This window comes from Mytilus californianus, unplaced genomic scaffold, assembly GCF_021869535.1.
Source record: "Mytilus californianus isolate M0D057914Y unplaced genomic scaffold, xbMytCali1.0.p SCAF_10, whole genome shotgun sequence".
NCBI lineage: Eukaryota > Metazoa > Mollusca > Bivalvia > Mytilida > Mytilidae > Mytilus > Mytilus californianus.
This window is the reverse complement of record NW_026262582.1, coordinates 74,936,775-74,997,722: the sequence shown is the minus strand read 5'-3', so window position 1 is coordinate 74,997,722 and position 60,948 is coordinate 74,936,775. Positions and strand designations below refer to the sequence as shown.

General features: G+C 33.4%; 1 protein-coding gene and 1 long non-coding RNA gene across 5 annotated transcripts; both read right to left on the bottom strand.

Moving 5' to 3' along the window:
• Positions 1-432: 432 nt before the first annotated feature.
• Positions 433-24,972, bottom strand: LOC127718536 (cyclin-Y-like protein 1). Its single transcript, XM_052224609.1, has 8 exons — positions 24,456-24,972; positions 20,704-20,781; positions 18,874-18,938; positions 15,771-15,947; positions 14,541-14,660; positions 12,075-12,241; positions 5,019-5,181; positions 433-3,333 (listed from the first exon to the last, which is right to left on the bottom strand). Exons 1-8 carry the CDS (start codon positions 24,652-24,654, stop codon positions 3,220-3,222), a joined length of 1,083 nt encoding a protein of 360 aa, XP_052080569.1. The 5' UTR covers positions 24,655-24,972; the 3' UTR covers positions 433-3,219.
• LOC127718537 (uncharacterized) lies at positions 12,927-14,425 on the bottom strand. 4 transcript variants are annotated; one of them, XR_007989885.1, is made up of 6 exons: positions 14,358-14,425; positions 14,062-14,179; positions 13,884-14,001; positions 13,587-13,823; positions 13,113-13,350; positions 12,927-13,053 (listed from the first exon to the last, which is right to left on the bottom strand). It is a non-coding gene; the product is annotated as an uncharacterized LOC127718537 (long non-coding RNA). The 4 variants fall into 4 exon arrangements; XR_007989887.1 differs by having other exon boundaries at positions 14,121-14,179; XR_007989884.1 differs by having other exon boundaries at positions 14,062-14,425.
• Positions 24,973-60,948: the final 35,976 nt, after the last annotated feature.

Below are 60,948 nucleotides of genomic sequence, written 5' to 3'. Positions count from 1 at the left end.
ATACCAAATATAGTTATCCTATTACTTATAATAAGAGAGAATTTAACATTACAAAAAATCTGAACTTTTTTTTCAAGTAGTCACTGAACCATGAAAATGAGGTCAAGGACATTGGACATGTGACTGACGGAAACTTCGTAACATGAGGCATCCATATACAAAGTATGAAGCATCCAGGTCTTCCATCTTCTAAAATATAAAGCTTTTAAGAAGTTAGCTAACGCCGCCGCCGCCGCCGTAGCCGCCGCCGCCGCCGCCGCCGGATCGCTATCCCTATGTCGAGCTTTCTGCGACAAAAGTCGCAGGCTCGACAAAAACCTTCATTGGCATGCAAGAAAAATTACTCCCATGTATCATACAGATAAAAAACAGAAAGGAACAATTCTAAATTTATCTTGCTTATAAAAGGAGATCAGCTCTTTAAAATATAGCTGCAGAATACAATATTAACCACTTAAAGCCAAAACAAGTCTCATTAAACATGACTTAAGGATGTTCGCTCCTCTGTTAAAAAATAACAAGCTTTTAAAAAGACTGTTAAAATTGATAACATATATATAATGGAACTTAGAAAGCAGAAAAAATTGAAAGGTCCGTGTTCTTGTTTTTGAGATATAAGCAATTGAAAATTTGGCGGGAAGTGATTCTCTCTAGATTTTTTATGCGTTCAACATTGGCACCTTTTTTCTTTCAAAAACTATGAAAAAATAACAAGGATTTTATAAGATTTTCAAATATGGCTTTTTAAACTATATGTAATAAAACTGTGAAAAGAAAAGTAGGGGTTAGTGGGCAAATTTTTTTATTGGCAATACATGGACAAAACCAGAGAGTTTCGAATATCTGACAGAAATTCAAAAATAAGAGGAACGAACATCCTTAAAGCCAAAACAAGTCTCAATAAATATGACTTAATAACTGTCTGCCATGATTGTTTTTCATCTATTGCTTTAGTATAATTGCTTTTCTCATTTTGAATTGTTTCACATTATGTCATTAAAGGGCCTTTTATACTATACAGTACGAGTGCTGCTCATTGTTGAAGGTAGTTCAGTGACCTATAGTTGCTTACATCCTTGCGCTCTGGTCTTTTGTGGATAGTTCGCAATCATACCACATCTTCTTGTATCAATTTTTGTACCTAGGCTGAATATAGTAACATTTTCAGTTTAACCTCATGTACCTGCAACCCAACATTTTAATTTTTAGTGAAAAAAATTGTCAAAATCCTTCCTGCACTGATAAGGTGTTCTGACTGATTGATTTTTTGGTGTTTAACACCATTTTCAGCACTAATGGCTATATGTTAGCAGTCAGTGTTCATTGGTGGAAGAAGCTGAAGTACCCAGAAAAGAACACCAACCTTTGTCACCAAGATATTTTGAAAGTCTAGTCCTTTCTAAGAAGTTGTCACTATAGTTCAACATTTTTTTTTTTAAATCTAAATCCAGACATCTATTTCCTGTATTTTATTATAAATCATTAAATGCTTGTATGTCTAAAACATGCAAAGGGACTATCTTTTTTTTCTTATATCAATAAACATTTATAATTATAGAAAAAGTTGTTAAATAGCAAAGTGTGGGTATTTTGAAATTTAGCAGCCTATATTCAGTCTACAGTAGTGTATAATACCTATTCCCTCTGACAACTATGTCTTGGGTAAAAAAGTGTGTATAATACATGCCCAAGTACGGTAAATTTATTATCATAGTCAACAGCCAATAGTTAATACACAAATATCTGATTGGATCATTTGCTAAATAATATACTATTTCATTATTTTTAACAAGAAAATGTGTCCATAGAACACCAAGTCCTGCTTGCACTATTATATTTCCATTTTCAGTGAACCAGGAAATATTGGTCAACAACTGAATTTAATTTATATATATATTAAACAGTTCACCTTATAATGAACATATGTACAAGACTTCACGTTGATGTAACAACAAATAACCTTGAAACCAATATTTTAACCTGATACAGGACGGACGGACAGACCAGAAAACAAAATGCCACTGTACTATTGTAAGCAGGACATAAAAATCAGTCTTATTCATGATGGGCAGTTTGAAATTTGAACCAGAGACATATACAGTACCTGAGATTAGCAAACTTACATTACAGGTACTATAAATTCCCTAATTATTGCAAGGTTTTTATATATGTAAGTTATGTGACTGGTTGAGTATCACAATAATTAGAACTCACATTCTGATATCATCTTATATCTGTATGCAAATTTGTGTAATGTATAATTTTTCTCAAATTTTTGTCCTTTCTTCAAAAATCCCAACAATGGATAAACTCAATAATTTTTTCAATTTCCATTATTATAAATTCTGTGCACAAGGCTTTATGAGCCTTCTCTCACATTAATATTGTTTGAAAACGAAACAAAAAACAATAAATAATATAAGATAATAAATAAAATACTGAAAAGTTAATGTATAGATCCACATAAAATATTAGAAGGAATTACTTTGTGTGATGTTTGTATACTGTTTTATCAAGTCTATCACAATGAATTATTAGTTCCTGTAGTTGATATAGTCAAGAATTTGATTTTGTAAGGTTTTATGGACTCCCCCTTTTTTTTTTTAACACTGGTATTTTTGTAAAAATATTTGTTAATTGAGGAAAATTGAATATGAGAAAAAGAACACCAACCAAATTCTGACAAGACAGTTTTCAATCTCATGTACTATATGTCTCTGCTTAAAACAACATGATCAAGATTTTTTAGACAAAACATGAAGCATTTCATTTTTTGAAATTTTTCAGGGATTAAAATTTTAAAACTTCATTTAAAAAAACGTTTTACTGATTAATTTACATAAAACAAGTTAAAAGGCATGTTGTTATAAATGACAACACTATGGCTCTTTGAACAATATTAGATAATTTAGATATGACGACTATGCTTTGTCTTGGGTTACTGGTCATCAAGTTAAAAGGCATGTTGTTATGAATGACAACATTATGGCTCTGTGAACAATATTAGATAATTTAGATATGACAACTATGCTTTGTCTTGGGTTACTGGTCATCAAGTTAAAAGGCATGTTGTTATGAATGACAACATTATGGCTCTGTGAACAATATTAGATAATTTAAATATGACGACTATGCTTTGTCTTGGGTTACTGGTCATCAAGTTAAAAGGCATGTTGTTATGAATGACAACATTATGGCTCTGTGAACAATATTAGATAATTAAGATATGACAACTATGCTTTGTCTTGGGTTACTCGTCATCCCGTCCAGACTGTTAGACCTAAATAATGATGGTTTCTGTAATTTGGCAAGGGTTTCTTCTGTAGACATTGCCTGAAAACAAAACACAACTCTGTAAATGCATAATGGCAAAATTGTTTATAAATGCCAAAGCCACATCAGGACGTGCTTACTCTTCCACAGCATGTCATATTGTAAGCGAAGTCTTAATCTATGTAGCGGCACTGGGTCTGAGACATTGCTGATATAAACCTTTGATTTAAATATCATAAAAATCTTGCAAGAATATTAATTGTACATGTAAGAGTGCTTACAAAATATGATTTTCGAAATTTGTTGAGAGATTGCTGATAAAAACCTTTGATATAAGAATTATACATATTACAGTGCTTACAAGACAGGACTAACGGATGTAGATATGTAAGGACGGGTGGACGCCAAGTATTTCTATGTTCCCCACATCGGGGGCATTATTCAGAATTTTTGCAATAATCTTATTATTGAGAAAATCATTTGTAGTGAGTTTTTTTTTTTGGAAAGCCACTGTTATGTTTACAAAACATGAAAGCATTGAAATAAATTGATAATTAACGAGTGTGGATTCAATTATATATTTTGGTACCAATTTTCTTGGATTGATCATGAGGATTAGGCAAATTATAAAGGGCCATAACTCAAGAACTGTAAAAGTGACAATACCCAAATTTAAACTTGATCTGAGTTTTGTGGTTATAAGCATTGTTTATAAGTTTCATAACATTTAGTTGACGTAAACTTAAATTATAGAATAGAAACGAAAAATTCAGCAATTTTCCCATTTTTAAAGGGGCATAACTCTAGAATAGTAGATGTGACGCCACCAAAATTCAATCATTATCTGTGTTTTGTGGTAATTAGCATTGTGCATAAGTTTCATAACATTTGGTTGAGGCAAACTTTAACTAAAGTTAGAGAATGGAAACGAAAAATTCAGCAATTTTTCCATTTGTAAAGGAGCATAACTCTCGAACGGTAAAAAAGTGATGCCACCAAAATTCAAACTCGATCTGTGTTCTGTGGTATAAGCATTGTGGATAAGTTTCATAACATTTGGTTGAGGCAAACTAAAGTTAGAGAACGGAAACCAATTTACGGATGTACGTACAAAGTACAGACAGATGAGGGTAAAACTTAATGCCCCCTCCACTATGACTGGGGCATAAAAATGAATTTTCAGGGACATTTGATTTCAGGATTTTGCATACAAGCCTATAGAAAATTTGTAATTTGTTGATCATCTAAATTTGTCGTTCACCTGTAAAATCCATGAAAATAGGTATCCTACCAAAGTTAATGAATCCGCAGTAGCTGACCTCTAGATGTCTCTTTCGTGTTTGTGTGTGTTCGTGTGTGTGTGTTTTGAAAAGCTCTCTCATTGACATATTCCTGGCTACTTTTTTCACAAACACAAAATAACTTGTAATACTCTTGTAAAGTTAGAATTCCTTAACTAACTTGAAATGCTTGGTAGCCCTTTCCTTATTAAGGGGCACGAGCATGTTGTGGAAAATTACTAAAAAAAATTATATCAATTAACTATTTTGACAGCCCTTTCTTTAGTAAGGGGCTCCATTGGGAAAACCATATCATTTCAGTTAAATATCTCTAACTTAATAGACTCTTACTTTATAAAGGGGTTCCAGTGGGAAACCCATATCATTTCTGTTAAATACCTCTAACTTAATAGCTCTTACTTTATAAAGAGGTTCCAGTGGGAAACCCATATCATTTCAACATACCTCCAACTTGATAGCTCTTTCTTTATTGAGGGGCTCCAATGGGAAACTCAGATCATTTGCATCTGCCAGCACTCTCAGATCAAAATAATATTTGGCATAAACACTAGCAGGAACATTGATATTAAAGTCTATCATTTCCAAAAACTTTCTTTCAAGATCATTTCTGTCAAGATAAAAAATAAATAACATTTCAATCATCTAAGTCTGCTGCAAAATACTAACCAAAAGACCATGTTCCTGCAACTTCACTGAATTCAATATAGAAATAAGGAAATGTGGTATGATTGCCAATGAGACAACTTTCCGCCAAAGTTCAAATGTATTGGATGTAAGCATTTATAAGCAACCTGTATGGCCTTCAGGATTAGTGTTTTTTTTTAACTTGCATTGAACAAAGTATATATATATTCCAAATGAATTTACAAGTTAAATAAAATGCTTCGCTGGGTGCAGCTTGATACGACCGCAGAGGTCGAACCCTGAACAGTTGGGGCAAGTATGGACACAACATTCAAGCTTGATACAGCTCTGAATTTGGATTGTGATTAAATATTTGACACAGCATAGGTTTCTGACACAGAAAGAATGTGGTCTAAGAACTTCAATTTTTTTAATTTACCTATTATGGTCCAATGTCCAAAATCAAAATACATGGTTAGATTCAGTATATCAAAGAACCCCATATATTCAATTTTTGTTAAAATCAAACTAAGTTTAATTTTGGACCCTTTGGACCTTAATGTAGACCAATTTAAATAAACTGCTTCGCTGAGCGCAGCTGGATACGCCCGCAGAGGTCTAACCCTGAACAGTTGGGGCAAAAATGGACACAATATTCAAGCTTGATACAGGTCTGAATTTGGATTGTAATTAAATATTTGACATACATCTATTATAGGTTTCTGAATAAATGTAGTCAAAGAACTTGAAGTTGGTTATATGAATTGAGTTTATATTCAATTAAAGATTTCTTGCTGTTGTGCAATACACTGTGAAGTTGCCCAATACTTAGTAAATCTGTTGTCAGACTAAAAACAAAAAAAAATATAAAATTCTAAAGGGAGCTTACATCAATAGATATAAACAGTTCACCAAAGTTTCATACGAATTGCTGAAAGCATTTTTGAGTTTTTGTCTGAAAACTGGAAAATCCCCCCTTTTTTAATGAATAAACCCCATAATTCGGAAATGTAAAATCTAAAATTTATAAATTTCTAAAGGGAGCTTACATCAATAGATATCAACAATTCATCAAAGTTTCATGAGAACTGCTGAAAGCATTTTTGAGTTATTGTCCGAAAACTGGAAAATCCCCCTTTTTTTCATGAATAAAACCCCATAACTCGGAAACGTAAAATCTAAAATTTATAAAAATCCTAAGGGAGCTCATGTCAATAGATATAAACAATTAACCAAAATTTCTTGCAAGTTGGTGAAAGCATTCTTGAGTTATAGTCCGAAAACTGGAAAATCCCCCTTTTTTTAATGAATAAAACCCCATAACTCGGAAACGTAATATCTAAAATTTATAAAAAACGAAAGGGAGCTCATGTCAATAGATATAAACAATTAACCAAAATTTCTTGCAAGTTGGTGAAAGCATTCTTGAGTTATTGTCCGAAAACTGGAAAATCCCCCTTTTTTTAATGAATAAAACCCCATAACTCGGAAACGTAATATCTAAAATTTATAAAAAACGAAAGGGAGCTCACGTCAATAGATATAAACAATTCACCAAAGTTTTAAGCAAATTGGTTAAAGCATTTTTGAGTTAATGTCCGACATGTTGACGACGGACGGACGGACAGACGGACGGACGGACAGACGGACGTACAGACAGACAGACGGACGTACAACGGTATACCATAATACGTCCCGTAAACGGGCGTATAAAAACGGGACCCAAAATTAAAAATCTAAACACACGGTTAGATTTGGCATATCAAAGAACCCCAATAATTCAATTTTTGATGAAATCAAACAAAGTTTAATTTTGGACCCTTTTGACCTCAATATGAACCAATTTGATAACGGGGTCCACAAATAAAAAATCTAAATACATGGTTAGATGCAGCATATCAAAGAACCCCATATATTCAATTTTTGTTGAAATAAAACAAAGTTTAATTTTGGACCCCAATTTGGACCAACTTGAAAACTGGGCCAAAAATCAAAAATCTAAATACATGTTTAGATTCAGCATATCAAAGAACCCCATATATTCAATTTTTGTTAAAATCAAACAAAGTTTAATTTTGGACCCTTTGGACCTTAATGTAGACCAATTTGAAAACTGGACCCAAAATTAAAAATCTAAATACACGGTTAGATTCGGGAAAACAAATAAATAAATGTGGTCAAAGATTTTACAAATCTAATGCGCCATACTGGTCTTCCTTTATAAATATGCATTTCTTTAAACATAATTTAAAAGCAGTGTAAGGGAAGTAACCAAAACGTTGTATTTGGATTACCTCCCTTACACTGTTTTAAATTATCTTAATTGTTCATTAACCATTACTTTATACATAATTTAAAAGCAGTGTAAGGGAGATAATTTCAATGATGTATTTGATTTATCTCCCTTACACTGCTTTAAATTATGTTTTTTACTAAAGTATTTGTCCATTAATGAGGACAACCTTGTTTTTCCCCCTTTTTTGCCCCTAATTCTTAAACGGTTTGAGCAATAACCCCCCAAAGCAAATCCTAACCATCCCTTTGTGGTATGGAAACTTGTAGTATAATTTCAGAGAGATCCATACACCGTTCCACAGTTATTGTCTGGAATCTAGAAAATGCTTATTTTTGGCCCCTTTTTGGCCCCTAATTCCTTAACTGTTGGTACCATAACCCCCAAAATCAATCCCCACCTTCCTTTTGTGGTATTGAACCTTATGGTAAAATTTCATAGAGATCCATTCACTTAAACTAAAGTTAGAGTGCGAAAACTAATGCGTCTTCATACGACGACGCTGGACGACGACGACGACGCCAACGTCATACCAATATACGACCACAAAAAATTTTTTGCGGTCGTATAATAAAAATTTGTAAGGGTTCGGCAGAACCCAGTGTCTCGCCTACTTTTGCTGTTGTCTATGTTTTCAATGTGATAGGGGAATGCACATAATAGATTTACAGGTAATGAAATAAAACGTTCGAAATGTATGAAAAAAGTTATGCTTGTTAAAAATGAATACAGTATGCAATCAAATCTATAGATTTATAAAAGAGTTGAAACATAAATTTATTGAATAAACAAATGATAATTTTTACATTTTCCTCTAGATACTATCTTTTAATTGTAAGAAGCTTCTGTCCAAGTTTGGTAAAAATCAAGGTTGGTTTATGAATGTAATAAACATTTTAAAAACTTTATGTAAGTATGTAATATCATGGAAGTATTATATTGACAGGAACTCCAACAAGCGGACTTCAAACATTTATAGTGCGATGCTGCAAAATCATTAAGTATCTGTTAATTAACTCGACATGTCTTATGGATGCATGGGATCCGATCAAATTTTTGGAACCTCTTGAATGATCGTAATTACGGAACATACCGAAATAACCAGATGTGTACTTAATTGTCAAGAAAATGACATTCACCAACCATGTGAATGACAAATATGTCAGTATTTACGGGTTTTGCTGCTTCACAACAAATAAAAAGAAAAGACACGAAATCCCCAATACTGTTTTCATCAACATGATCAAATGAAAAAAAAAAAACATAAAAGATCTGAGGAGTAAAAATACTCAGAAGCCATAAACATTTCAGTATAAGTTACAATCATGTTTAAAATAGTAGGATTTTTATTCATTAGAGGGTCTTTGGCTAATCACACGTAACTGTACATGTTAAGCTTGAAAATCATAAAATTCTCATGTAAAATAAACGAAAAAGTTATTATCAGTAATTATTATTGATATTTCAGAACTGTTAAGCTTTTTTAAAAACACATAAATAAATTCTAATGTGGTTTTCATGATAAAAAAAATAAACTGCTCAGAGCCTATAGCCATTATATATAGTGATCGTTCTTTAAATGCATTCAGAAATATTTAAAGCCATCCGTAAAAATAAATCTGTCAGACGTCATCAAGTATTCTCGGACTAGGTTGAATGTTAAGGTTTGTTTACAACGAATTATCATAAAAGGTGTAAAAATTCATCTGCATGTCTCGTAACCTGATATTGCTATGTAGAGGACATCAGATGTGTGTAATTATTAACCTCTTTTAGTCTTCAAAACATATTTGATAAATAAATTAATATCATTTTACGATATTTTATGATAGAGAAAACCATAAATCTTTGTGTTACACTCGATAAGAGTTTACAATCTTTAACCCAAAAATTGAGTTATCCGGCACCATCCAGCACACTACACGCGCATCACATTAACTTCTGCAAACACTCTTCTTCAGACTCATGTAATTTTTATAACAGGATATTTCCCGATTTCCTAGTTCTACTGATATAAATATATCAAACAAAACTAAAAATAATCTTAACTTCTTTCCTAAAACAAATAATTTTCTTTTGTCATTCTGTTAAATATGGACCGATTTTTTAGATTGTTTCAGCTGTAGCCTTTATTTATTGAACAGAAACAGGTGTCGTTATTCATGTAGCGATTCGCAAAAAGCCACAGGAGTTTCCATGTTTATCTACGTTGGTAGGTAGATAAGACCTTGGATAACAGATCACATGATAAGATCAGTTTCTGTAAACTTTACAGGCGACAGCGGCATCGCAGATACCCCACAAAGGAGTTATCACGTACTTGACAAACTGAGTCAGAACCTTTTATTTTCCTAAAGAAATCAGTGGGATGCGAATGTGCTAATTTTTCGTTGGAGTTCCTGTCAATATAATACTTCCATGGTAATATTAACTGGAAGAAAAACCATGAAAACTAAGTCCATTTATAAGTAATATACGGAAAAACAGGAAATAAATTTTAACAAAATTTCCTTCTAGATACTAGCTTTTGATCATAAACAAGCTTCTATCCAAGTCTGGTACAAATCGAGGATAGTTTAAGAAAGTTATTAAAATTTTTGAAACTTTAACCACAGAGTAAATGTAATGTTAACTGGCAGAAAAACTAAGTCCATTTATAAGTAAAATACGGATAAACAGGATTTTTTTTTACAAAATATACTTCTGGATACTATCTTATGATCATAAACAAGCTTCTGTCCAAGTTTGGTAGAAATCCAGGATATTTTAAGAAAGTTATTAAAATTTTAAAAACTTTAACCACAGACATGACAATGTGAATGTAATGTTAACTGGCAGAAAAAATAAGTCCATTTATTAGTAAAATACGGATAAACAGGATTTTAATTTTTTTACAAAATTTACTTCTGGATACTATCTTATGATCATAAACAAGCTTCTGTCCAAGTTTGGTAGAAATCCAGGATAGTTTAAGAAAGTTATTAAAATTTCAAAAACTTTAACCAAAGGGACGCTGCTGTCGCCGCTGCCGATAGAATGTAGGATCGCTATGTCTCGCTTTTGTGACAAAAATCGCATGCTCGACAAAAAGAAGAATGTGTCTGAGGACATGAATGAAACCCCCCCCCCCCCCTCCCCCCTTTTCCCCTCCAACAAAAATGAGACAGATGGACAGATGGTCGGACGGAAGGACGGAAGGTCAAGGGTAACACTTAATGCCCCCGTCACCTATGACAGGGGCATAAAAAAGACAGTAAACTACTGTCTATCATTTTACACAAATCTTTAACTATAATAACAAGAATGCACATACTTTATTTATCACGACTGAAATTGTATTGAAAGTCTTCAAAATAAAGGTTTACAACAAATACCACATCAATTAACAATTTCAATGATCTACGTAAATGAGGTCAAGGTCAGATGAACCCTATCAGATGGACATGTACATTGCATGGATTTTTATACCATTACTCAGTGTCCGGTATTCGGACCCATTCCCAATGGCAAAACCCCTTCATTTTTCCAAATTTCAAGAGGATAAATTCCCAAAAAATCTCAAAACTATATTATTCAAGTAATACATGTGTAAAACTATTGAAAACATATCTGACTGACAAAAAGTTGAAAAACAACTTTGATAAATGGCCACTTTAAGGATGTTCGCTACTCTGTTTCAAAATAACAAGCTTTTTAAAAGACTGATATAAATTGATAGAATATAAATAAAGGAACTAAATCAGCAGAAAAAAATGAAGGGTCTGTGTGCTTGTTTACAAGATATAAACCACTGAAAATTTGGCAGGAAATGATTCTCTCTAGATTTTTCATACATTTAACATTGGCACCTTTTTTTCTTTCAAAAAGTATGAAAAAATAACAAGGAATTTATAAGATTTTCAAATATATATACCAAGAAAAACCCCTGTATTGATCATTCTATTTCATTCTCTGGCCTTTGTTAGTCTTGTATATAGACTTTTTTTTAATTTAAGTTCATTTATATGTTTCGGAGTTTAGTGTGACGTCCATTTTCACTAAACTAGTACACATTTTTGTTTAGGGGCCAGCTGAAACCAACCACCAGGTGCGAGATTTTCTTGCTGTGTTGTAAACCCATTGGTGGCCTTGGGCTGTTTTCTGCTCTTAGGTTGGGTTGTTGCCTCTTTGACACATTCCCCATTGGATTTGATCAACCATTTTACAACTTACCACTAACATGCAGTTCTGAACAACCCGAAATAAAAGATTAAGAAATTTGAAATTTCACACCCACAAAATAACCTGGTATACATAAGAACATACAAGCCGGTGCTAGGCGCCCTCTTAAGCTGCAGTGAGGTGAGAGTTTTTTTGCTCCGTGTTCAATCCTCACTGTGACTTTGAGATGAAAAACAGCAATAAAAGCCCTGTTCCTTCGCTTTTTGCTTGTTTTCTTGCTGTGCATGACTTATTTTATGTCATGGATGGATACCTTTGTTTTTTATTATACAAAAATGCAATATTTTCTGATTTCCCTATAACTATAGTCATTCTTATCTTTATTTCAAGAACCTTTGGTTTATATCCCTATGTATACATACATATCTTCAACTGCAATGTCTTTCAAGATCTGACAATAATCGACATTCCAAACAGCTTGATCGTCCCAGACCTTAGAGGATAGAAGGATAGCACCTAATACAATCCGTCGCCAGTTAGCTGGCATTATGTCTATTTCAGCATAATGTAAAAGTCTTTCTAAATATACCTGTGCAAATAAAAAATAATAATTAAAAAAGTTGTTATATCTAAAAATGTGCACACAATCAACAGTGGTAAAGTTCTTTAAGCAGTCCGACTACTGTATCATTAGCCTGTCATTAGATTTCATAGCTGACAATGCGGTATAGGTTTTGATCATTGTTGAAGGCAGAATGGTACACATGACCTATTGCTACAGTTGTTGACTTCTATGTCATTTGGTCTCTGGTGGAGAGTTGTCTCACTGGCAATTATACCATATCTTCTTAATTTTATTTTTGCCATGGCTTTGTCAGTTTACTTTTAACTTAGGAGTTTGAATGTCCCTTTGGTATCTTTCACCTCTCTTTCACATTCATAATTTGAGAAGCGATTTTCCTTAAAAAATACTTTTAGAAATTTGAAATTTCTAAAAATTAAATATTTTCAACGAGTTTTTAAATACTTTTCAATCATGTTAAATAGATCTCATATTTTTACCAGTAATCATTGATTCACAATACTAAATTTATGCATGCATTAATTTCTGAACTGAGTAATTTTTTGGCAAGGGTTGTATCAGAATAAAAATAATGAGGGCAAGGGACCAGTGAGGCACTTTTTTTTAAACCCCTACCACCCAAAAAATCAAATTTTTGTTTTACTTGTATTTCTAACAAAATTCTATAGAAATATCATACATAATTAATTAATTTGAGTGCCTCCCATTCCCCACCACAATTAATCATAGAACAGCCCAATGAACCCAGCCTATGAGTACCTACCATTCCCCACCACAATTAATCATAGAACAGCCCAATGAACCCAGCCTATGAGTACCTACCATTCCTCATCACAATTAATCATAGAACAGCCCAATGAACCCAGTCTATGAGTACCTACCATTCCTCACCACAATTAATCATAGAACAGCCCAATGAACCCAGCCTATGAGTACCTACCATTCCTCACCACAATTAATCATAGAACAGCCCCAATGAACCCAGCCTATGAGTACCTACCATTCCCCACCACAATTAATCATAGAACAGCCCCAATGAACCCAGCCTATGAGTACCTACCATTCCCCACCACAATTAATCATAGAACAGCCCAATGAACCCAGCCTATGAGTACCTACCATTCCCCACCACAATTAATCATATAACAGCCCAATGAACCCAGCATATGAGTACCCACCATTCCCCACCACAATTAATCATAGAACAGCCCAATGAACCCAGCCTATGAGTACCTACCATTCCCCACCACAATTAATCATAGAACAGCCCAATGAACCCAGCCTATGAGTACCTACCATTCCCCACCACAATTAATCATAAAACAGCCCAATGAACCCAGCCTATGAGTACCTACCATTCCCCACCACAATTAATCATAGAACAGCCCAATGAACCCAGCCTATGAGTACCTACCATTCCCCACCACAATTAATCATAGAACAGCCCAAATGAACCCAGCCTATGAGTACCTACCATTCCCCACCACAATTAATCATAGAACAGCCCAATGAACCCAGCCTATGAGTACCTACCATTCCCCACCACAATTAATCATAGAACAGCCCAATGAACCCAGCCTATGAGTACCTACCATTCCCCACCACAATTAATCATAGAACAGCCCCAATGAACCCAGCATATGAGTACCCACCATTCCCCACCACAATTAATCATAGAACAGCCCAATGAACCCAGCCTATGAGTACCTACCATTCCCCACCACAATTAATCATAGAACAGCCCAATGAACCCAGCCTATGAGTACCTACCATTCCCCTACACAATTAATAATAGAACAGCCCCAATGAACCCAGCCTATGAGTACCTACCATTCTCCACCACAATTAATCATAGAACAGCCCAATGAACCCAGCCTATGAGTACCTACCATTCCCCACCACAATTAATCATAGAACAGCCCAATGAACCCAGCCTATGAGTACCTACCATTCTCCACCACAATTAATCATAGAACAGCCCAATGAACCCAGCCTATGAGTACCTACCATTCCCCACCACAATTAATCATAGAACAGCCCCAATGAACCCAGCCTATGAGTACCCACCATTGCCCACCACAATTAATCATAGAACAGCCCAATGAACCCAGCTTATGAGTACCTACCATTCCCCACCACAATTAATCATAGAACAGCCCCAATGAACCCAGCCTATGAGTACCCACCATTGCCCACCACAATTAGTCATAGAACAGCCCAATGAACCCAGCCTATGAGTACCTACCATTCCCCACCACAATTAATCATAGAACAGCCCGTATGAACCCAGCCTATGAGTACCTACCAAGGTTACTATTGCACATTCTGCAGTAAGTTGAGCAGCACTAAACAAATTCCTAACAAATCTGTATATATGTTTATGTTCAGGATCACGTGTGTTGTAATCTTCGGGAACTAATTCCTTCTGCAAGTAGAAACAACAAGTGAAAGTGCGAGCTACTGCTCACTGATGATAACCCTGCTCAAATATACATTTGGAATATTTAAACCACAATGTTTTTAGGTATAAACATTGTTGAGTGATGAATCTGAAAACGCATCGTACAGCATAGCTGACTCATATGAACCCTGAAACAAGATTTCAGAAATCCTTGTAATGTAGTTCCTGAGAAAAATGTGATGATAATTTTCAACTTGGGTGTCATGTGTAAAATGATGTAAGTGTTCTGTAAACAGGAAGTTGGTTGAGTGATGAATCTGAAAAGGCATCACACGGTATAGACTTATACAAACCCTGAAACCAAATTTCAGAAATCATTATGATGTAGTTCCTGAGAAAGATGCGACGAAAAATATTCATGGGATAAATGGACGGACTGAAGGATGGACCGACAGACAGACAGAGGTAAAACAGTATACCCCCACTTTTTTAAAGCGGGGTATAAATTGATGAGTGAATACACATTTATTTCATTTTTGTGGATAAAAATTTCTCAAGGATTGAGAAAAATCTCTATTACTGTGATCACTTATATCATGTACATAGAATTATAGATCATAAAAGACAATAACTTGCTGAAGTAGTGCCCTACTGACAAAATCTGGAGCGATCTGAGGTGCTCTGAAGGTTAAGAAATAAAAATATGGAAAACATTACTATAGTAATATTATTTCGTGCATTTAGAAATCAATATGTTCAACGGCCATGAGTGAATAATGTTTGTGGTTATTCAAAACTTTATACTTTTTCAAAATTAAAAGTTCAGTAGTCTTTTTCAACAATTAAGGTGGTACATACAGATAAAGGGAGATAACTCTGTAAAAATCAGCTGAACGTTTTAATCACATCCTATTGTTAAGGAAATATTAAGCTTCTCAATGATCAAAATTAGTGTTTGTCAAACTGCTTTATATCCAATGAAATTTTTCCGACAAAGTGTGTGGTTCAAGTTTTTTGAAATTTTTATATTTTTGTCAAAGGGTCAAAGTAAGTACTGTTTCAAAATTTTACGAAAATTAAACTAGCCAATTAGTTTTAGTCAAGGTGTTTGGTACCACCCTAAAGTGTACATACAGATAAAGGATGTGCCTTCTCATCAAATATTTCCAGAGTTCGGTTACTCTCACGGTTTCTGATGTGGAAGTACACAGCATAAGCTACGGCCTTGATTGTGTTTTTAAGGTTTGGTTGACTGACTGTGGAATCATCTATAAATATCGTAGAACACGAACTGCACTTTCTCAGAGCATTCTGAAAAAGAAGAAAATAACTTATTTCCTTTATATAAAAAGTATATAAGATGTACATATATTTTGAATCTGCATGTTATATAGAATTAAATTTAAAACATTTATAGAATTTGGTATACAAATCATAAAAGTATTTTATATATACTTGAAGATGTAAGTAATATTTACTTGTACAAGTAAATTTGTCAAATTAAAATTTTCTTTTCAATCTTTGAATAATCTCCCTTTATGCTTCTCCAAAAATTTACTTCCAGAGCTCCAGATAAGCTGCGTATTTGCGTGATCACGCAATACAAATGATTAAAAACCCAATGCAATTGCCCATTGCAGGGTTCAATAACCCAATTAATTCAAAGGAAAACCCAATTATATGCCAAAACCATAAGTTCTTAACGCTTTTATTCGCTATCGTTTGCGTTATTTACCCTTATCTAATAACAATCGTCGCGTAAATCTATTTTTATAATATTTATAATTGGAAATTTCCTTTCGTTCTAAAAATAGAGCCCTGCATCAAGTAGCTGAAATGGGTCCCTGTTGGAATTTTCCGTTGCTCAAAAGGTTCACGTGTTTATGAACACATTTCGATCTTCTCGGAGTTTATCCAATTAGCGTTTGTCATGTTTTCATACTTTTTTTGAATTGCTCTGGACTTATCGTAACATACAATGAATTAAAACGAAAGTAAATGTCCGGTATCATATTGAATAGAAGCATGTTTTCAGCTTCTTTTTGATAGCTGAGGACAAGTTATGATGATAACAAGACCCAGCTAGTGTTTTATGAAGCGTCCTTTGAACGCACGGGCGTGTTTGCGTACCTTAACGAGAACATTGCTAGAACGATATTAAACACGGGGTTTCTTCAATTCTTCATTTTTAGTTGATGAGTGAATACACATATCTGTTTTTTCACGTCAATGCAGCTTGACACTTTCTTTATTTTGGTCTAATTGTTCTGTATGCTTAAGATAGCTGTCTTATTGGCAAGTGTTATTTATTTATTTGATGTTGCAGAATTATTTGTAAATTGAAGTTGAATGTGGTGTCCGTAATTAAACCACCCTTTAAACCAGGTCAAGGTTTTGGGGTATATTTTAAATCTGGGAACTTCTTATTATTTTTATTAAAAAGTAGATCTGGCAAATAAGTGAAAGGACTGGCAAAACTTTCTTACAGCACCTAAATTTCACATATATTACATAAAAATCTTAACCCATAGCCACACCTACCCCAAATAAACTGTAGGATATCATATGGGATCTAGAAAGGTAATTAGTTACTGTATAACTAGTGATACCAGCTGCAGTTTATATAAGTTGCGAGAAAATACAAAACTGGCAGAACGTTTAAAACGGGACACAAATCAAACGTACAATTGCTCGTCAGTGAATAAACCAAACAAAACAGCTAGCATATATACAAAGAAAGAAACATATTAAAGATGGAAAAACATCTTGGGTTGATATAATGTGATTATAACATGCCTAAATATTCAATATTGTGTTGATGAAAAAACCCAATACATTAAGGAGCTTGGTGGTGAAAAACCCAATTTGATATTTGCTTGAGGGGTGAATCGGAATTGATAATGCAATTAAAAAACTCTATCACCCAATTACATAAAAAAATGATGGGTAAAAACCCCAATTTGTGAATTCTTATCTGGAGCTCTGTACTTCTACAACTTAATTTTTTAAAACCCCTCAAATTTTCTATTTTTGTTTGAAAGTCAAATATTTGTTTCCTTATTTTTGAAATATTTTTCTTTAAATAATCCTGATTAAAATTTAAACTTTAAAATCCCTACAACTCACAATTGCTATCTATTTAAGTGTGCAAAGTCTTAAATAAATGTTCCCTGGAGTAATGTAAATATGCAGGATTTTCAAAAATAACAGAAAAATGAGATTTTCATTGTCAATAAAGATTCTATTATACATTATAAACACAGAAACATAAACACTCTTATAGAGCAATACACACAATGTAAAAACTAGAAGAAAATATGAATTTCTTACACATCCAGGTAAAACAATCTGGACTAAGGGAGATAACTCTACTTCCAAAATCAGTTACCTGTACATGTACCAGAAATACAATTTATTTAAGAGTACAAGTCTTACCCTTGACTGTTACTCTTAGAATTCAATCTAGGTTACAACTTTGCTAGAATCTTATACGTTACATGCATTCAATCAGACACGTATAAAAATGCATGCAACTCTCGTGTGTCCAACTAAGGCAATATTAGGTCATTACATAACACAAATGGTGATTCAGCTAAAAAATCTCTTGATGGTAATAGAACATGGTGGTCTCGGTTTATTTGATTTTTTAAGTCCCTAACGTTTTACCAATTTGTATATATATATATCTATTTGTTACTGTAAATTCAGCAATTATTGTCAAAATTGCAATGGACAGGATTTGCGAAATTTTGAAACATGTTTAAACTTTTATAGCATTAGTTTCTGAATGATTAATCGTGTACGCTATAGTCCATTTTTCAACAATCCTAATAATGAATGTAGACAAAAAATTCAGAATTTCTAGCATTCAGCAAAATAATTCAAATTGAATCATCCAAAATCAACAGGGTATATGTAGGACTCAAATCTATGGCGGGTTCCAAATCTATGGCAGATTCCTAATCTATGGTAAATGTGACGTCATGCCATCCCAAATCTATGGCAGATTGTTTTACAATCCTAATCTATGGAACCCACCATAGATTTGAGTCCTACATATATAGAGTAAAACACAAATAGCAGGTAGAGATTTGAACCTAAATATTTACATACATTTTGAATGTGTTCTCTTTGAGAGTTTCTGGGTTCATTATTGAACCTAAATATTTACATACATTTTGAATGTGTTCTCTTTGATAGTTCCTGGGTACAATATTGAACCTAAATATTTACATACATTTTGAATGTGTTCTGTTTGATAGTTCCTTGGTTCATACTGACTTATCCTTCTCTTCTTGTAATCTACAATAAATATAAATAAACTTTTAAAAATCTTTAAGGAGGTACATAACACCTAAGGGAGATAACTCTTTAAATATCAGCTGAACATTTCAATCATGTACTATTAGTAAAGAGAAATTAAGCTTCCCCATGATCAAAATTACTGTTTGTCAAACATATATATCCAACGAAATTATTCCTGTAAATTGTGTGGTTCAATTTTTTTTATAATTTTTATATTTTTGTCCACAGGTCAAAGCAGATATTTAGTCAAAATTTTATGAAAATTAAACGAGCCAAATATATTTTAGTCAAAGTGTTCGGTAACCCCTTAAGTTCTATAGGTTCATTATCCAACTACAAATTTGAAAGGAACATCATTAGCAGAAATAGGAAAGATTGAAAAAAGTTGAGTATATCCAGGTACAAAATTAGTACCAATAATAACATGGCTAGATTGATTGTGAAAAGTTATACATAAATTTATATTGTATTTATGCATTTGAATAAAAGGGTACTAAAGTTAAGAGTACGGAAACAGGAAATTTAGCTATTTTTGCATTTATGAAGGGATATAACTTTAGAACAGTGAAAGTGACACCCTCCAACATGTCAAATTCAAACTTGACCTGAGTTTGGTGGTAATAAGCATTGTGTATAAGTTTCAGAACATTAGGTTGAGAACTGCAACTACGCCAATTTTTCCATTTATAAAGGGACATAACTTGAGAATGCTGAAAGTGACGCCACCCAAATTTAAAAAAAAAACAATTGGGGAATAATCTTATCCTTAAACAATGTTAAATATTGCAATACATACTGAAAATAAGTTAAGTATTTTGTTTATATTTTGTATATTTAAAAATTGTATAAATTTACAATATAATTCCATTTAAAGTGACTAGCAGCAATTTTTTAGAGGGCATACTAGTCACCTTGCATTGGTTATCACTCTGAGATGATTTTTCCACATATATTTCTAACTGTTAAACATATATGTCAGGGCAAGGAATCTGTGTCATTGTAATCCTACCCAAAAACAATGAATAACATTTTAATGGCGGACGAAGAAAATTAACAAAAATAAACGATGTTTGGCAAGAAATTTGGAAAGGAATAGGACATTTTCAATGCAATTAATGGATTACAAATTTACTTCAGGCAACTTTCATCACGTTCTAATGAAGTAACACACTTACATTGTATTTTGCCGACACTAAATGATTTAATCATGTACGCTCTCGAGTCTTGCGGAAGTGATAAATTTGTCTTCATGAAATACATGCAACCAACTTAGCCAATGCTTGTCACCCTACGATCAGCAAAAAACCCAATACCGCAACTGGATCTCGAACTAGATAACGCTACAAGGCACATGGCGTAAAATTTTTCGGAAGAAAAAGGGCATGTCGTCCGAAAAAAATGCTAAATTGCTTTAGATAAAACACTATGTACAGTATGCTCGTGGGTGTGTTCTTTTCCTGGAATGTGACATACTGATTCGAGTTATCATCAGATTTATACTTACACGTAAATGAGCAACATGACAGGTGCCACATATGGAGCAGGATCTGCTTCCCCTTCCGGAGCACCTGAGATCACCTCCTGGTTTTTTGTGGCATTCGTGTTGCCCTGTCTTCACTTAAGCTTTCTATGTTTTGTTTTGAATACTGTTGCTTGTCTTTTGATCTTTTTTTTTTTGTCATGGCATTGTCAGTTTGTTTTCGATTCATGAGTTTGAATTTCCCTCTGGTGTCTTTCTCTCTCTACTTAAATATAAACTCACTTTTTGCTATCTCACTCTGTGACTTTGAAGAGAACAAGGTGGTAGCTGTAGGATGAATTGAAGGGTCAGCTTCATTTTCTGTAATCATAAAACACATTTTTTTTATTACATGAACTACCATTTTGTGATCACAAAATTGAGAATGGAAACAGGAAATGTGTCAAAAAGACAACAACCCGACCAAAGAGCATAAAATAACCGAAGGCCACCAATGGGTCTTCAATACAGCGAGAAAATCCCGCACTCAGACAAAATGTGTACTAGTTCAGTGAAAATGGACGTCACACTAAACTCTGAAATGTACATTATCATTTTATTTTGAAACAACAAATTATCCATAAGTCAGCAGAACCAACTTCATTGATTTTTAATTTCTAAATCAGGATCACTCGTTTATGACTTGAGGCATTATTGTTTTGACATCCAAAGACTTATCTTAATTTACGACAATATGGCTATGAATAGTGGAAATTGCTGATTTAACGTCCATAGATTCAATGGAACTAGCTATATATATATAGGAATCATTGGGTTTATACCTTTAGGGTTTTTTTCCTTCATGAGAGACAGAAAACAGACTGTTCCATTTCAAACTAATCTGGGCTTTTCTATAACTTGATTATTTGAATTTATCCTGTAGGCCATTTGTTAACCTGATATCCTGTAGGCCATTTTTTTTTCACCCGATTAGATTTCATTTGCTCCTAACTTGGAGATGGACAAGTTGAAATTGTCATTTATCAAAACAATACTTTAACAGAATTAATTGATTGTTCAAATGTTATAGGATTCATCATGTTCATCACAAGGTGATTTGATGAGTTCATAAAATCATAGTACACGAAGATGTGAAACCTGTTGGAGTAAAATGTTGTGAATAAAAGGATTTGGAACTTTAAATTTGTTTATATTTTTACTTGTGTGGACACTGAATTTTATTTTAAGTATATATATACATTGTATTTATATGCAATACAAAATATTATACCTGCAGTGTTTTTATATGATACTGTATTGTGTGTGTACAAGTATATAGAAAACCCTTAAAAAATAAATATTGACATGTAGTTGGTTTTTTTTTAATCATATTCTATACTATCAATTTGAATTTAAAAACAATTGGTTGCTAATCATGCTAATATATCATGCATTAGTTTCACCTGCATCTACCATTGTCTACCTCAATCTATTTCAAAAAGTCCCACAAAAAAATACTTGTAATTTGTATCTGATGGCTCAGTTTTTTATATCAAAAACTGAAAGAGAATGGTTGAGAGATTAAATTTATATCACCACTTGTCATAGTTTTGTAAAACAATATTAAGGCCATGGTAAAATGAATGTTGGTTTCCCTTAACATATGAAAATTATCATGGCCCAGCAATTTTTCCATTTGCAAAGGGGCATAACTCTAGAAAGGAAAAAAGTGACACAACCCAAATTCAAACTTGATCTGTGTTTTGTGATAATAAGCATTGTGTATAAGTTTCATAACATTTGATTGAGGCAAACTAAAGAAAGGAAACCAATTTCGGGACGTGTGGACCGACGGATATCATGGATGTAGACTGACATGGGGAAAACTTAATGCCCCCTCCTGTTGTCGTTATTTCCCACCCCTTAACATGCTTAACAACTGGTTAGCTCATAAAAAATGAATATAAACAAATTCAGCTGAGCTGTGTGATTACACAACATCCTCATGATGAAAATCAATTCAATGTAAAATTATTACTCAAACAGTCGCTCAGTTTCCCGTTAAATTGTTTTGTATGTAAAATCCAACATTGTCAAAGGAGGTACAAAGTCGACGTAGTATTATTTCATGTAATCATCCTCTGTATTGGTCCTTGGTCATTCGTCAATTCTGGTTTACCTGTGTGACCAGTAAATCACAAAGTTTTCTCCCTTATACTGATTTTGATAGCGACTTGATTTCAATATGAAGTCAGTCAGCCGGCCAGTTTCAGCAATTTTCAATAATATTTTGCCAATTTAAGTCATTATTTCACCAGAAAGATTACGCCCTGAAGTATAAAAATTCTTAAGACAGAATCATATACATATACAAGTCATCATATCTGTATACAGGTATAGAAGGAATTAGGAAATGGTTAACATACATTGTATATACAGTATGTATTGGTGTTGTTTAATAGGATACATGTCAACTGGTACCTTTGGCAACTTGTACTCAACCAACTCGTACCCTATTTTTACCAACTCGCACTTCTACGAACTCATACCTAATAGTTTTTAGCATAATACTTCTCTATATTATTTCTTATCGAAACAAACCCGTTCTAATTTTATCCACTAATTATCAATGATTAGTATATTGTATGATCATAATTATTTAATATGCCAAGGACTTGTATATATAGTATACAAATCTTTGAGTATGCCAGAGACATATATCAGTCAGGGGTACTACTTGTACAAGTAATCTTTACTTACATGAAGAAGTAAATAAAATATACCTATATAAGTTAATTATAATGTTTGAATAATCTCCCCTTAATTTTCTCAAAAATTTACTTGTATAAGTAAATTTTTTTTACAATCCCACAAAAATTCTCAAGTTTTGAGATGTTAAATCATGCATGCCTTTAACAATATTTCTCAGGTTAGCTCATAATTTTTGATAAGAGTTGAATGTTTCATCTCATTAATTCACCAAAGAAACTGATTGCGCAAAGATCTTAAGTATTTGCGCAAGGCCTTCAAAAATTACTCCTTGGGGGCTTGTAAATGAGCAGTATTCTGAAGATAACAGACAAATGAGATTTTCATTGTCCATGAAATTACACTTAAATGATTAGTAAAGACACTTGCAAAGGACAGACAATTCAAAATTCTGTTAGAGCAAAGAAGTTTTAAGAATTCAAGAAAAGAAGATAGGATGACTTTTTTACTTGTATAAGTAAAAAAATCTGAATGTCTAAGGGACATAATTAGGCCAAAAAATAATTTACCTATACAAGTAAATAAAATACACTTGTATAAGTATCCTACAAATTTACTTATATAAGTATATTAATATTTACTTCTTCAAGTAAATAAAAATTACTTGTACAAGTAGTACCCCTGACTGTATATCAGGGTCGTAATGGGGGCAACTTCATGACGAAAAACGGTAAAAAATCTTGCCAAATGACGTTAACAGTAATTTTTGGTGCATGACAATAAAATGTACACTTCCTTTAACATGGTTAAGAAGATAAAAAAATCGACTGATTTTGACGAATCACGGTAAAATTTTGACAATTTGACGCTAACCGTAGCCGAAAATGACCATTTGACGCCTGTCCAAACAATTTGATATAATCAAAAAATTCTAAGGACTAATGATTAGCAGATTAGCTTTGATTTATTTGAAACATGATATGTGAAAGAAAATATCAACTATAATGTATATAAATAATAATAAATCATGGGTACAAGTTTGTAAAAATAGGGTACAAGTTGGTTGAGTACGAGTTGCCGGAGGTACTAGTTATCGTGTACCCGTTTTATACACTTTTGGCGTTTCTATATACATTTATATACATTTTTATATGCATATATATGTATATGCAAGTCATCTTTATGGTTCCAAATGACATAAAGGTCCTCTTTAAGGTACAAAATAGCTTTTGTAATGGTACATTTTTTTTGTACTTCATGACTAGAATTCTAATCTTACATAGGGGTGTCAGGTTTAAAAACAAATAAAGCATGTAAAGGGTGTGACATTTTAGTATGTTCAATACCTTCTGGTAAGATTTCCCTGTCACTTATGTGTGGTACTGCTGACAAAGAAGGTGTACTCAGGTTATTGTGTGTTAGTGTCACACGCACGTCATCTTGTCTGTGATTAGCAAACTGTGGTGTAATTGAAGTCCTGTAGGCATCCTCAGGTCTTCTTGGCTTCGACCCTCCAAATGAACAGCAGGATTGCTTATTTCCCATCTATATTGCTCTTTACTATACCTTAAAAATTACTACATGGCAACCATGTGTCATGCTGATCATATATTGTCAGTTTTTTGGTATCAGCTGATTTTCTAAATCAGCGCACCCAAAAAGATGCTCGTGCCGGGTCGGACTTGCGTGTGAATCATCAATATGAATAGAAAAGCAGTATACTTTGTGAGAAAATAATGTTAAATTATTGAATTTGTGTGGATATAGGAACAATGTTCATGTTATTTGAACCAAATTTTGCTCAGATATTAAGTTATTATCCCTCATTTGTTCAACATCACAACGACGGAAATGTCGGAAGTGGTCCAGACAACTGTAATGCAGTTAATTTATTATGCGTTTTGATTGGACAAAATTAACGGAAGTATTTTAGCGGGAAAATTCAGTTTTAGTTAAAAAACTATAATCCCTTTTGCTATTCAATATTTTCCTTATCATACAATTTATATATTTTCCATCAAAAGAATTTGAACTCATTTCTTCAGTCAAATATACATGAAACAAACTTTTTTCAACGACTTGAGTTAATAGCAATGCCAATATTGTTTACTTAATCGAGCCTCCTCATTGGGTTTTTAATTAGGGAGCTACCATTTGATTTTTATTGGGGGGGGGGGGGTTAGGATGAAATTTGAAAAAAAATAGGCAGGACAGGAGTTTCGAGTAAAAAAAAAGGCAGGATGAGCAACTTGGTAAAAAAAAAAGGCAGGATGAGCAACTTGGTAATAAAAAAGGCAGGATGACAATTTGTGTAAAAAAAAATCAGGATAAACTAGTAAAAAAAAAAGCAGGACCGAATAGAGTAAAAAATAAAAAGGCAGGACAGAGATTACAACTAAAAAAAAAAGCAGGACAACATTTTTCATCCTAGCCCCCCCCCCCCCCCCCCCCCCCCATAAAAATCAAATGGTAGCTCCCTTATGTGATTACTTGGCCGTTTTAATAGTGATTATTTGATTACCAGACCAAATCTTTCATGATTATTTTGATTATTCGATAATTTAGGACTGTATTCTTGATTATTTGATTATCTTGTTTAAACAATAATTAATGATTATGTGATTATATTGGCAAAAAATTAGTGATTATGTGATCACTTGGACACCCCCATGAGGGGCCTCATACATTAAAAAAAAAACCATTGTGACAATAAAATACAAATATTTCTGAAGGTCTGGGTGAGGTTAACAGTATAGAGAATAATGGGTGTACACGTGACAATGATTTGTACCTCGGTCAATACTACAGAAAATGGGACAAACAATCAAAAAGAGAAAAATAAGCAAAAAATAAAGAACAGAAAAAGCATAGAGAAAAAATTAATGAAAACCGAATTGAAAGACCCCAATGCTGACCCTCATTTCTAAGGTTATTAGTAAGTTAAAATTTCATGAAATTGGTTGATTGAGTTTAAAATATTTTATTTTAAATCTATTGATTTATATTTAAAATATAAGATAGAAAGAGACGAAGAGGAAAAAAAACTATATCCAGGTTAGGGGGTGATATGGTGGCCATTAGGGAGCTACCATTTGATTTTTATGAGGGGAGGGGGCTAGGATGAAAACATTTTGTCCTGCATTTTTTTTTAGTTGTAATCTCTGTCCTGCCTTTTTATTTTTCATTCTATTCAGTCCTGCCTTTTTTTTATTAGTTTATCCTGACTTTTTTTACATAAATTGTCATCGGGCCTTTTTTTCTTTTTTTGCCAAGTTGCTCATCCTGCCTTTTTTTTTCAAATTTCATCTTAGCCCCCCCCCCCCCCCCCCAGCCCCCCCCCATAAAAATCAAATGGTAGCTCTGTTATAAAAATAAGGAGATGTGGTATGATTGCGAATGAGAAAACTATCCACCAAAGTTCAAATGAATGTGTACCCCACCATATTCTCACGGTATGTGTCTGTCCCAAGTCTGGAACCTGTAAATTAGAAGTTGTCGTTTGTTCATATTTGTTTTTCGTTTTATGTTTTGCACATAAATCAGGTCATTGTTTTTCTCGTTTTGAAATGTATAACATTTGTCATTCCAGGGCCTTTTAAAGCTTTCTATGTGGTATGGCCTTTGTTCATTGTTAAAGGCTGTGTGGTGACCTAGAGTTGTTCATTTTTATTTTATTTGGTCTCTGGTGTACAGTGGACAGTAGTCACATTGGAAATTATACCGCATCCTCTTACATGTTTATAATTAATGCTGCCTGTCTACCAGAGAGGCGAAAGTTACTAAAGGAATATTCAAACTCATTTAAGGGAGCTACCATTTGATTTTTATGGGATGGGGGGGCTAGGATGAAAAATTTGTCCTGCCTTTTTTTTTAGTTGTAATCTCTGTCCTGCCTTTTTATTTTCACTCTATTCGGTCCTGCCTTTTTTTTATTAGTTTATCCTGACTTTTTTTTACATAAATTGTCATCCTGCCTTTTTTTTTTTGCCAAGTTGCTCATCCTGCCTTTTTTTTACTCAAAACTCCTCTCCTGCCTTTTTTTCAAATTTCATCCTAGCCCCCCCCCCCCCAAATAAAAATCAAATGGTAGCTCCCTAAGTTGAAAACAAACCGAGAATACCATGGCAAAAGACGAAAAGACGAAAAGACAAACAACAGTATACAAAACACGACTGAAAACTAGACCGAACAAAACGAACCAGCCAACCAACAACTGAGGGTGCTTTTAGGTGCAGCAGAAAGTATGCAGATCCACATGTAAACGTCTACCTGACGTATAACTCAATTCCCGTTTATTCATATCATTTTTGTTTGTTTGTAGTCACCATATGCTATTTGTAGCGGATTTTCACTGGTCTTGAACTTTTTAGGCTACCTACACGTTCAGTAGTCAAAAATCTATGTAGCCCTATGTATCTGCTACGAAATTGAACGCAACCCTGATAATAATTTAATTTTGGAAGTAACACGTCTTTTGATTGACTGAAAGTTTTTCGTCAATCAGCTCATTGACCTAATTTTGTCATTTGACCGTTATATCATCAGATTGACTTTTGATTTCTATTACATTATTTATTAACAGCAGTTTATAAATTCGTAGATTGCTATTAAGATGACAACGATTTCAATATAACGGCAATAGGCTTTAAGGTGGAATTTTTCTGGTAGGCAACCGGTCAGACACTGTAATCAGCAAAACCAATTAATAATATATAATTCTCAGACTGATCAACATAAAACCCCAAGGGAAATTTAACTTAATTTAATCGATTTGGCTTCCTCTCTGTATTCTTCATTTTTTGAAATTTTTCTCTATTCTTTATACATGACAATTATTCACTATTATTCATTATTTTTAATACCCCCTTTATTCTCTATTCTTTATGTTCCAACTCCCCCATTATATTCTATTCTTTAACTTGCTGGCCCATTTTTCGCTACTCTTCGTTTTTCGGTTTTGTTGGTCCATTTTTCGCTATTCTTCGTTTTTCGGTTGTGTTTGGTCCATTTTTCTCTATCCCTTAAACCTCACCCAGACCAACCTCTACTATTCTTCGTCTTAAAAAAAAATTATCGAACACGATTTTAAAATACAATAGAAAGCTTTTGTTATATAGTTGTTTACCCCTCCTATGGCAACCCGTTTTACTATTTATTTTAACTTCAAGATATCTAATAAACTTAATAAGATATCTCATAAAGTGTATAAGATATATATCTTATATAGTATATAAAAAATTGAAAACAACACGTTTAATAATTACATGCGTCCGAAGCGCTTTTCTGGATTTACCTTCATCAGGAACGCTCAATGCCAAACATTTGAAATACGAGGGATGTATAAGTAACGAAACAGTTGAAGAGCTATATATGACAAAAATACCTAATCCAAATAGCAAATAAGGTATCTTATAAATTATATTTATTAAATACCTTATAAAAATGAGAATGGAAACGGGGAATGTGTCAAAGAGACAACAACTCGACCAAAGTGTAGGAAACAGATCAATGCCACCAATGGGTCTACCTCGTTCTTGCGAGAAAATCCGACACCGGAAGGCGGGCATTGGCTGGCCCCTAACTTGACAAAAATGTATACTGGTTCAGAGAAAATGGACGTCACACTAAACTCCGAAACACAAAAATGTAAAAAAAAAAAAAAAAAAAAAACATACAGGACTAACAAAGGCCAGATGTTCCTGACTTGGGACCGGCGCAAATATACGGATAAGATATCTTATAAAATATATGAGATATCTTATAAAGTATATAAGTCAGGAGCCTCTAGCCTTTGTTAGTCTTGTATTATTTTTAATTTTAGTTTCTTGTGTACAATTTGGAGTTTAGTATGGCGTTCATTATCAATGAACTAGTATATATATTTGTTTAGGGGCCAGCTGAAGGACGCCTCCGGGTGCGGGAATTTCTCGCTGCATTGAAGACCTGTTGGTGACCCTCTGCTGTTGTCTGTTCTATGGTTGGGTTGTTGTCTCTTTGACACATTCCCCATTTCCATTCTCAATTTTATAATATATCGTATAAAGTATATAAGATATCTTACATGAAAAATATTTATAAGATATCTTGCATAAAAAAAATATTTATAAGATATATTATAAACTTTAGAACATATCTTAATTATAAATTATATAAAATATCTACTAAACTATATGAGATATCTTATATGATATATAAGATATCTCTTATAATATATATATATCTAAATATTGTTTTATTAAAGTGCAACCTGATATAACATAATAATACACATATGAAACATATTTTATGTCAGCCAGCCTTCATAGGCTTATGATGCACTGTACTTCTAAAGTTCTCATAGTTATCTTTTATAAGTATCAAATATCAATTTAACAATGAACAATAAATAAGAAGTTATTTTTTTTTTCTCATTAATATTTGTGTTGTTATATTAGAAATGTTAGTGATAAATTTTGACACTATTTTAACACCGGCACTAAGTAAAAATCTAAATTTATCCATATCAGACATGTTATCAAAATTTCAGTTAAATCTCTGTTGACAGTCCATAAACATGCGATTTCTCTGTAATGAATAGACAGGGAAATGTAATAAAAAGTGTTTTTCGTCTTCTACGCGGTCCCAGTTCCCCAAACGTTACAAAGTCGTCTATCAGCTGGGACGCCCCAGTACCTCCCTTTCTCGATTTCAAGGGGGAAAACACCACATCTCAGTCTTATCCTCTAAAAAACTAAATACAAGTTTACAGAGAAACATACAATATAAATACAGATACAATAAAAGAAGAAGAATGTACTTCACTTGCAAATTGTTTTTATCTTTATAAATAAAATAATGTGTTAAATCATACGTGTTAAACTGTTTAAAAACTAGACACCAATGGTGCCCTTTAATAGCAGACTTGTTCATTTACTGTTATAAATCACCGTTCATGGCCAAACTCAGTAAAAAACCGTCTAAATTCCATTTAATTGATAAATTCAACAACACTTATATACCGTTATATCTTAGTGATATTTTATCGTTAAATTATCAAGAATTCTATAACTATACTGCTGAAAGTTTCCAAAAGGAACTTGCTTTAAATAAATTTAATTTCAACAACAATAATTGTCCTTTCCTAGATTTAAAATTGAGAATGGAAATGGGGAATATGTCAAAGATGCAACAACCCGACCAAAGAGCAGACAACAGCCGAAGGCCACCGATGGGTCTTCAATGAAGCGAGAAAATCCCGCACCCGGAGGTGGTCCTCAACTGGCCCCTAAATAAAATTGTGTGCTAGTTCAGTGAAAATGGACGTCACACTAAACTCCAAAACATATAAATGAACTAAAATTAAAAAAAACGTACAAGACTAACAAAGGCCAGAGGCTCCTGACTTGGGACAGGCGCAAAAATGCGGCGGGGTTAAACATGTTTTGTGAGATCTCAACCCTCCCCTATATTCAAGTATTACACCAGAATCTCTACACAAAAATTTACGACAAAAGCCGGGATGAATTTGCTTTCCCTATTGTTAATTTTCCCTTTTTGAACGGTGATGTTCCTTTGGCACCGTCTTACGTTATATCCCATCTCGTTCGCTAGGGTCGTGTCTGTAGTAACGTTTTAGATTTTAATAAAATAATCTATGTGTTACAAGTAAATTAATAAGTCAGGATTTCGTTATCACAAATTACTTACAGCATTTCCTAAATTATTTCATAGATATAAAGATTTGGTCTGCAAGTTTGGCTGTACATGTAAAAAAAACTTATTTCAAACGGAATAGCACATCCCAAATTTTACGGTGATGTTGTAAACCGAGCCAAGAAATTTAGATACGATCCGGATAAACTTATCAATCCTTAAAATAAACGTATTCTAAAATTTTACCTATTCAACACTGTAATTAAATATTTGAATATTGTTTTTATTGGTATTAATATTGACTTTGTTATCAGTAAATTAAAATCATACTTAATAGTACACACATGTACTGTGACTTTCACGGTACTACAATCTGTCGATACCTATAGTTTGGCATTGCAAAAGGTCATGTTTTTCTCTGACTGTTAATGACGTCTTTACACTTGTTTCATTGGATTTTGGATTTTGGATGTGTACTGATTGATATTTTAGTCTTAGATACATGATTTTTTTTCATTAGTTGTTAATGGCTTTAAACTAGCTGTCAGTAACTGCGAGTACTCTCGGATCTGTTCTTAGTGTCCTTTTGCTTTTGGATGTATAAGTACCCGTCCACGTCCACTCTGTATTTCTATTTGTATCCATCTGATGAGTTAAGCCTTTTTCAACTGGTTTTTATGGTTTGTTCATATGTTGCACTGTTACACTACTGTCCCACGTTAGGGGGAGGGTTGATCGCTCATAAATATGTCTAACCCCGCTACATTCTTTCTTCATTCTATATGCCTGTCTTAAGTCAGGAGCCTGTAGTTTAGTGGTTGTCGTTGGTTCATGTCTGTCATATTTGTTTTTCGTAAATTGTTTTGTTATAAATTAGGCCATTAGTTTTCACAATTAAATGGTTTTCATATTTTTCATGTCAGAGCCTTTTGTAGCCGACTATACGGTATGGTTTTTTCTCATTATTGAAGGCCGTGCGATTGCCTATAAATGCTTACATCAACTTCATTTGAACTTTGGTGGATAGTTGTCTTATTGCCAATCATGCCAGATCTCCTTATTTATTTATAGAGGCTCGAACTAAAGAGCCTGTGTCACTCACCTGGTCTATGTGCATATTCAAAAAGGCCACTCTCCAACATTGTAGAAGAGAATAGAATTCATGACAAAAATCTGATTTGTTGATCTTGTATTGCTGATCATCTATTCTGTTTAGTTTCTCTCTATCTTTTTTTAGTTTTTTCTTAAAACACAAAAGAGGGTAAACAAAATCCTCATTTAAGGGCAATCATTCCTATTAAGAGTGACAGTCTACTAACTATACTAGTCAACAAAAATAACGATACCAGGCGTTGTGAATGTATTTTCCATAATACACTGTTCCAAGGTAAATAAGTGCCCAATTGATCTAATATTTGTAGATTGTTATTTTACCATTGATTTAAGGCAAATAAGCGATTTTTTTTTTGCAATTTTTGTTATTTAAAAAATCGTATTTTCACCCAAAAATTCAAAAATCGATATTAGACCTTAAAACTTTAAACTTGGACATGGTCTGCTTAAAATATTGAATGTCTTTGTAGATATTTGAATATTTAATTCTCATCTTCGAAATAAAGTGCCAACTTTTGTCATTATTTCCGCAAAATAAATTTGACCCCTATGTTCAATAACACGGTATTTTCTCACTTTCCAATTAGGTCAGATTCTTTTATTCATATGCATTTGCTTTGCAAATGAACGTTTTTCATTTGATAATTTGACAGTTTTTCTTATTTATTATATTCCATTATAAATTGGAGTTCAAACTTGTGTATCGTTACTTTTGTTGACTAATATATATATATCGGCAAAATTTGACTTGTTGAAAAATCTTGCCTTGATGATGATTTTTGTGATTTGAAGTTTCTATTTATCTATTATAATTTTAATCATATAAGGCAAAACGCAAAAAAAAATTGGTAAGAAATCTTCCTTAAAGGGCAATAATTTCAATAAGGAGTCGTCGTTCGATTACCGTCACATTATCTTAATTGTAGATCTTGTCTTCCTGATCATTTTTGCTTATTTAAATTTCTATCTATCTGTGCACCTTATCGCCATTTAGAAATCAGCGACGGTTGACCCGAGAATCTGCGCCGCTTGAACTATTGACGTCATACAACAATCATTTTTCCATTGTGGCATCCGATATTTTAGGGGAACCTTTGTGATGTCCAGTAATGGCGGACAAATAGCGAGAAGGTGTATTATATTTTTTAAGATATAGGACATAAACGCAAAATATTGGTAAAAATCGTCATCAAAGGGCAATAACTATAATAAGGCGTACGCGTCGACTGACGATTTCAACCATGCAGACTGATTTGCAGAACTTGTCTTGCTGATCATTTTTGCATATAAAGTTTCTCTCTACCAATTATAGTTTTCTAAAGAATAGGCAAAAATGAAAAAAAGAAGGTAAATTTGTTATGTAAGGGCAATAACTCCTTTAAGAAGTCGTCAGACAGTTTTGACGTATATAGACAATTTGTAGAACTCAACATTCTGAACATTTTTGCACGGCAGATATTCTCTATTTATAAAAGTTTTCAAAAAAATTGCATTTTACTCCTATGCTCTATTATTAGCCATATCGGCCATGTTGGTTAGCAGGCGGGGTCATCGGACATATTTTTTTTACAATAAATGCCCCAATGATAAATGTGGCAAAGTTTGGTTTAATTTGGTCTAGTAGTTTCAGAGGAGAAGAATTTTGTAACAGTTAACGGAAGACGACGATGACGACGACGGACGACGACGATGGATGACGGACGCCAAGTGATGAGAAAAGCTCACTTTGCCCTCTGGGCCAGGTGGGCTAAAAAGCAGAAATTCTTTTGTTTGGTTAAATTTTCTTTTCAACTTTGCCATAAAGAGGAGATGACTTAAATAATGAAACTTTTATAAAGGAACGTGTTGTAAATTCACCTCTCTTGTTTTTGTTGCAAGAAAAAGAGTCGCGCGGGATCCCAATTTTCATTTTCTTTTCTGAAGCACATTATAAGAGTTATCTTGTCATATTCTACCTCATAATTCTATAGTTCAGTTTTCTTTTTATCACAGAACAAAGTTCGAATGAAGTGGACGGAAGCAATTAATATACGCAACCGTACGGCCTTCAACAACGAGAAAACCCCATACCTTATAGTCGGCTATAAAAGGCCCCAACAAGTAAAATATGAAACATTTCAATTGAGAAAAATAACGGCCTAATCTATAACAAAACAATTTAGGAAAAACAAATATGACAGACATGAACCAACAACAACAATTGAACTACAGGTTCCTGACGACTAGGGACAGGCAAATATAGAATGTGGCGGGGATATAGACATATAAAAAAGAAGATGTGGTATGATTGTCAATGAGACAACTCTCCACAAGAGACCAAATGACACAGAAATAAACAACTATAGGTCACCGTACGGCCTTCAACAATGAGCAGAGCCCATACCGCATAGTCAGCTATAAAAGGCCTGTTTATGAGCGTTCAACCCTCCATAAAAACAAAATTAAAAAATCAGGTACAAAGGGCTTAACTGACCAGATCGGTACAAAGAAGAAAAAAACATATAACAAAAACACAGACCGGAAGTTGAACGGTATTTAGACACCCCTTTCAACAAAAAAGAAACAAATAACAGATCTGAGCGTACATGCAGTTTCTATCAGCAAGTTCAAAGCCAATAACAACTAATAAAAAAAAATCATGTATCTTATCTTAGACTTAAAAATCAATCAGTACTCATCCAATACATAATGGATTTAGTGTAAAGACGAAAGACAGAGAAAAACATGACCTTGTGCAATGCCACAATATAGGTAACGACAGATTGTTGAACAGTAAAAGTACATGTTTGTACTATTTAGTTTGGTTTTAATTTACTGATAACAAAATCCATATGTATACCAATATAAAAAAAATATTCAAAGATGTTATTACAGTGTTGAATTGCTAAACTTTTAGAATAGGCTTATTTTAAGGATTGATAAGTTTACCCGCATCATATCTAAAATTCCAGGATCATCGTAAAATTTAGGATGTACTATTCCGTTCGAAATAAGTTTTCTACAGGTACAGCCAAACTTACAAACCAAATTTGTGAACCTATATAAGAGTTTTGTTTTCGGTAATTTGAGGTAATGAAATCCCTGACTTAATAATTTACCAGTAATACATAGATTACGCTCATTTAAATCTAAAAACGTCAATACAGATACCGGCATAGCGAACAAATTTGGAAATATAAACACCGTAAGACGTTGACAATGGAACATCGTCCAAAAAAAGGAAAAATAAACAATAGGGGAAAAAAATATCTCTTTTGTCGTAGATTTTTGTATGCAGTATGAAAGTGTAAATAACCGAGGGACGGATGCTGCTCCTCCGTTTCTATATTGTTTAACTTTTTAGACCATTATTCTCTATTCTTATATTTTAGCACCCAATTTATATTTTTTATCATTTATTTCATTGGTCCATTTGTCTCTAGTCTATATATTTTTGGCCCTTTATTTTGCACGATTTTCCCTTTATTCTTTATTCTGTATACCCCATTCAGACCCAATAACTAATAAACACATCGAGACATGAATTATTACAATTTATTTAAAAAGTTATATTGGATGCAACGCAAATACAACACATTATACATTCGTACAACACGTATACAAATGTAGTACATACGAGAGATAACATATTCAGTTTCGCCATTAAACAGATGAAGGTGAAAACAAATATATAATTCCACAGTTTCAGTTTTCCCTTAATTTTTTATTGTTTTTTGTTTGCTTAATGATCATGAACAGTGGCAAAAATATCATTCGCAATCAGCTATAAAGAACATTAGCCTACCATGAATGAAATGGATAGGTATCGTCGTCAAGATTAAGGGTCGTTTCAAAGAGTTTTTTTTTAACGTGCCATGAGAGTAGCAATCTCACTATACAAATAAAGGCAACAGTAGTATAGCCAAAGAGATCAACGCAAAAAAAAAGAAGTGACGTCACATTTGAATTTCTGAAATTTCCCCAAAATAGGATAGAATTAGGATAGAATTCAAGGTTTGGTTTAAAATACTCATATAACATTTATTGATAACAATGAAAATTACAATACTAATTAATATAAAATGCGGTAGTAATTAGATAATTAATAGTATTATCTAGTTATGTCGGTGTTTCTTCTAAATCAAACTGTAAACCAAATATATCGTATAAATTTAGTTGACCCAAACTTAAATCTAATTAATGAACTGGGTGATTAATTATCTTTACCATAACACACGAATACAACAGAAAAAAAAATAAGATTTACAACTACAAACGATAAGACATAATTTTGACAAAATCCGATGAGAATAACAAATATAACATCAAAACTAAATACATAAATTTTGGATAGAAAAGTACCGTGACACGTCTTATAGCAATGCGAATTCACACTCAGCAAAACAGTCACAATCGGGAATAAGTCATTTTCGGTAATTAAAAGATCAGACGACGTAATGTCAAACCACAATCTAACACGTGGTAAAATATCCTTAGTTAGTTTGGACAAAGACACATCGTATGGATCGACCAACATCGAATTTGACGTTCCCGTTTCAACCGGACGTTGTAGTGTACCTGTATGCCCCACACAGCTAAACAGAAATTCCCTATTTTCGACATGTGGTTCACTAGCAGACGAGAAGAATGCAGGTGGGTATATTTCATCTTTCTGTCTACCCACTGTCCCTTGGTGTCAATTTAAAACGACAAAAGTCTAGATACCGGACAGAGTATGCTATCTTCCAAAGTCGATTTACTCATGGTATAGATATGATGCTTCAATATCTATCCCCCATTCCATGTGATATGTTCGAGGACCTTATATTAGGCATATGTTGCTTCTTGATAAAAGGACAGCACCACTGCAAATGTCTTGTTAAGATAGAGCGGAGTTGTTTGCTTATTGATAGATACACAAAATAGTTCCCCGCAAAACCTACAACTAGCGATAAATCACTGAAATCGTAAAATGGATTGTTACATAGAAAATCGGTTTTAGTAAAAGTTACTTGAAACATACACATAATTGTTAAAAATTCTGATGTGATGAAAATAATTACAATTAGGACAACAATTACTGCAGATCTTCTAAGTATATTTCGTGTACGTTCGGTTTCTGATCGTTGGATAGTTGAGCTACAGCAAGTTAGTTTTACGCTGATGTAAATTGAACATATTGTTAGCAAAACAGTTGTTAAAATATAAATTATGGACCCTAGAATGAAAATGTATAGTGAATAATACTCAATGACCCAGTTTTCAAAACTGATTTCACAGAACTCTCCTTTCTCCCGGAAATGAAACATCAATCCGAAAGGGAGATAATTAACCAACAATATAATAAAAGTGAAGAGGACACTTATTGTTGATGTCTTTCTTGAAACAAATAACCTGCTCATGATTGGCAATGCTATAACAACTGTTTTCTGTAAGACAAGCAATGTTGTAAGCGTCAATGATATAGAATGAAATGCGCCAATAAGAACAGTGTCCATCCAAAAAAGGAATCCACAATATGGATATCTGGAAACAATCTTGACCGACGACACATTGTAATCATCTCCATACTCCAACTGATGGAATAAAAATCCGAAATGTTTTGGAAGGAAAAGACAAATGGCGCCAATGGTGTCTGAAAACGCTAATGCTGCAAGAATGATTGTTGATGGAGAAATGAAATCTCTTCGCAGGAATGCTGTTATTATGACAACATTTAAAGCAATAACAATATAAGTGATAACAGCCCCAGTGTGGGTGATCCACAGATCGGAAGTAACTGAGATACTAAATATAAAGACATCCAATGGATGCGGTACGTGATGTTCTTCTGAAGCTGACGAAATATTCACATTTGCTTCTGACAATGATGAATTGTTCATAGTTATAGTTGCTTCTGAAACTTATGAATTGTTCAGAGTTCTGTTTCGGAGACTGATGATTTATTCGTAGTTATAGTTGCTTCTGAATCTTACGTAACGTTAATTTACAGGCTAATATGTTTCACAAAAAAAGTATAATTTCAACCTTCACTGCGCTTTTCACTGCGCATACTTGGTATCTATAGAATCCGTTGTATTTGTAGGTGAGTGTTTTACATTTTAATACAGTATCGTCATTTTCCGCCATTACTGGACATCTCAAAGGTTTGCGTAAAATTGTGACGTCACAATATAGAAAAATTTAACGCCACAAAGGAAAAATGATTGATGTCAATAGTTCAAGTGTCGCAGATTCCCAAATAGCGATGAAGTCTATATCGATAAGTGTTCGTCTGTACAGTTTACAATGATAATGAAAACGAATATCATTCCACTGAATTATTCTGACGTCACAATTTCCTCTACATCAACGATGAAATCGAAACACTGGACCTAACAAATTATTGCATTTAACAATTGAAATAGAATGACGTTGTTTTTATTCTTCATAATGTTTAACTATCCTTTTGCACAGACTGTCCAACTGCTCTGTATGCTTTGACAGCTAGTACGGGTATATATACACGACTCTGTATCGCCTATTCGTTATTTAACATGTTGAAGTCTTATTGATAAAAATTGCAGATTAATTGTAAGCCATTTGTTTAATCTCTTACTAAGATCATAGATTACTGATTATAAAATATAATGTAATATATAATATATAGGAAATGTAATCAATTAAACAATATTTCCCAAGTAGATTTCTTTAGACGATTCCCAATCAGTATATATTTGAGTCGAGTGTTAGTAAACAAAACAAGATATTGATAATATACCGGGGGTAGTATATCAATTTTAATAGAATGCTAAATGTAACAGAACGTTAGGATTTAACTAATGACAAGACGATCCGAAGAGAGGCGAAAGATATCAAAGGGACATTTAAACTCATAATTCGAAAATAAACTGACAACGCCATGGCAAAAAAGAAAAACACCAACAGACAAACAACAGTATACAAAACACAACATAGAAAACTATAGACTGAGCAACACGAACCCCACCAAAAACTGGGGGTGATCTCAGGTGCTCCGAAAGGGTAAGCAGATCCTGCTCCACATGTGGCACCCGTCGTGTTGGCTTGCTCGTTTAAATACAAACTCGATGATAAGTATGATTTGGTAGGTCACATTCGGGGACGGAATTGTAGTTGCGACAATTGATCATCTGTTACTAGTATTCTATATCCGTTATCATCTTATAGATTCACCATAAGACAGCTCAAAGTGAATAATTAAATTTTTTTGTTATCTCTTGACTTTTCAGTATGTAACGCATTCAAAAATAAATGTCTTTCAGTTCCTATTTATAATATTAACTCAAAACTCTTAAACATTAAGGTGATAAAGTGCTGGTGTAATGTTTTAAATGAGATCTGTAAATTGCAAACGATGACCATATACCTTATAGACTCGAGATCAATTGAGCATAATAATATATTGTATTGTATTTACACCAGCTGTTGAAGAATGATATTGTCCTCTATATTTGAAAATAAGATGTAGTATGATTGGCAATGAGACAACTATCCACCAAAGTTCAAATAAAGTGAAGGTAAGCAATTATAGGTAACCGTACGGCCTTCAACAATGAGAAAAACCCGTACCGTATAGTCGACTTTGAAAGGTCCCGAAGTGAAAATTAGGAAACAATTCAATTGAGAAACTAACAGTCTAATTTATAACAAAATTATTTTCGGGCTCTCCTTTCGTGGTTGATTATATAGGGAATCACTGAAGCATGACTGTAGCGGGCCCCTTCTTATGGCAGTCAGTGCCCCCTCCCTTATAAAAAGTTCTGGATTCGCCACTGGGTTGGTTAAGCTCAGAGTATTTATTGGTTTTTTTTAAATATCTATGTATCCCCAACTGTGAACGATTTGATTTTGTATGAGAGCTGCCATTTTGGTTGTTCTGCTGTTTTATGAGGAGAATTGTTTGCTCATAGACAGATAAACAAAATAGTTTGCCGCAACTTAATATTTGTTCCGAAAGGACGGATTTTTCTACATGTCCTACGATAAATTAGTTCTACGATTTGATATCTTAACTTATTTATTTATGGTTTTATACATATCAGCCCAGAAGTATTATAAAAGTGACCAGGACACTTATCATTTATGTCCATTTTGTAACAAATCTCTTGCTTTGGTTTGGTATAATGCAATGAAGACAGATTTTTTTCCCAGGTAATAAGTGTAGCTAGGATCAATTCGCCGTTTCATAATTTAATGCATTCTGGGTAATATTTTCAGAAGCGTACACTAAAAGATGTGTTTGGTTTAAAACGTACTAAAAAATTCAACCAATGATGTAACGCTATTTTCATTTTGGTGTACGAGCAATGAGATAACCCATAGTCCTTTAGAATCTGAAAGTCTAGTATCATGTGGAATGTCGATATAAGGACACTATCCATCCAGAGGATATTGGGACACTATCCGTCCAAAGGATATAAGGACACTATCCATTCAAAGGATATAAGAACACTATCCATTCAAAGGATATAAGGACACTATCCATCCAAAGGATATAAGGACACTATCCATCCAAAGGATATAAGGACACTATCCATCCAAAGTATATAAGGACACTATCCATCCAAAGGATATAAGGACACTATCCAGCCAAAGGATATTGGGACACTATCTGTCCAAAGGATATAAGGACACTATCCAGCCAAAGGATATTGGGACAGTATCTGTCCAAAGGATATAAGAACACTATCCATCCAAAGGATATAAGGACACTATCCATCCAAAGGATATAAGGACACTATCCATCCGATAAACGGTATCCACAACCGCTCCAATTATGCTTCAGTGATTCTCTATATAATCAACCAAATTTTTCCCACAAAAAGGGAGGGGTGGGCGGGCCCCCAGGATCCGCCTGTGATATGTGATCACATCCCTGACGTAAATGATCCACAAGTCAGGGGTAACGGTAACACGTAACAGAAAAACCTCATTTGAATATATCATATCAAAAAAATTGTTCTTAAAATTTTCCGTTACAAAAGTTTGGTAATTATCATAAAGTCAGAAATATACATGTATCTCCTTTATGCATAGCTCTGGTTTTTGTCCGTCTTTGGGTATTTATATATATACTTTTTGTCCTTTTTCGGTTTATAAGCTCTTCATCTTTTTAATCAAGGAATGACTGTAATATGTTTCTGTCTACGAAGAAATTACATCAAAAATGTGGTGCACACTGAATAACTCGCGTAGCATATGCTTTCCCATCGTGTTATCCTTTATTTATATGTATTCCTCTTGTTTCATTGGCTTTCCCATCGTGTTATCCTTTATTTATATGTATTCCTTTTGTTTCATTGGCTTTCCCATCGTGTTATCCTTTATTTATATGTATTCCTTTTGTTTCATTGGCTTTCCCCTCGTATTATCCTTTATTCATATGTATTCCTCTTGTTTCATTGGCTTTCCCATCGTGTTATCCTTTATTTATATGTATTCCTTTTGTTTCATTGGCTTTCCCCTCGTGTTATCCTTTATTTATATGTATCCCTCTTGTTTCATTGGCTTTCCACTCGTGCTATCCTGTATTCATATGTATTCCTCTTGTTTCATTGGCTTTCCCTTGTGTTATCCTTTATTTATATGTATTCCTCTTGTTTCATTGGCTTTCCACTCGTGCTATCCTGTATTTATATGTATTCCTCTTGTTTCATTGGCTCTCCCCTCGTGTTATCCTGTATTCATATGTATTCCTCTTGTTTCATTGGCTTTCTCCTAGTGATATCCTGTATAAATATGTATTCCTCTTGTTTCATTTGCTTTCCCCTCGTGTTATCCTTTATTTATATGTATTCCTCTTGTTTCATTGGCTTTCCTCTTATGTTATCCTGTATTCATATGTATTCCTCTTGTTTCATTGGCTTTCCCTTCGTTTTATCCTTTATTTGTATGTATTCCTCTTGTTTCATTGGCTTTCTCCTCGTGTTATCCTTTATTTATATGTATTCCTCTTGTTTCATTGGCTTTCTCCTCGTGTTATCCTTTATTTATATGTATTCCTCTTGTTTCATTGGCTTTCTCCTAGTGATATCCTGTATATATATGTATTCCTCTTGTTTCATTGGCTTTCCCCTTATGTTATCCTGTATCCATATGTATTCCTCTTGTTTCATTGGCTTTCCCCTCGTGTTATCCTTTATTTATATGTATTCCTCTTGTTTCATTGGCTTTCCCATCGTGTTATCCTGTGTCCATATGTATTCCTCTTGTTTCATTGGCTTTCCCCTCGTGTTATCCTTTATTTATATGTATTCCTCTTGTTTCATTGGCTTTCCCATCGTGTTATCCTTTATTTATATGTATTCCTCTTGTTTCATTGGCTTTCCCATCGTGTTATCCTTTATTTATATGTATTCCTTTTGTTTCATTGGCTTTCCCCTCGTGTTATCCTTTATTCATATGTATTCCTCTTGTTTTATTGGCTCTCCCCTCGTATTATCCTGTATCCATATGTATTCCTCTTGTTTCATTGACTTTCCCTTCGTGTTATCCTTTATTTATATGTATTCCTCTTGTTTCATTGGCTTTCCCATCGTGTTATCCTTTATTTATATGTATTCCTTTTGTTTCATTGGCTTTCCCCTCGTGTTATCCTTTATTTATATGTAACTCTTGTTTCATTGGCTTTCCACTCGTGCTATCCTGTATTCATATGTATTCCTCTTGTTTCATTGGCTTTCCCTTGTGTTATCCTTTATTTATATGTATTCCTCTTGTTTCATTGGCTTTCCACTCGTGCTATCCTGTATTTATATGTATTCCTCTTGTTTCATTGGGTCTCCCCTCGTGTTATCCTGTATTCATATGTATTCCTCTTGTTTCATTGGCTTTCTCCTAGTGATATCCTGTATATATATGTATTCCTCTTGTTTCATTTGCTTTCCCCTCGTGTTATCCTTTATTTATATGTATTCCTCTTGTTTCATTGGCTTTCCTCTTATGTTATCCTGTATTCATATGTATTCCTCTTGTTTCATTGGCTTTCCCCTCGTTTTATCCTTTATTTGTATGTATTCCTCTTGTTTCATTGGCTTTCCCCTCGTGTTATCCTTTATTTATATGTATTCCTCTTGTTTCATTGGCTTTCCCCTCGTGTTATCCTTTATTTATATGTGTTCCTCTTGTTTCATTGGCTTTCCCCTCGTGTTATCCTTTATTTATATGTATTCCTCTTGTTTCATTGGCTTTCCTCTTATGTTATCCTGTATTCATATGTATTCCTCTTGTTTTATTGGCTTTCCCCTCGTTTTATCCTTTATTTGTATGTATTCCTCTTGTTTCATTGGCTTTCCCCTTATGTTATCCTGTATGCATATGTATTCCTCTTGTTTCATTGGCTTTCCCCTCGTTTTATCCTGTATTTATATGTATTCCTCTTGTTTCATTGGCTTTCTCATCGTGTTATCCTGTATTTGTATGTATTCCTCTTGTTTCAGTGGCTTTCCCTTCGTGTTATCCTTTATTTATATGTATTCCTCTTGTTTCATTGGCTTTCCCATCGTGTTATCCTTTATTTATATGTATTCCTTTTGTTTCATTGGCTTTCCCCTCGTGTTATCCTTTATTCATATGTATTCCTCTTGTTTCATTGGCTTTCCCATCGTGTTATCCTTTATATATATGTATTCCTTTTGTTTCATTGGCTTTCCCCTCGTGTTATCCTTTATTTATATGTATCCCTCTTGTTTCATTGGCTTTCCACTCGTGCTATCCTGTATTCATATGTATTCCTCTTGTTTCATTGGCTTTCCCTTGTGTTATCCTTTATTTATATGTATTCCTCTTGTTTCATTGGCTTTCCACTCGTGCTATCCTGTATTTATATGTATTCCTCTTGTTTCATTGGCTCTCCCCTCGTGTTATCCTGTATTCATATGTATTCCTCTTGTTTCATTGGCTTTCTCCTAGTGATATCCTGTATATATATGTATTCCTCTTGTTTCATTTGCTTTCCCCTCGTGTTATCCTTTATTTATATGTATTCCTCTTGTTTCATTGGCTTTCCTCTTATGTTATCCTGTATTCATATGTATTCCTCTTGTTTCATTGGCTTTCCCCTCGTTTTATCCTTTACTTGTATGTATTCCTCTTGTTTCATTGGCTTTCTCCTCGTGTTATCCTTTATTTATATGTATTCCTCTTGTTTCATTGGCTTTCCCCTCGTGTTATCCTTTATTTATATGTGTTCCTCTTGTTTCATTGGCTTTCCCCTCGTGTTATCCTTTATTTATATGTATTCCTCTTGTTTCATTGGCTTTCCTCTTATGTTATCCTGTATTCATATGTATTCCTCTTGTTTCATTGGCTTTCCCCTCGTTTTATCCTTTATTTGTATGTATTCCTCTTGTTTCATTGGCTTTCCCCTTATGTTATCCTGTATGCATATGTATTCCTCTTGTTTCATTGGCTTTCCCCTCGTTTTATCCTGTATTTATATGTATTCCTCTTGTTTCATTGGCTTTCTCATCGTGTTATCCTGTATTTGTATGTATTCCTCTTGTTTCAGTGGCTTTCCCTTCGTGTTATCCTTTATTTATATGTATTCCTCTTGTTTCATTGGCCTTTCCCTCGTGTTATCCTGCATTCATATGTATTCCTCTTGTTTCATTGGCTTTCCCTTCGTGTTATCCTGTATTTATATGTATTCCTCTTGTTTCATTGGCTTTTCCCTCGTGTTATCCTTTATTTATATGTATTCCTTTTGTTTCATTGGCTTTCCCCTCGTGTTATCCTTTATTTATATGTATTCCTCTTGTTTTATTGGCTTTCCCCTCGTGTTATCCTTTATTTATATGTAACTCTTGTTTCATTGGCTTTCCCCTCGTGTTATCCTTTATTTATATGTATTCCTCTTGTTTCATTGGCTTTCCTCTTATGTTATCCTGTATTCATATGTATTCCTCTTGTTTCATTGGCTTTCCCCTCGTTTTATCCTTTATTTGTATGTATTCCTCTTGTTTCATTGGCTTTCCCCTTATGTTAATATCCTGTATGCATATGTATTCCTCTTGTTTCATTGGCTTTCCCCTCGTTTTATCCTGTATTTATATGTATTCCTCTTGTTTCATTGGCTTTCTCATCGTGTTATCCTGTATTTGTATGTATTCCTCTTGTTTCAGTGGCTTTCCCTTCGTGTTATCCTTTATTTATATGTATTCCTCTTGTTTCATTGGCCTTTCCCTCGTGTTATCCTGCATTCATATGTATTCCTCTTGTTTCATTGGCTTTCCCTTCGTGTTATCCTGTATTTATATGTATTCCTCTTGTTTCATTGGCTTTTCCCTCGTGTTATCCTTTATTTATATGTATCCCTCTTGTTTCATTGGCTTTCTCCTCGTATTATCCTGTATTTATATGTGAGCTTCCTCATGAGGTTTTTGAATATGTGATTACTTGGCCGTTTTTATAGTGATTATTTGATTACCAGACCAAATATTTCATGATTATTAGATTACTTGATAATCTAGGACTGTATTTTTGATTACTTGATCATCTTGTTCAAAAAAATAATATATGATTATGTAATTATATTGGCAAAACAAATGTGATTATGTGATTACTTGGACACCCCCATCAGGGGCCTCATATGTAGTATATTTGCTTTGATTAATTGTTTTGTTATACTTTTTGTTATACCTAAACTTCTTTATCAACATATTGAATTGGTCGATTGATATAACACCTGCTACTCTTTTCACAAAAAATCTTACGATTAAAATTGATCGTAATTTATACTGAAATGTGTATGACTTACGAGTATTTTTACTCTTAAGATTTTTTTGTGAAAAGAGCAGCTGGAGCAACCTATAAATGCCATATTCATATTTGTTATAGAAATCTGGATATATATCACGTGATATATAACCACAAATGTTGTTGTATTTGAGGGTCTGGATGATGGTATTTACAGAACAGAAAATTTAAATAATACAGAAATGAAAGACCCCATCCAGACCATCATAGTTGCGAACCATTTGACACCAATTCAAACTTAAAATTGAAGACAAAAATCAATTAGGCAATTACTACTACATATAAATCGCAGGAGTTTAATTTTTTAAGACATAAGTCAAGGCAATTACTCCTAACCCGGAGCAGGATGGATGCCTGGAAGATTTTATATGCTAAACTAATCTTTATCCGTGTGTTCTCGGGGGGAATGAGCTTTCCAGCTTTTCATTCCGGCCACTCAACTTTCAAAATTGTATAACCTGCCTAATATATTATTTGTTTCTTTGTTGTTGTCCTGTATATGTATGAAATATTTTCCACTGGATTTTAAGCAATAAAAAATCAATCAATCTATATTAAATGGAAGAAAAACAAAAACCTGCAATTTTGTCGATAATAGTGTTAAGTTTGATGATGGCCTGTGAAGGAACCTTAGTAAATAAATGAGTCACACACAGCCAAAATGTTTCATTACCATCCCTTTAGTATTTTTGAGGATTAAAACAACAAAGCTATATGTGAAAAAACGGATGTCCAACGTTACATTTTTGAACAACTGTTTTAACTCTTATGTATAGTGATCTTATTTCTTATTCCCTGATCTTCCTGAAACTTGGCGAGAACAACGACATGTGTCGGTTCTTTGTGATAATTAAGTCATTATTTTGTCAAATTTCATTTGACTCGGCGGCTGCATATTAAGCTGGAATAAGAAAAATGTCCAACGACGTTTTTCGTTGACTCAACGACTGAAAGTGTATTTTATAAGTAGATATAGCAGAAAATGTCTAAAAATGGTAAGATAATAATAACATCTACCAATAGTACAAATATTTGCCTCATTGTTCGTGAGTTCAAATATTGTAGATTCTATAAAATCTTCTCTTTACAGTCGTTTTTCAAGCGGTAGTCATTTTGTCCAATTAAGTTGATATTTCATTTGTCAAAGCAATTTATGCGGGTGTTTTACCTGATATTTCAATAAGTTATTTATAATGTATAAAAACAAAAGTTCGATACACGAAGAGTACACAATGCCTAGATTTGTTTTTTATTTACTACATACTTGGGTCTGAAAGGAATAAAATGCTACGAAACATTACAAAACGGTAGTCATTTTGTCCAAACTAGTGAAAACGTCGAAAAATCCAAAAAACGCTTATTTCCGACGTTGCATGTGCTAAATTTGCTTCAATTAAATGTTTCTAATAATAAAAACAAATCGTGTGGTGAAATTTGGAAAAAGATATTGAAGGCTGTCGAAAAAAGAATAGTGCATATTGACAAACTCGGAACATAGATTCGACACAGATTAAATTTTGATATTTTATAACCATTTTTCGCTATTAGTGATTTATTGTTGCTAGAGGCAAATGTTTGATTCAGAATGCGAATGATATGTACAACTTTTGCAAAGACAATTTGGAGACACCAAGACAGTCCTCTATATGTTAAAGGTGAATTTTTCGTTATGTTGCGGAGGTACCCTGAAATAGATATAGATCATTTAAAGTCGCCCCTTCAGTAAGGTACTTTCACCAAATTAAAAGTACAAGTACTCGAAAAGTTTTAGTTCGCGACTTGTCCTGCTACTCATGTTATAACTGTAGTACTGAAACTAATTTCTACAACTTGAGGTAATTCATGGTAAAAATACATCACAAAAATAACAGAGACAGAATCAACCCATAACGAATGAAACTAACAAATTTAATTAATCGACGTCGAAATTTCAGAAAACACTCTTTGACGTCCCATTTTTGGTGTAACGTTGTGTTGTAATATGACCTCGGGCAACATACATGTAATTATTCTAACTTTTCCGCAATTTGACTTTACTTTGTACTCTTTCCCAATTTTTTCTTTTTTTTTTTTTAATCGATATTTTTATGTTGCTGTTAACTTTTCCCTTTAAAACACTAATTCAATAAATAATACCCCTAAATTGTAACCTCCAAAATCATTACATTGATTTTGTATATCTTTGATTATCTAAAAGAAAGTTAACTAATTAAGGCGTAGTCTTCCAAGTAAGATCACCTTATTTGTGAGGTGAATTTGTAAATACAAATGTACAAATATGTTGCGGTAGATTCCTTAATTGTTTTGTAGTTATATGTTTGTTATACAAGCCAATTGACATCTCCGACCAGGTTGCTCTGATAAAAAGAAATATACTCAGGTAGGTACAGTACGTTCTCACTATATATTGTATAAAAAATAAGGAAATGAGGTATGATTGCCAATGAGAACTATCCACCAAAGTTCAAATAAAGTGGATGCAAGCAATTATAGGCAACCGTACGGCCTTCAACAATGAGAAAAAAAACCATACCATGTGTTCTTTCTTTTCTTTCCATTTCCTGGTTTTGCCACTATAGTTTTCATAAAGGTGCATAGCACTGTGCCACTAAAATCTTGTAAGCAAAAAAAAAAAAAAAACTTAAATTTTCTTTTTTTGAGGTAAAATTATCGAAATATTCTTCTAGAGTCTCTTCAGATACTTTATTAAGCTGAAGACAACCCATGTTTTGCAAATGTTAGGGGGGGTGCACGCCAGCTACGCCCCGCCTGAATGCGCCCCTGTTTCCCTGACACTGATGTGCATTGTCTTGCTATCTTTTTTTCAAGAGCAATTTCTATACTCAGTAAGAAGTTGCTCATAGACATGATAGAAACGGTTTACATGAATGCAATCTAGTTTTATATTAAATCATATCTAAAAATCTTAAGGGAGCTCAAAAATTTCGAAAGGGCGAACAGTCCCTGTACTCATAGTAGTATCCGTTGCTTTACTTACACGAATGGTTAAGTAGTTAATTTTAAGCTTGAAGGAAGGATGTGCACATCTTAGTTATTCATGATGCGACATTAGTACATGTATACACAGAAATAGTAATTCTCATAAAAAAATTAAGAAAATATATAAATGAATAAGAAAAATAAAAGAATAGAAAAGTTATATAAAATGTCAACTTAACAATGAAAGATTAGCATAAGCATACCCAGGGCTCCGTGTTGAAGACCGTACTTTGACCTATAATGGTTTACTTTTATAAATTTTGACTTGGATAGAGGGTTGTCTCGTTGGCACTCATACCACATCTTCTTATATCTATACAGAGTATAAAAAAAATTTCAAATATATTCATGCTCCCGCAAAATTTTTGTGTTGTTCGGAAATTTCTCAGTATATTTCTCCCTCAGAAAGTGATTAAATCTGGGATCAATCATTTATCAAATAAAGTATTAAACAAAATTATTAAAGTATTAATATTATCAAATTATTCAAATATTTGTTCCATACTGTAACTTATGAATAGGGGTGTATTTCAATAAAAAAAAAGTCTCCACTGACCATTTTATAAATGATACAGATATTTACAGATACGAACTTATTCATAGACGAGAAAATGTGGATGCAAGATTCACTGAATTTGAAAAATCTGAAGATCAAACAGGATCTTTGAAGAGGTGTCAATAACGTTCAAGTGTGTGTTTGACGAAATTTTATTTTTCTAGATTCATTTGGTATTTGATCGAGTATGAATGTATGGAGAAGAGGAACTTGCATTGTAAAATAACTTCTAATTAGTGTTGGTAGTTGTTTAAGAACATACATTTTTCGTTTATGTGAACAAATTCAACTTTTATAAATAATTTGTTTTTCCATGCTTATCATCGGAGAAAAGTTTGAAAAAAGATAAAAAGTGAATTTTATTCGTTTCTTTCGTCTTCATTCAGGAAAAGAGTAAAACTGTTTTATCAGCATTTTTTGCATAAACAGTAGTTATCGTTCTGTGCATGTTAAATGGTTAATGCATCTGTAAAAAAGTACGTAAACATGATTATCATATTATGAATTTCGCCTGCGTTGCCACCTTGTTAAAGCATTTACAACAATTTCTTAAAACAAAAGGATTTAGATAAAGGAGCTTCGGAAGACAGCGTTACAAGTACTAAAAATAACCAACCCATCGAGTCAACTTTGGATTTTATAAGATTAACGAATATGTACATGTTTGATCTATACCTCGTTTGATTCAGCGGGTTATTATAAGACCAATTGCATCCTGAAATAATGTTTACATTTTGTCAAAAGTATCTTTGGGACGTTATCTACCTTTAAGGACAAACAAAGTCTTTCGGTTATTAGTGATACCGGCATGACATAGATTGCTGGACAGAGTGGAAAGTATCTATGACAATTAATAGCACAGATGCGGATAAACAATCGATTTGGACCACAAAAAGTACAACTTGATACAAGTCTGGCCTCACCCAGTCTTCAACACGGAAACTGAGGGTATATGTTGGGATTATAAGCAAGGGCTTCATAATTTTTTTTTTAGAAAAGAAAAAAAAAAAAACAGTATAACCAAATGTAAGTAAAAACAAGTATTATTTTATCTTTACTTAAAAAAATGTTTTTTATTGTTTATAAGTCTCATTCATGTAGTATCTGCAATGTACAGTAAAGACTAAAACAACGATTTAGAATTTGCAATAACGACATTATTTCTGACAGACGCATGGTGTGCATGGACTCCTTTTTTCTCATTTTTTTTCTCTTTTTTTCAGGTGTTTGATTATTTCTAGTATTTTTTTTATATTTTAAACTTATTTAATTTGTTCTTATCCATAATATATTACTATAACAATAGTTTTTATCGGTTCTTTTACTTTTATTTTACACAAGATAAAAGAAAGTAGGGAGGGGGCTCATGCACAAAGTTCAAGTGCATATCTTCCGTTGTCTATAAACAAGTATTTGCTCACCCTATTTTTCTACTTAAACGGAACATAGAAACTAGAAATGTATTTATTTAAATTATTTTTTACATCCGGTAAATTTAATGAAAATGTATATTTTGCTTTGCGTTTAATTAGCGTCTCTATACAGCCACTGTCCCAGGTTAGGGGGAGGGTATGGGTGCTCACAAACATGTTTAACCCCGCCATATTCTTTATATGCCTGTCCCAAGGCAGGAGCCTGTAGTTCAGTGGTTGTCGTTGGTTCATGTCTGTCATATTTGTTTTTCGTAAATCAGTGTTTTGTTATAAATTATGCCGTTAGTTTTCTCAATTGAATTGTTTCATATTTTTCATGTCGGGGCCTGTTATAGCGGACTGTGCGGTATGTGTTTTTCTCATTGTTGAAGGCCGTTCGGTTGCCTATAATTGCTTACATCCACTTTATTTGAACTTTGGTGGATAGTTGTCTCATTGGCAATTACACCACATCTCCTTATTTTTATATCAATATGATTTAATGTGCAGCATATCTGAGGTAGTTAATGCACACCTTGGCTGTGCAATTCCAAATTATAGCACAATAAGAACAAAAAGATTTTGCCTTTGTCATGTGTTAGTTAAATTTACAGGACTACTATCAGCCCTCAAACTTGGTGCATTTAACAAATTTTAAGGTTTACCGAATTTATTTTCGTTTCCGGCCATATAGATTTGCTTATTTTATTCATGATGATAGATATTTTATCCTTTCTTTATCGGAGACACCCACTGAGGGACGTTAAGAATTGAACTAAGTAGTTGCTCAAACCACTTTCATAAAGATTTGTTACAGCTTGTTTCGCAAAAATCTTACAACGAAAATTTTTCCTAAGATGAATAATATTGTTCGTGACTTACGAATGACTTTTGCAATTAGTTTTTTTTATGAAAATGGCCACTAGGCAATGGCGAAATCAATATTGCGATGTCACACACAGAAATCCCACTGTGTTTTATGTCGGGCTTCCTCATGCAAGCTTTGTTCGTAAAACATGTTTAGCTTATCTTTTCGTGTCGGGGCCTTTTTATAGCCGACTATACGGTATGGGTTTTTCTCATTGTTGAAGGCCGTACGGTTGCCTATAATTGCTTATATGATCCACTTCATTTGAACGTTGGTGGATACTTGTCTAATGGCAATCATACATCATCTCTTTATTTTTAAATTAAGCACTTGCTTTGAAAACGAAGCTGCTGAAGGATTACGACCAACCTTGAACCAGTCGCCCCCTCCCAAAAACAAATATGAACAATTTTTGTGTGTGACAAAGTTGTTTACAATTTAAAGATTAATACAGTTTAAAAAAAAATGAGATGACTAATTTCAAGGTCGATGTGATTTCCATAAAATTAATTTATTACATTCAAACAAAACTACACATGTACACAAATATAATGACAACACAAAATTATAAATTTCAAAACTACCTCATAGCTGACTGGAATGATGCTTAAAATAGTTAACTGCAAATGATATTGATAATGTGCTAGGTAACACATATTGATTAACAATACATGTATATCATATTAGATTTAGTACATGTACTAATTGATAAATATAAATGATTTAGTCACAAATGTTATATATGCTTTTTTTTAATTTTAGTTCATTTATATGTTTTGGAGTTTAGTGTAACGTCCATTTTCACTGAACTGAACATTTTTGTTTAGGGGCCAGCTGAAGCACGCCTCTGGGTGCTCGATTTTCTCGCTGTATTGAAGACCCATTGACAGCCTTGGCCTGTTTTCAGCTCTTTGGTCGGGTTGTTGTCTCTTTGACACATTCCCCATTTCCATTCTCAATTTTATAAAGTGAAGGGATATTAATTATAAACTTTTAAAGTAAACTACCTCCAGTCAGCCAACAATCTCAATTTCTCAGATATAGTCTCTCTTTTTGTCATAGATAATGTTTGGCATTATCGCTTGTATCTTTGGTTTAACAGACACATGATTGGAAGATGTTCACTTTATGTCCAGTTGCAAATATTTCAAACATAATAGGACGAGAAAAACAATAGATTCAAGGAATTTAATCGGATTTAACATCTCAATTCGACCGGATATAGATATGTTCCTGTGTATTTATAATACATCCCACAGAGCCAAACGAACACTCTCTTTTTAGCGTAGATTTTACTGTCGAGGCTGCATTTTTTAAACACTTTGGGGGAAGTGTTGTGCGTTTGTGATATCTAACGGTCAGCGCTTTTCATTAGTTTCATTAATCTATTGAACCAAAATTAAGTTGATGTGCAAGGGCTATTATGGGGACTAATCCCTAAACCTTTTTAAAGTTGAGTTTTAATTTAAAAATTTTGAAAGATGTTTCAAGATTTGTTAAGAAGCAGAACTAAGTAAAACATTATATGCGCAAACTACTAGTAAAAAATTAAGATACGGATTTTCGCGCGCACAATGCGTATTTGAGGAATGAACTTAATCAGTACAAATATAAGATTGATTGTTGGTGTTTAACGCCACTTTCAGCACTATATGCCAGATTTTATTGGATGAGAAAACCTGAGTGCACGGAGAGAACCACAGACCTTCGGCAAAAAAAAGGCCATCTTAGTCAATAACATTTGATATCGAACGCACCTGCCACGTGCGGAGTTCAAACACACAACGTCAGTGTTGACAGGCTAGTAGCACAGACCACTCAGCTAAAATGTAAGAAGATGTGTTATGGTGCCAATTAGATAATTAACGATCCACCAATTTGAAAGACCAAATGACTAACGATGTGAACAACGTCAACAAGTGTGATCTATACCAAGTTTTAAATGTGTAAAATAAAAAAAATAGTTTGAGAGCCTAGACCTAAAAGGACCTAAACAGAACATCTAACCATGCCTGAAACCGTTGGAACCTACATTGTCTGAGCCCATTGGAACCTACATTACCTAAGGTCCTTGGAACCTACATTGCCTGAGGCCATTGGAACCTACATTGCCTGAGGCCATTGGAACCTATATTGCATGAGTCCGTTTGAACCGATATTGCCTGAGGCCGTTGAAACCTACATTGCCTGAGGCCGTTGGAAACTACATTGCCTGAGGCTGTAGGAAACTACATTGCCTGAGTCCGTTTGAACCTACATTGTCTGATGCCGTTAGGACCTACATTGCCTGAGGCCGTTTGAACCTACATTGCCTGAGGCGGTTGGAACCTAGATTGCCTGAGCCCGTTTGGACCTACATTGCCTGAGGTTGTTGGAACCTACATTGTCTGAGGCCGTTGGAACCTACATTGCCTGAGCCTATTTGAACCTTCATTGCCTGAGGCCGTTGAAAACTACATTGCCTGAGGTCGTTGAAAACTACATTGCCTGAGGCCGTTGAAAACTACATTGCCTGAGGCCGTTGAAAACTACATTGCCTGAGGCCGTTGAAAACTACATTGCATGAGGCCGTTGAAAACTACATTGCCTGAGGCCGTTGGAAACTACATTGCCTGATGCTGTTGAAAACTACATTGCCCAAGGCCGTTTGAACCAACAGTGCCTCAGCAAGTTGGAACCTACATTATTTGAGGCGGTTATAACCTAAGTTTACAACGACATAGTTTATGGGCTGGAAAACTACAGATATAATGCATCATTTGAATTATACCAGAACAGGAGTAAGAACCATGAGCGGATGGTATCCTCTGGAATTAACAGTCTAACGACAGCGATACCTATCAAAGGTTTAAGCTGGAGAAGGCGGTATCATTTTTGAAATTTGGAAAGGAATATCCAGGCCTGAAATAAAGAACTGAAAAAAATCACCTTGTCCGGGATAGTATGAAAAATAATAATCTTCCTAACAAGATGCGGGAAATAATTGTGTACAAAGGTGAAAATAAATTTTGCATGGCTTTGCCGCGCTAAATATATGTAATTTAAGCCATTTTAACGACAGGTGAAATGAATATTCCAAAGTAAAAATACCTCCTACCTCCTCCCCTCCCCTCCAAGACAATAAAATGGTCGTCTCCTTGGATACCGCATTCTAAAATTGTGTATTAAGATATTTAGTGTGAGTTCGTCGTGTACAGATGAGTATAGAAACAAGTGTGATTTATACAAAACAAGTGATGTAAATTAAGAAATGTTTTCGTTCATTCATTTTTGCAATCGTTGAACGATATGCGAAATTTTATATTGTTATTTCTGGAAATATTGCATACCAATAATTTAATTTTGGATGTAACACGTGTTCTGATTGGCTGAAAGACATAATTTTGTCATGTGACCGTGACGTCATTAATTTTTTTTCATGATTTACTCCTTAAAAATGTAAATTAGAATTGAATTATAAGGAATGACTGTAATTTTTTTTCTGTCTATTCGAAATAACCACAAAAATGTGGTGCACACACTTTTAAGTAACTCGCTACGCGGGTTATTCAGTGTGCACCACATTTTTAATGTTATTTCTTCATAGACAGAAAAAATATTACAGTCATTCCTTAAAGAATGCTATGAAAGTTCTAAATTCGAGTTTTTATAGTTACGAAACCTATCCAGTGGCATATTTCGCTATAATAAAATCCCCCCAAAAAATTCTAAAACAAAAGCATCCAATTGCCATATCTTTAAATAGAGCAATAAAGGGAACCAACGAAACAGGTTAAAATTGAAAGAGTTTCATGTTTAATATAAATGTTTCAATCTTTCATTTTCTAATAAACATTAAATTGGTCATGCAATAAAAAAAAACTCATAGGCATGAAATATGTGCCACTGGCAGTCAAACATCTACAATCCACAAATTATTATCTTCAAATTTTTAAAATTACCATTAGTTTTGCTACATGTGCGTGTGACGCAGATTTCTTTGTTTCACTGTAAACTCTAAAGGCTACAATCGTTGGACCTAATGTTTACAAACCTAAACATAACTGATCAATTTAAGCTAGGAAAGAGAGAGAAACAAAGAGCGTAAGAAAGAGTATGGTTGGGTGTGTGGGTATTTTTTTCTTTTCTTTTCTTTATTTTTTTTGGGAGAGGGGGGGGGGGGTATTTGGAAACAATTAGATAAAAAAATGCAATGTAAAGCCTAAAATGTTATATTCACAGCTTTGTTTTTAGAATACTCGACTATCACCCTACCCCACCCCCTTCCATGAAAAGGTCCTGAGTCCGCCCCTTTAGTCACCACATCATCTCCATCTCATCTTTACCATAAACAACAGCATCATCTTCATCTGGTATGTGAACAATTCTTGGTCCATGTTATGAAATCGTTTGTTTACATATATTTCTCACCTGAGACCTTTTATCTAAGTATTAGCTACTGACCATCTTGTTAAAACTGTCCCTCATATTTCTCTTTTTATCAAATTCCTTTAATCCTTTGTATATTCAATTTAAAATTCTTTCTTTTCTTTTTATGTGGTATATATTAAGTGGTAAGAATAATGACCCACATTATAGGAGTCTATTTATCTATTTGTTTTGACAAATTATACAATTTATTTAAGGATAACTTTTACCTGTTTAAAGCCATATGGTGTGGGAGAAATACCATTGTAACCCGTATGTGAACAACTTTAACGTCAGAGGAAAGCTAACCTTAGGAACCTTACCATATCTGCCTCGATGATTCTTTAGCTAAACTTCATGTTTTTTCTTATATAAGCAGACATAATGTTTTAAAATTCAAAACACTGTTTAACTAAAAAAAAACCAAAGACACTCAGACAGCTTTGCAATTTCATAAGATGTATCAACAGTAAAATTACTCCTTCTTCTCAACCATAATTTCATATTCAAACACTAAAACTATTTTTTTAAATATGTTTATTTACTTTATTTGTGTGTATATATATATATATATTTTTTTTATCTATTTTTATATATTTTATTTTTGTTAACATTTTATTTTTTATGTTATCACATCTAATATTTTGTATGCATGTTTTTAACTTTTCTGTAACCTTTGTACTTGCATGGTTTTATGAGAATAAACTATCTATCTATCTATAATTTTTAGTATTAGAATAAAATTGAATAGATCAAAGTAGTTAAATCAATGCAATCCCTTCCCCTCCCCCCAAAAAAAATAAAGAAATTAAGAAATTAAAAACAATTACAAATAAATAATTGCACCTTTATTTGTTTATTCCCTTTTGTTCATATATTTTCATACTATGCATTGGATATAAGTTTCTGATATTTTTTTCAATATGCAATTTACATGTCTACGGACCTCTAACTTTATTTTTTTGTACTTATAGGAATTATTTAAAAAAAAACAATAAAAGACGTCAATACAACAGCAGCCCAACAATGCGAAATGGAAACACAAACTGCAAAGGGCACATAAGGTCTTCAATCATCAAACTGTATGCAAATCACAAAGACAAAAACCACAGCTTAATCTTTAAAATCAACATTTTCATAAATAGCCAATTTGATATCAAGTGAAAACAAAGATATCGAATAGATTTTTAAATGTCAAATATTTCGTGCTTTGTTATTTGAGCTAAACAATATTTCAGGTAAATTAACGTTCTTATTTTATAATAGTAAGAAGATGTGGTTTGGTTGCCAATGAGACAACTCTCCACAAGAGACCAAATGATATGGAATAAAATTGAGAATGGAAATAGGGAATATGTCAAAGAGACAACAACCCGACCAAAGAGCAGACAACAGCCGAAGGCCACCAATGGGTCTTCAATGCAGAGGGAAAATCCCGCACCAGGAGGTGGTCCACAGTTGGCCCCTAACTAAAATTGTGTGCTAGTTCAGTGAAAATTGACGTCACTTTAAACTCCAAAACATATAAATGAACTAAAATTAAAAAAAAATACTAGACTAACAAAGGCCAGAGGCTCCTGACTTAGGACAGGCGCAAAAATGGGGCGGGGTTAAACATGTTTTGTGAGATCTCAACCCTCCCCCTATACCTCTAGCCAATGTGGAATAAAGAAACACATAGCAATACGCACAGTAAACCTCAGTTTAAAAGAAGTCCGAGTCCGATGTCAAAATAGGTAACAAGAGAAACTAAGCAAAATGACAATGATACATAAATGAACAAAGGACTAATAGCAGTTACTGACATGTCAGCTCCAGACCTCAATTAAACTGATTAGTTTATTTCTTCATCATATGAAAATAAAGTACAATCCCTCCCGTTAGGGGTTAAGTATCCTACCATCATAAAATATATGAGAAGAACATAACCCGTATCATGCCATTAACTGGTTTTAGAATAAATGTGTTTATTTCCGATGCAAAGATCCTATGAGTGAATCAATATTAATACCAAAATATGCAATGAGCTACATTTTTTAAACATAGCAAAATCAGGAAAGTCCGAAAAAAATTTAAAATTTCTTTGCTCTTCATCAAAATTATTGATATTCATATCGGTTGTGTCACCTTTGAATTGTGTCACCTTTGAATTGATGTGACTGATTGATAGAGGTTTACTTAAGGTCTAGTGGCAAATATTTCACGACGAAAACAAATGAACATGAGGTCTGAAAAGTAGGCTCTGCAAGTGATTAAATGCAAAAAAAATCGACTGTGTTGCATAGGAGTACATGTATTATTCAATCAGCTAACAGAGAGGCTACGGGTTCCTCAGTTGTTGCAAGGATCTTTAAATGGACACAGCTCGTGGCAATCTCTCTACACTACTGTTTAGTGTTACATTGTATCTATATTTGAATATAAAAATAAGAAGATGTGGTATCATGCGGATTGCCAATGAGACAACTCTACACAAATTACCAAATGCCACAGAAATTAACAACTATAGCAACTTCAACAACGAGCAAAGCCCATACCGCATAGTCACTCAGCTATAAAAAAATGACAAATGTAAAACAATTTAAAACAAGAAAACTAACGGCCTAATTTATGTACAAAATAATGAACGGAAAACAAATATGTTACACAGTACGAATAAAAGTCTTGTTTTCTAATTTTTAAACGCGTTGCCGTAATTAAACTACACTAAGCGGTAGACCTTAACCAGTGACCAACCTTCGAACGCGTATTAGGGACATATAAAACTATAATGGAACAGTTATTTCAAATTAAAAAAAATCAAGTGCAGGAAGAAAATTATCAGATTTTGAATGTAAAAAATAAACGACTTTAAAAAAAAAAAAAAAAAAATTTCAATGCTATTTTTAATTTGACTATGTTCTTTAATAATACGCTTCCGTACCAACCTTGAATTTCTGTATATGTTTTTGTTTAAAATTAGAATACTATTTCTTGTTTTTGTAATGTTATGACATTGTATCACCTCTCTCCTTGTTTCCATCCTAATAAAGAATTTCTGACAAGAAAGTAAACTACAGATGGTTGTAAATGATATTTATATTTGTGGTTTATCTTATTTCCATCACTTATACGTAATCACTGACATTTTGTGTCATTTCTGTTTTTCCTATAATAGCATATATGGATGTACGTATTCTGTAAATCTCAATGTCACTAAGATATACCTACCTACGTTTAAGATATAAACTAGGTTTCTGAGGAACAATAATAATTGTTTCTTTTTTTGGGGATGGAAAACATGGCAAGTCGTGTAAAATAAATAAATTCCTAAATATATACATAAAAAAACCCAATTAATTATACTATGAAACAATTTATGGCATGAAGATTATGATTATTTATACTAGAAATCATTATAATAATAATAATAATAATAATAATAATAATAATAATGATAATAATAATAATAATAATGATAATAATGATAATAATAATGACGATAAAAAAATAATGATCATGATAATAAAATTATTGTTAATACTTAACTATAATAAATAAATCAATAAACACCATTCATTTGTCAATCTTATCAAGCAATATGCAAACTAAATATTATAGCATCGACTATTCTCTCATATCTCTACCCTCCCCCAACTCTTCCCTTCTTCCCCCACACACAGTGACAGAGACAGATATATGCACACAAGAATCATTGCTTTATATTACCATTCTGCCTAAGACCCCCATTGACTTCGACAAGCCTTGTTTTAGACTCTCCCAAATGTACTAGAAGTTTCGTAATGTTTACTCCAGTTATCTTTCCTTTATTAATATTCAAAATAATAAATTCCGTATGAAATAGACGGCAATCGAAGCAATCATACCATACGGCTAGAACTTCTGAAGTGTGATTTCAATAACTTAGCGATGTTATTCTAAAATGGTTACAACTACAAAGACTTGGTTCATGTCTGTCATATTTGTTTTTTTCATTATCTGCTTTGTTATAAACTAGGCTGTTAGTTTTCTCGCTTGAATTAATATTTTTCATCATGCCAGGGCCTTTTATAGCCGACTATACGGTATGATATTTTTCTCATTGTTGAAGGCCGTACGGTGGTCTATAATCACCTTATTTCAAATCTGGTGGTTAGTTGTATTGGCAACCATACCACATCTTGTTTTTATATACAACCATAGCGTACACCAAGATACATGTATGTTAGTTAGCTTTGCTATACAACCATAGGGTACACCAAGATACATGTATGTTAGTTAGCTTTGCTATACAACCATAGCGTACACCAAGATACATGTATGTTAGTTAGCTCTGCATGACAATTTATGTATGAATATGACAAATAATTAATTATATATAAATAAAGAATTCTGGATTTAAAGGGCTATTAAATTTTATTTTCATACAATTTACCCATGGGGGCATATAATAAGGAAATCATGCAAGTTATTGATATATTTTTTGTAATATATAACTATTTCCATCATTGGATTTCTACGAGTCAGAAAAATCCCGAATTCTTAGTGAAATTGCTTTTCGGGGATAAAGAAGTATTCAGTATTTAATATGAGCCTCCTATTGGGGTTTTTGATTATGTGATTACTTGACCGTTTTTATAGTGATTATTTGATTACCAGACCAAATATTTCATGATTATTTGATTATTTGATAATCTTGAACTGTATTTTTGATTATTTGATTATCTTGTTTAAAAAAATAATTAATGATTATGTGATTATATTGGCAAAATATTTGTGATTATGTGATGACTTGGACACCCCCATGAGGGGTCTCTAATATGTAAAATCAAAGAGGTTGTGGATATTCGTAAATTAAGCATCAACTAATCGACAGCCTCGGTGCTTTCGTGGTATCGTGTTTGCCTTGGGTGTGGAAATTCGTGGGTTCGAACCCCGGCCTGGTCAAACCAAAGACTTTAAAATTTGTATTTGCTGCTTCTCCGCTAAGTACGCGGTATGAAGGAGTAACAACAAAGACTGGTCGACACATAGTCAGAATAATGTGTCCGGTTAGTGTGCTGTCTGTTTGTGGACTGTTACCCTGTGGAGTTAAAAACATCGGTATAGTAAAAACT

Excerpts from the sequence above, each read along its gene's own strand:
- LOC127718536 (XM_052224609.1), bottom strand. The coding sequence starts at position 24,654 with ATGGGAAATAAGCAATCCTGCTGTTCATTTGGAGGGTCGAAGCCAAGA. Across the intron at positions 15,948-18,873 it reads AAACAGAACACATTCAAAAT|AATGCTCTGAGAAAGTGCAG; the intron begins GTATGTAAATAT and ends CTTCTTTTTCAG. Across the intron at positions 14,661-15,770 it reads AGAAGGCACATCCTTTATCT|AAGGAATTAGTTCCCGAAGA; the intron begins GTATGTACACTT and ends TTCTACTTGCAG.